The sequence below is a fragment of the Lycium barbarum genome, chromosome 11 (assembly GCF_019175385.1).
Source record: "Lycium barbarum isolate Lr01 chromosome 11, ASM1917538v2, whole genome shotgun sequence".
NCBI lineage: Eukaryota > Viridiplantae > Streptophyta > Magnoliopsida > Solanales > Solanaceae > Lycium > Lycium barbarum.
In genome coordinates, this window is record NC_083347.1 from 105192673 (window position 1) to 105264761 (window position 72089).

The following is a 72089-nucleotide window of genomic DNA, read 5'->3' on the forward strand; positions in this document are numbered from 1 at the left end:
TTACGCCCGAGCCCCTCAGGACTCGTGTCACCATTCCACAAGTCATAAAACATCAAATGAACCTACACAAGTCTTAAATAAGGAAAACGGGCCCTAAAACTCAAAACAACATAATTGACCGTTACACCAGCCTATGTGAGTGGAGATCCAGTCATGTAGATTTGTATAAATAATAACAAGTCGATATGAACATTAAAGCGCTAAACAATAGCTTTTTAGGCTTATTCTACAAAATAGAAACTCGTCTAATGCCTAAGCGTACATCCAGAACAAAATACAGTGGGGTTGGTATCTCTCTTGTTCCACTCTCATATAGGCGAATTCATCAAGCTTAAGCTGCTTTATGATTCTTTGTTAGGTTTTATTATTATTATTATTTGACCCAAAAAAAATTCTAAAAAAGAAGAGCATATTAGAAAAGGCAATTTAGTCATATCATAATAAGAAATAGATTAAAAAATCATTACAAAAAATCTATGTAAAGGAGGTAAGTGTTATATCATAAATTACAAGGGAGGTTTGTGTTATGGGGCCAAACTTGAAGGGAGGTCTCGGAAATTATCCCAGTCTATTATTATTTCGCGTATGATACCTTTTTTTATTATTATTTAAACCTTGCTTCCATTGATCGTGTTACACCTCGGGAAATATCATGTCGTTGTACGGTGAATAGACCAACGTAAGTTAAGGTGTATATGATGTCCCTACTAGTAAGAAGGGATACTTAGTGGTTCTAATTAAGACTCAAAAGATATTTGAGGAAAGAGAAGAAAGCTTGTTGGAGAATGTAAGGTAGGGAGTGTCTTACCCCGTGCACAAACGTACAAGCGGGTATTCCTGGTGATTAATGGGGTTAGAATTTGAAGAAATCGAATCGATGCAATCAGAACGAATTCAGGAAATTCTACATGCACCAGTCAATGCCGACGGGCCATCGACATATCAATGTACCGTCACTGTGTACCGTCATGTTTTTGCAGACTGAGACCTGTAAGCGCCAGTCGACGGACTAAGTTGACGGACCGTCGACACATTGACCCAACCATCAACAGGTTTCTGCAATCCAAGATTCTCAGGTGTAAGTCGACGAGGTAAGTCGATGGACCATCAACACATCGACGGGTCGTTGACCCGCTCGTCGAACCGCTTCTCTAGAACCTTCCAGTTTTAGCTATAAATAGACGAATCATGCTCCTAATTTTCAGATTTCAGTCTCTCACTAAACTTTGAAGGTTCTAGAATAATTCTCTCATCATATTATCGTCTATCCAAGGGAAATCAAGGAGTAAACATCAAGAATTAGTAAACATAAAGTGTATGGATGCTCACTAGGGTTTGTAGAGATCAAGAAGTCCTTTTGTATTGAAGTGGGGTTTTCTCCAAGTGAAGTACTTTCATCCAAAGCCCATTCCTACATCATGAAAGGTAAGTTTTATGTTCAATTCATGTTATAAGAATATTGAGAGGTTAAAAGACTTGGATTATGGAAGAGAGGGGGATATAGAGTGCAAATATGGAAATAGTGATATTCTTGAATAATGACTTAACTTGAATAATAGTTCTTGACATGTTATGAGTACAATCTTGTGGGGAATAATGTGAATGATGTAAAAGGAGTATTATATGATAATGAATATGATGTTGTATTATAGGTACGGTTATGGATGATTTCGAAGGTGGATTTAAGAAGTAAACAATGTTCAACTTGAAGAATTTATTGATTATGTTATTATGGCGTTCTTATTGATGCTTGAGGGTTGTCTTATTTTGTGGAAGAAGTTGTCAAACAAAGGAAATGTTGCCAAATTTTCATTAACTCTTAGTTGCTTTAGCTTATGCTTAAGTATGTTTCGGGTTGTCTAATCTTAGTACAAATTCCCTTGAAGGTAGAATCGCAAGTTCGGAAAGCAAGCAAGTAAGCAATAGAGTTAAAAAGATATAAAGGTATGTAAGGTTAGCCCTTCCTTCAAAGGCATGATTCTTATATATGTTGTGATTTCTTCCGGTAATTCCCATGACCTTTTTACATTCCAAACGATGAAAGCTAAGAAGTATTAAAAGTTTCCTATGGGATAGAGATGAGATACGTTCCATGATAATAATAGGATGTTGCTGGGATGTTAATGATCTTTACATGATCCCTCGATGCTATTCATTGTTGATCGCCTCACCTTATAATGCTAGTTCCTTCAAGGTGAGACATGATGATCATGACTACTCCATAATGGAATCGGGGGTTCTCGGCCTTAAGTCACCCCGATAGAGTTGTAGCTTTCACTTGAGCTCGTATACATGTCTTACGATAAGTATATAATGGTGAGATTACACCGTGCCTATATGGCCGAGCAGACACTGCTAAGGCGGGCGGCATATACACCATGTCTAGATAGCATGGGCAGACACCACTAGTGGGTGGCTTGAGACGTTTATCCCGAACACGGGAGGCCCGGACATGAGCTAATGATGATCACACAGTACCTACATGGTCGAGCAGTTTATATATATATGATATGATAATTCTTACATAAGAGCTAGTATGCATGATTCCGCCTTAAAAGTGAAGTAGTCACAGTTATCTTTTCTTCTTATGCTTTCTATATTCCCTTGTTATGTTACCATGTATTCCTTATATACTCAGTACATTGTTTGTACTGATGTCCTTTTCTTTTTGGACGCTGTGCTCATGCCCACAGGTAGACAGGGAGACGGTGCAGACGCTTAGGAGTTTACTCAGCAGATTTGCAGGAGCACTCCACTATTTCGGAGTTCCCATCTCTTAGTATATTCTCTTGTGTATATATATGGGCATGGCGGGGTCCTGTCCCGCCCTCATGGTTTCAGTACTTCAGTTAGAGGCTCTTAGATATTTATGTGTGTGTTGTAGATGCTATGAGACCTTTTCATTGTATATGTTGTGTGTGTGTGTATATATATATATATATATATATATACACACACACACATATTCTGGGAGATTCGGAAATTTCTTATGACAAGTTCGATTCATAAGAAATTTTCGAATCTCCCAAATATATCTATATCCCAGTTGAGTACGATAGATAGTATAATGAGTGGTGCTCGGTAGCCAGCTCCGGGTACCCGTCATGGCCCACTAGTTGAGTCGTGACAAAAGTGGTATCAGAGCAGTTCTGTCCTAGGGTGTGTCTATGAGCCATGTCCAGTAGAGTCCTGTTTATGGGTGTGAAGCGCACCACACTTATAAACAAGAGGTTGCGGGGCATTTAAGAAAAATGGTTGACTTTCTTCCTATTAGATCGTGCAATAGAGCTGTGTCATAAGATTTCCTTTTCCCGAATGGTGCATTATGATTTGAGCGATGCCAGTAAAGAGGAAAGCTACAGTCGCCTAGAAGGGCAAGGCCACGACAGCAAGGCGGATGGATAGGGAGCCACTAATGAATATAGAGGAAGGTGAATCACATAATGAGGCCCCATCTCCTCTCACACTCCGCTTATTTTGGAGGAGCATAAAGGGGCTTCAGCTCCAGCTCCAGTGCCTCCAGTCCCTCCACCGGCTGCTTCGGGTCAGTAGATGACCGAGGCTATTCAGCTATTGACTCAGCTAGTTCCCACCCACGGCCAATGGCAGAGTGCAGGTCCGGGTGATAGAGCCACTAGTGCTAGAGCCCGTCATTTCATGAGTTTGAACCCGCCAGAATTTTTCGAGTCAAAGCAGGATAAAGACCCGCAGGATTTTATAGATGAGGTGTTGCGGATGCTGAGGATTATACATGCTTCAGACACAGAGTCAGTGGAGTTGGCGTCCGATAGGTTGCGAGATATCGTCGTTCTATGGTACAACAACTGGATATCTTCGAGGAAGGAAAATATACCTCCTCCAGTTTGGCAAGAATTTTTAGATGCCATCCTTCGTCATTATTTGCCACCCGAGGTTCGAAGGGCCCAAGCTGACAGGTTTCTGAATCTAAAGCAAGGAAATATGAGTGCTCGGGAGTATAGGCTCCGTTTTAACTCATTGGCTAGATACGCTCCCACTATGGTAGCCGATCTGGGATTCAGAGTACATAGATTTGTGAGTGGCCTAGTGCCACATTTGTTCAAAGATTGCTTGACAGCTTCACTATAGGAGGGGATGGACATCTCTCGTATTCAGGCCCACGCCCAGAACTTAGAGGAGCAATAGCAGTCGCACCGAGGTGAGCGCGATATTGATAGAGGGCATAGTAAGAGGTCCCGATCTGCTGGTGTCAGTAGTGAGTACAGAGGCGGTCAGAGATAGCAACATTTCGGGTATTCAGGCCAGTCTGCGACCAGTGCACCTCTTCGATTCGCGGGCAGGAGATTTGATCGCCCCATTTATTCTGGTCCTGGTCAGAGTTCGAGAGTCTCAAGTCTTCAGTTTGGAGGTGATCCTAGTCAGAGGAGACCACCGGTGCTGCGATGTAGCCAGTGTGGTAGATTACATTCTGGTCAGTGTCGCCGAGGTTCAAATGCTTGCTATGCCTGTGGTCAGGTTGGGCATATGATACGTGATTGTCCATCGATGGGTGGTAGAGTTGGAGGTCAGCCCACAGGATCAGTAGCTGGTTCTTCCTCGTCCGTGCACCCAGTAGGGCAGACTCCCCAGAATCCAGCAGGCCGCGGCAGGGGCAGAGGAGGAGCATCCAGTTCAGGTGGCACCCAACCCCGTATTTATGCTTTAGTTGGACGCCAGGATCTTGAGTCCTCCCCTGATGTGGTTACAGGTCTACTATCCATATTCTCTCATGATATTTATGCATTGATTGATCCGGGTTCTACGCTGTCTTATATCACCCCTTATATTGCTAGCTGTATTGGGGTGAAACCCGAGCCAATTAAACCTTTCGATGTATCTACTCCGGTTGATGATCCAGTAATAGCTAGACAAGTATACAAAAATTGTGTGGTTGTGGTATGTAATCGCCAGACTACAGCTGATTTGATTGAACTAGAAATGATAGATTTTGATGTGATTATGGGCATGGATTGGTTGGCTTCTTGTTATGCTAATGTGGATTGTAGAACGAAAATAGTTCGGTTTCAATTTACGGGAGAACCAATGCTTGAATGGAAGGGTAACACTGCATCCCCAAGAGGTAGGTTTATTTCCTACCTTAAGACAAGGAAGATGATCGTAAAGGCTATATTTATCATTTGGTCCGGGTTCGTGACACCGAAGTAAAGCCACCGACCCTCCAATCTGTTCCGATAGTAAATGAGTTCCCAGATGTATTTCCAGATGAACTTCCAGGCCTTCCACCGGAGAGGGAGATTGATTTTGCTATTGATGTGCTGCCAGATACTAAACTTATATCTAGTCCTCCTTATAGAATAGCTCCTGCAGAACTGAAAGAGTTAAAGGCACAACTGAAGGATTTGCTAGAGAAAGGGTTCATTAGACCCAGTTCATCGCCATGGGGAGCACCTATCTTATTTGTGAGAAAGAAAGATGGTTCTTTATGAATGTGCATCGATTATAGGCAGTTGAACAGGGTGACGATAAAGAATAAATATCCGCTTTCAAGAATCGATGATTTATTTTATCAATTACAGGGTGCCAAGTGGTTTTCCAAAATAGATCTGAGGTCAGGTTATCATCAAGTGAGAGTTAGAGAAACAGACATTCCGAAGACAGCTTTCAGAACCAGATATGGTCATTATGAATTTCGGGTGATGTCATTCGGGTTGACCAACGCTTCGACAGTGTTTATGAATTTGATGAATAAAGTATTAAGGCCTTTCTTAGATCTATCTATGATCGTGTTCATCGATGATATTCTAGTATACTCTCGGACAAAAGCGGAGCCTGCAGACCATTTATGTGTTGTCCTTGGGATTCTTCGGGCTCGTGAGTTGTATGTTAAATTTTCGAAATGTGAGTTCTGGCTGAATTCTGTAACTTTTTTGGGCCATATCATTTCAGCTGACGGCATTCGAGTTGATACTCAGAAAATTGAGGCTGTGAAGACTTGGCTAAGGCCTACAACGCCAACAAAAGTCCTTAGCTTTTTGGGTTTGGCAGGCTATTATAGAAGATTTGTCGAAGGATTTTCTTCTATTTCAGTACCATTAACGAAGTTAACTCAGAAGTCAGCAAAATTTCAATGGACTGATGCCTGTGAGAGCAGTTTCCAGGAATTAAAGGATAGATTGACTTCAGCCCCAGTCTTGACTCTTCCAGAAGGATCAGAGGGCTATGTTGTTTATTGCGATGCCTCCGGTGTCGGTTTAGGCTGTGTGTTGATACAAAGCAGCAAGGTTATAGCCTATGCTTTCAGGCAACTGCGAAAATACGAGAAGAATTATCCTACTCATGACCTTGAATTAGCTGGGGTTATTCATGCACTGAAGATATGGAGGCATTACTTGTATGGTGTACATGTTGATATTTATACAGATCATAAAAGTCTCTAGTATATCTTCAAACAGAAGGAGTTGAATCTTCGGCAGAGGCGATGGCTAGAGTTATTGAAGGATTATGATGTGAGTATACTATATCACCCTGGAAAGGCAAATATGTTGGCCGACGCTCTCAGCAGCAAATCAATGGGTGGTCTATGTAAGGTCCCTCCGGAGAAGAAAGAATTAGTCTATGAGCTCCGCCAGCTAGCTAGCCTAGGGGTTCGTCTAATTGATTCAGGCAATACAGGAGCTGGTATTCACAACCCAGCTGTTTCATCCTTAGATATGGAGATACGAGGACGTCAATACAAAGATCCCCAGTTGAGTCACTACCGAGATACACTTCTTCAAAAAGAGAAGTCACCATTTGAGGTTTCTGTAAAGGGAGTTCTTAGGTACTGAGACAGGCTATGTGTTCCAGATGTTGCAGGACTACGTCATCAGATTCTAGAACAAGCTCATTATTCTCGGTATTTCATTCACCCAGCAGCAACAAAGATGTATCATGATCTTAAGTTAATATATTGGTGGGATGGAATGAAGAAGGACATAGCAGAATTTGTAGCTCAATGTCCAAATTGCCAACAAGTGAAAATTGAGCATCAAAATCCAGGAGGAATGTTACAAGCCATGGAAATTCCATCCTGGAAATGGGAAGTGATCAACATGGATTTTGTTGTAGGTTTGCCTCGTTCTAGGCGCAAGTATGACTCCATAAGGGTGATTGTTGATAGACTCACGAAATCGACTCATTTTCTTCCAGTCAGAACCACATATTCAGCAGAAGATTATGCAAGGCTCTATCTTAAGGAGATAGTGCGACTTCATGGTGTCCCGGTATCTATTATCACAGATAGAGGAGCACAATTTACTACAAAATTCTGGAAGTATTTTCAAGAAGGATTGGGAACTCAAGTAAGACTCAGCACAGCGTTTCATCCACAAACTGATGGGCAAGCCGAACGCACTATTCAGACCTTGGAAGATATGTTATGGGCATGTGTTCTAGATTTCAGAGGTAGTTGGGATGATCATTTACCTTTTGTTGAGTTTGCATACAACAACAGCTATCATTCCAGTATTCAGATGACCCCATATGAAGCTCTATAGATCGTCAATTGGGTGGTTTGAAGTAGGAGAGGTGCAACTAATAGGTCCGGAGTTGATTCAACAAGCGGTGGAAAAGATCAAGGTTATCCGAGATCGATTGTTGACAGGCCAAAGTCGCCAGAAATCTTATGCGAACAACCGTCGGCGAGACTTAGAATTTCAAGTTAATGATTGGGTGTTCTTAAAAGTGTCACTGATGAAAGGCGTAATGAAATTCGGCAAGAAGGGCAAGCTTAGTCCTCGATATATCGGACCTTACAAGATTGTTCGCAAAGTGGGCCAAGTAGCTTACGAACTGGATTTACCTCCGGAACTTGAATCAGTCCACCCAGTTTTTCATGTATCGATGCTCTGCAAATGTGTTGGAGATCCAGCAAGAATCATGCCAGTGAATGATGTTCAAGTTACCGAGAAGTTGGCTTATGAAGAGGTGCCCATTGCCATACTAGATAGGCAAGTACGGAAGCTTAAAAATAAAGAAGTAGCCTCGGTTAAGATCTTATGGAGAAACAATAATCGAGAGGTAATGACTTGGGAGGCAGAAGAAAACATGAAGTCCAAGTATCCACATTTGTTTCCACCCCCAGAAGAGATTCGAGATAAGACGTCATTATCATAAGGTATGTAATGCTTTCTTTTAAATGCTTTTGGTCGTGTATGGTCATATTTTCTCGCCATTATGTTGTATCCCTATGAGGCGATGCTATTATGGGTTGTTGTGACAGGGTGGTAGTGCCATATTATAGGGGAAACTCGGGCGGAATTTCTGTAGAATCCCTGAGGACTTAACATTTGAGAACAAACGTTCTTAAGAGAGGGAGAGTGTTACACCTCGGGAAATTTCATGTCGTTGTGCGGTGAATAGACCAACGTAAGTTAAAGTATGTAAATGATGAACCTACTAGTAAGAAGGGATACTTGGTGATTCTAATTAAGATTCCAAAGACATTTGAGGAAAGAGAAGAAAGCTTGTTGGAGAAAGTAAGGTAGGGAGTGTCTTACCCCGTGCACAAACGTACCAGCGGTATTCCTGGTGATTTATGGTGTTAAAACTTGAACAAATCGAATCGACGCAATCTGAATGAATTCAGGAAATTCTGCAGACACTAGTAAGTGCCGACGGGCCGTCGACATGTCGACAGACCGTCACTGTGCACTGTCAATATGTTTCTGCAGACTAAGACCTGCGGGTGCCAGTCGATGGACCAAGTTGACAGACCGTCGACCCAATCGTCAACACGTTTCTACAATCCGAGATTCTCAGGTGTAAGTCGACGAGGTAAGTCGACGGACCGTCGATACGTCGACGGGTCGTCGACCCGCTTCTCTAGAACCTTACAGTTTTAGCTATAAATAGACGAGTCATGCTTCTAATTTTCAGATTTCAGTCTCTCTCTAAGCCTTGAAGGTTCTAGACTAATTCTCTCATCATATTATCGTCTATCCAAGGGAAATCAAGGAGTAAACATCAAGTGTATGGATGATCACTAGGGTTTATAGAGATTAAGAAGTCCTTTTGTATTGAAGTGGGGTTTTCTCCAAGTGAAGTACTTTCATCCAAAGCCCATTCCTACATCACCAAAGGTAAGTTTTATGTTCAACTCATGTTATTAAGAATATTGAGAGGTTAAAAGACTTGGATTATGTAAGGGAGGGGGATATGGAGTGCAAATATGGAAATAGTGATATTCTTGAATAATGACTTAACTTGAATAATAGTTCTTGACATGTTATGAGTACAATCTTGTGGGGAATAATGCGAATGAAATGAATATGATGTTGTCTTATAGGTACAGTTAGGGATGATTTCGAAGGTGGATTTAAGAAGTAAACAATATTCAACTTGAAGAATTTATTGATTATGTTATTATGGCATTCTTATTGATGCTTGAGGGTTGTCTTATTTTATGGAAGAAGTTGTCGAACAAAGGAAATGTCGCCAAATTTTCATTAACTCTTAGTTGCTTTAGCTTAAGCTTAAGTATGTTTCGGGTTGTCTAATCTTAGTACAAATTCCCTTGAAGGTAGAATCGCGAGTTTGGAAGGCAAGCAAGCAATAGAGTTACAAAGATATAAAGGTATGTAAGCATAACCCTTCCTTCAAAGGCTTGATTCTTATATATATTGTGATTTCTTTTGGTAATTCCCATGACCTTCTTACATTCCAAAAGATGAAAGCTAAGGAGTATTAAAAGTATCCTATGGGATAAAGATGAGATACGTTCCATGATAATGATAGGATGCTGCTATGATGTTAATGATCTTTACATGATCCCTTGATGCCATTCATTGTTGATAGCCTCACCTTATAATGCTAGTTCCTTCAAGGTGAGACATGATGATCATGGCTACTCCATAATGGAATCGGGGGTTCTCGACCTTACGTCACCCTGATAGAGTTGTAGCTTTCACTTGAGTTCGTATGCATGTCTTATGATAAGCATATAATGATGAGATTACACAGTGCCTATATGGCCGGGCAGACACCGCTAAGGCGGGCGGCATATACACCATGTCTAGATGGCATGAGCAGACACCACTACTGGGCGGCTTGAGACATTTATCCCGGACGCGGGAGACCCGGACGCGAGCTAATGATAATCACACCATATCTACATGGTCGGGCAGTTTATATATATATATATATATATATATATATATATATATATATATATATATATATATATGATATGATATAATGATGCTTACATAAGAGCTGGCATGCATGATTCTGCCTCAAGAGGCAAGCAGTCACAGTTATCTTTTCTTCTTATGCTTTCTATATTCCCTTGTTATGTTACCATGTATGCCTTACATACTCAGTACATTGTTTGTACCGATGTCCTTTTCTTTTTGGACGTTGTGTTCATGCCCACAGGTAGATAGGGAGACGGCGCAGGCGCTTAGGAGCTTGCTCAGTAGATTTGCAGGAGCACTCCACTACTTCGGAGTTGCCATCTCTTGGTATATTCTCTTGTGTATATATATGGGAATGGCGGGGTCCTGTCCCGCCCTCATGGTTTCAGTACTTCAGTTAGAGGCTCGTAGATACTTATGTGTGGGTTATAGATGCTATAAGACCTTTTCATTGTATATTTTGTACATTATCTTGGTAGCCTCGTGGGCTTATACACACACACACACACACACACACATATATATATATATATATATATATATACACACACACATATTCTGGGAGATTCGAAAATTTCTTATGACAAGTTCAATTTTGAAGATGTTTTATATATATATATCCCAGTTGAGTACGATAGATAGTATAATGAGCGGTGCTCGGTAGCCAGCTCCGGATACCTGTCATGGCCCACTAGTTGGGTCGTGACAGATCATTGATGCGCAAAAAGTTACAATTTAAGCTTAGCATCCCAAGCTTTGTACATGATCATTGAGTTGACACTAAGTGTCTAATTCTATCCAAAAGGTTAGTTCTACAAGTGAGATCAAGGTGGTTCATATACAATAAGAAAGTGCTTTGTTTTTTTGTTCCTAAAAGATTGAAATTTCCATTTATCCATGTTGACGAGTCCCTTCACTTGTTGGGGCAGTTCAGACAGAGAGTTGAAAACTTGACTTTCATCATAACTGTACCTTAGGGCAGCTAGCTTATCGGCTGGTTTATTAGCTTTCTTAAAGCAGTGATTGATATTGAAGCCATGAGCTTCAACTAAACTCTTAATCTTTTTGATGTAGCTGTCAGTTTTTCAAGGAATTTTCCGTTCACCTTTTATACATTTAGAGAGAAAAAGTGAGTCTGTTTCTGCCAATGTTAAAACAAGATTCCTATTGGCATGCCATTTCAGACCATAAAGCATAGCTGCTGCGTCTGCCATGTTGCTGGTAGCAGGATCTAGAGGGATAGAATAAGCCCAGAGAATGAAACCTAGGCTATTTTTCATGAGTCCATCACCTCCACATTCCCCATGATTGAAACTACCATCACTATTGAGTTTCACCACTATGATACTTATTTCAAACTCAATGATTTTTTTTTTTTGAATTTCCAACCTTTACAAATTCATAGTCCATAAACTATTCCTAGAGTTTGAACTAATGAAAGTTTAAACATCGTTTATAGAGTTTGAAAGTCCACGAGCCTTTTGATGTGCTAGAGTTTCATTTGTCAAAAAATTTGAATTCTACCACCGTGTGTTAAGATTGTTTTGTACATAAGCTAAGAGTATTTTTATTCAAATTTTTAAAAATAATTACTTTCTATTTACATTTTAAGGGGTGATTAAACTTTGATTGTTGGTTTAATAATTGATCAACCCACCTACTCCCTTCGTCTCAAATTATTTGTTGCTTTTTTATTTTGTACGCCCCTTAAAAAATATTAATTAGGAGGGATATTTGACTAACTTTACCCTTATGTATGTCTAAGTTATAATCTCTCTCCATTAAATGTGTACTCTATTTATATATCATCTCCATTAATGACAAAATTCTTCTCCATCCGTCCCAATTAAGTGTCTTAGTTTGACTTGACATGAAGTTTAAGAAACAAAGAAAGACTTTTAAATCTTATGGTTTCAAAGTACGGATGTGTAAAGCAACAAAAAGTTATTTGAATCTTGTGGTTATAAATTTGTCATATAGAATATTTGAATTGTCAACTCACTAAATATAGAAACAGACACTCTTTTTGGGATAAACCAAAAAGGAAAGTAAGACGCCTAAATTGGAACAGAAGGAGTACTTAAGATAAAATTTGAAAAATAATTGAAATAATTATTTTTAATAATCACGACAAATAATTTGAGACGACGAGCGTAATTTTTACACTAAAAGGATATTATGGAGCATGCCCCAGACAACTAAGGTCCATAGGCCAAAAGACTAACAAGGATGAAGAGTTGCCTTTGGAGTTTGAACTAGGTTTTTCGGCAACAATAACATAAAACTATACAAGGGTTTTAGTTTATGTTTTCCCCATGAATTATTCTCTCTCTATATGAGAGCCTCTGTCCTCTTGTTCAAGTGACAAGCCTTTATCCTCTTTTACATTTGATTTATTCTTTTATTGGCTTTGTTCCGTCTATTTTGTTCCTTTATTGATTTTTTGTATGGCGTCGTCATCTCATACAAATGATGGCAGTATACCAGTAGAAAAGATGTCTGATTTAAATCTTGATGATTCAGATGTTGAATTAGATTATCTTGGTGATGAGGGTGCCACTGACCCCGAAGAGAACATTGGTAATCCCTCGTGGTTTGTGGTAGGCCGCGTTGTCACAGACAAGTTCATCAACCCTAAGTCCTTGAGTGACGCAATAGGAAAGGCATGGAGACCAGGAGAGGGTATGGTGGTGAGAGAACTTGGGAACAATGTCTTTGTTTTCCATTGGTAGTTTCAAATACTCCGATACAAAAAATCATGATATGCTTTGGAAAGACTACATGAGAATACGAGTAAGCATTAATGTTCAAAAACCACTTAAACGATTAATAAAGATCAGACAGCCGGCGGTGGATGTGTGCAAATCTCATTTAAGTATGAAAGGTTGGGAACTTTTTGTTTCTTTTGTGGTTTGATTGGCCACACAGACAAGTTCTGTCGAAAACTAAATCACCATCTGGAAATTGATAAAGTAAAATTTCTTTATGGGCCAGAATTGCATGCTGAACGGCGACAATCATCCATGGCTGGCATGCGATGGATTAGGTCGGAGAGCAGATCGGAGGAAGGTGCGTGGCAGGATAAGGAAAGATGGGATTATCCGCGAGATTCTTCAAATGGATTGGGTATAAAAAAGGAAGATAAATCGGGGAATGAAGGAGAAAATAACGAGAAAAGTGGGGAAGTGAGAGAGGGAGAAGGAAAGAATGCGCAAAAAAAGGGAGAAAATGACGTGAATTACGGGAAGGGGAGTGCTGGAAATGGAAAACATTACGGGAATCTTGGAATAATTATAAGAAATGGAGAGGAATCTAGGAAAGATATAGAGACAGAGGTTTTTAATGAAGAGGAATTAACGCCGTTAGAGAAAAGAAGGAAGCGTGACGCAGCGGGCAAATTAATTCTTTTTGATGGGCCAAAAAATGGGTTTACGGCGGGTTCTAGTCTCCAGACCTGCCAAGTCCAATGAGCTCTTTAATTTGGAATTTTCGTGGGCTGGGGAACCCATGTACAATTTCCGAACTAAAGGACTTGGTCCAACAAAAGAAGCCCAATTTAATTTTTTTTACAGGAGACTAAAGTTGATAAGCCTAAAATACAACAACTTTGTGATAATTTAGGCTTTGAAGGTTTGAGTGTTGTTGATCCAGAAGGATAGAGTGGTGGTTTAGCCTTTTTGTGGTGAGAGAAGGACACATGTTCAGTAATTGACTCTCAGAAACATTTTATTGATGTGGAGGTGCGAATTACAGGAATTCCCGACTTTCGACTTACTGGTTTCTATGGTTGCCCTGAGACAAATCATAGGAGGCAATCTTGGGACATTCTAAGGTCTTTGAAGAATAAATCCCCGCTGCCCTGGTGCATCGCAGGGGATTTTAATGATATCCTGAGCTATGGAGATATGATGGGGAGAATTCAACAACCTGCTTGACGACTTGATAGTTTTCGACAAGCTGTTAATTTCTGCAACCTATATGACTTGGGGTGCATTGGATATAAATTTACTTGTGAAAGAGGGAGAGGTACTGAGGGGTGGGTTTCGAAGAGGTTGGATAGAGCCCTTGCAACGGCTAGTTGGCGTGTTATGTTCAATAGAGCTACGGTGCACCATTTGGAAACTGATTGTAGTGATCATATGGCACTTTTTATCTCGTTAGGTATAAGCATCATTCAATATTCACCAGTGAAATTTAATTTTGAAAATTCCTGGCTTCGGGAGACTGATGTTAAGGAGGCAGTTGAGGAAGGTTGGAACCGGGGAAAGGGACAACATATTAGCTCTCATATTGAACATTGTGGGAATTTTTTATAGTCCTGGGGTCGTAACAAAAAGCATCTGTTCCGATCAAAGATGAGGCAATGCAAGATGTAGCTGAAGAGATTTAAAGGTAGTAGAGATCCGAGTCATATTGCTCTCTATAATAGTGCCAAAGATGCTTATGAAATTCTTTTGAGGCAACAGGAGAACTACTGGAAACAGAGAACCAAACAATTTTGGCTTCAAAATGGTGATAGAAATACCCGTTATTTCCATCTTATGGCCTCTGCACGACGAAAAAAGAATGCAATTGCACAACTGAAAGATGAGTCCGGAAGCTGGCTTAATTGGGAGAATGGATTGAGTGATCTTATTGTGAACTATTACAACAATTTGTTCAAGACACAACAAGGTCCACTTAGTGCCATTATTGACATTGTTGAGAAAAAAGTGTCTGATGAAATTAATGACGACTTGCAACGCCCTTTTACAACTGAAGAGGTCAAACTGGCAGTCTTTAGCATGCATCCGGATAAAGCTCCTGGACCAGATGGATTGAATCCAGGCTTTTTTAGACATTTTTGGAGAACTGTTGGAAGCGATATCTCTAAGGCTGTCATGGAATGCTTGAATAATAATTCACCAGCACTAGGATGTAACAAGACTAATATTGTGTTAATCCCAAAGAAGAAACAACCTGAATTTGTTTCAGACTTACGGCCTATCTCCCTTTGTAATATTGTCGATAGAATCACTTGCAAAGTCCTGGCAAACAGAATGAAACAATGCATGAATCTAATAATCTCCGAGGCTCAAAGTGCGTTTATTCCAGGAAGATACATTACGGATAACGCAATGATTTCCTTTGAAGCAATGCATTATCTAAAGAGGAAAACGCAAGGAAAAGTTGGTTATGCAGCGCTTAAGACTGACATGAGTAAAGCTTATGACCGCATTGAATGGGGTTTTCTACGGGAAATGATGTTGAAGATGGGATTTTGTATGGATTGGGTGAATAAAGTTATGATGATGGTAACGACAGTTAATTATCAATTTAGTCATGGTGGCAAGCAGTTCGGAAATATCACTCCAACAAGAGGGTTGAGGCAAGGCGATCCGATGTCGCCTTATTTATTTCTGATAGTTGTAGAGGGTTTGTCAACGTTGTTGAAGCGAATGACTATTCAAGGCCGAATCCATGGTGTGAAAATCTGTACTAAAGCACCATCTGTTTCACACCTATTTTTTGCGGATGACGCTTTATATATTTTTAAAGCAGTAAAGGAGGAGGCGACAACTATTAAGCAGTGTTTGGAGATTTATCAAGCAGCCTCTGGTCAATAGGTAAATTTCCAAAAATCTGATATTTTTTTCGGTCGTAATACTAATGAAAGTGTGAAGAACGAGATCACTGATATCCTTCACGTTAAGGAGGTGGATACTCCTGGAAAGTATCTTGGCTTGCCGACTGTGGTTGGAAAAAGCAAGAAAGCAGTTTTTGCTTATATCCAAGATAGAGTAACCTCGAGAATGAATAGTTGGAAGTGTACTAGTCTCTCCCGAGCGGGCCGAGAAGTCTTACTTAAAACTATAGTTCAATTAGTTCCAACTTATTTGATGAACATGTTCTTGATTCCCAGTACTATATGTGAATCTGTTGAGCGGGCCATGAATGGATTTCTGTGGAAATCAGGAACAGAGGAAAATAGTGGGATTAGGTGGATTTCTTGGCAGAAAGTTTGTGTGTGCAAGGAAGATGGAGGTTTGGGCTTTCGAGAGCTCTATCATTTAAACCTTTCCATGCTCACGAAAACAGGGTGGAACCTTTTGACTAGGCCTGATACTCTCGTGAGTAAGATTTTTCAAGCTCGATACTATCATAAATCTAATTTTCTCCATGCAGGGCTAGGTTCTAATCCTAGTTTCGTATGGCGAGGCTTGTGTGAAGGGAAAACGATTCTTAATCAAGGATACCTTCGGCGTATTGGGGATGGGAAGAAAATGAGGGTTTATGTTGACCCATGGCTGCCTAAGGACGATTCGAGTTATGTTGAAAGATCTAGATTCCTTGGAAACGAAAGCTTACTTGTAGCTGATCTGATGAAACAAGGTATACAAGAATGGGATTGGGATTTGATGCATGCTCTTTTTAATGCCTCCGAAATAGAGGCGGTTAGAAAAATTCCCTTGAGTAATAGGCCCCGAGGAGATACATGGATGTGGAAATGGGATAGCAAAGGATTGTACTCTGTGAAGAGTGGATATCGTCTCCTTTATAATCAAAACATTGAACGAAACTCACAGAACCAACAACTTTGGAAGTTCGTTTGTAGTCTTTCATTACCACCTAAGGTGCTTAACTTTATCTGGAGAGCGTTGAGAAATATTTTACCTACATGTGAGAACCTTTCGAAGAAACAATATGTAACTAGTTCAGTTTGCCCTCAATGTTTGCAAGCGAGGGAGACCGTGAAACATTGTCTAGTCGAATGTCACTGTGCAAAGCTATGTTGGATTCAATCAAATTTTGGCTAGAATGGTTTAATAGGAAATTTTGTGCAGTGGTTTGAAGAACAGAAAAAAAAAAAAGGAATTTAAAAACAAAAATGGAGGAAGCAGTCATGATTTTGTGGAGCCTTTGGGAAGCCAGAAATAATATATGTTGGAATAACAAGCAAAGTGAGCCCTCTGCGATTTTGTACCGTGCAAAGAAGGAGCTGGAGGAACGCCAATTTGGTGGACGAGATGCCTACTGGTAGTGCAGTGAATTCTAAGAATACTAAGTGGGAACTGCCTCCACTTGACACAATCAAATGTAATATTGATGCCTCTTACGATATACATACAGGTTTGGCGGGAGTAGGCATGGTACTACGCGATCACTTGGGACAATTTATTGCTGGAAAAACTATATTCATTGGTCGTGTTGCTAGGCCCTTGTTGGCTGAGATCATAGGAGTACGGTAGGCTCTTACTTGGTTAAAGGAACGATTCGGTACAACGAGGCTTGTTGTGGAAACTGATAATCTACTCGTGAAGCAAGCTCTGGAAGGAAATTTGGTGAATTACTCTTATTTTGATGCTTTAGTGTTTTGTTGTAAAATTCTTATCAAAGAGTTACTGTTTTTCTCTTTGTCGTCTGTTAAGAAATTAGCGAATCAGGTTGCTCGTTGTCTTGCTAAAGCATCTGCTTCTATGTCTGGTTCGATGGAGTGGAATACTATCTCTCCGTCTCTCATTACCGATGTACTCGCGTTTGACTTAAATAATACATGATGAAAAAACTGTTTTAAAAAAAAAAAAAAAAGGTCCATAGGCCCACGGTCTACGTCGACCAGCGATAAGGACCACCCGTTTCCCACGGGAGTCCACATACACATTTGCGTTGTTTTAACGCTATAATATAATATTTCAACATTGACCTCTCAATTAAAAACCAACTACAAAAGGGACCACAAAGGTTACAAAAGGAACAAAGTTTTCTGATTTATATTTTGTATGTCCGTGAAACGAGGTACTGATTTAACCCGTACCGTTCAATTATGCGTGTCACACTGTTCAAGGTAAACATTTATTTGTACGAGTATTTCATATTTTAAAAAAATATCATTTTAATACTTAAAATATTTAAATAAAAAGACATCGCACTTAATATTACGTCCGTTCCTTTTTAGTTTCAAATTATCACAAATGTCAATAAGAAAGACATTTGTATATAATTTTCACTCCCTCCGTTCACTTTTACTTATCCAGTATTCTAAAAATAAATTTTCACTTTTACTTGTCACTTTTAGCATATTAAGAGAAGATAATTTTTTTTTGTTTTACCCATAGTATTAAGTACTCACTTCAAATTATTTTTCAAATTCAATAAAAATATGCATCAATTAATATGGGTACGTTGGTAAATTATGTACTCCATTTATTATTTCTTAAATAGAGTGAAAAGTTCAAAATAGACAAGTAAAAGTAAACGGATGGAGTACTAAAGGTTGTGATGCGGTGATAAATACGCCTCTAATGGGAGCCCTAGGTAGGGACCACTATACCCCTAAAGTAGAACTTCCCGACACGAATCCAGATTACTGATTAGTCAGGCCCCAAGCAGGAACACTGGGTGGAAAATTAAAAAAAAAATTATTTGTAAATTGACATTTATTTTATGATTTTATATATTGTTGTATTTTTAACTTAAATAAGAAATCTAACTTTAATCGTAAAAGCATTATAAAATCACAATTTCTACTTACATTTTAAATTAAATTAAATTTATATCTAAACACAACTTTAACTTTCAAATTCTCCATTTTAACTTCATTTTCATTTTTTCAACTTCAACGACCTAACTTGACCCTAATTTTTTTTCTCTCCTCCATGGTCCCAACTCCCCCAAAGAAATTTCTGTCTTTAAAATGGCATCGCAACAAACAAAGTTTGGACTATTCCCAAGTCATAATATCCCTCAAAAATATACTTTGCTTATTTACTTTTTGAGAAAAAAAAAAAAAGACAAGAAACAAACAATGTCGGGAGGTATAGCTCGTGGTCGTCTTGCTGAGGAACGCAAAGCTTGGCGCAAAAATCACCCTCATGTTTGCATTTCTAACCCTCTTTTAACTTATAAGCTCAGTTTTTTTAAGGCTGTGTTTGGCCATAGAAACCAATTTCACTTTATTTGAATTTTCTTGAAGTACGAGTCGAAGATGGAGTTGTGTTTGGTTATAATTTTTGTAAAAAAAATTATTTCGTTGGTTGAATGTACTTAAAACATGTTCCAAATTTCAATTTGAAATTTTTTCCGGAAAAAAAGTGAATAATTCTCATGGCCAAACGGGTCCTAGACTTTCTTGATTTTTCAGTTATTTGTTGGTCTTTTGATTTGACACTTTCGTATGGTTTTTGGTTATAATATAGGGGTTTGTGGCTAAACCGGAGACACTTGTGGATGGGTCAGTGAACTTGATGGTATGGCACTGTTCAATTCCTGGTAAAACTGGGGTAAGTTTTTCAACTTTTCATCACTATTTAGTAAGTTTGCCTTATTGTTTTTGATGTATAAATTTCTAATTTGCCACAAAACTGTTGACTGTAGAGTGAGTGATCAGTTAAAGGGCCAGCTAATTTGATCCATATTTGCCCTTAAACTTACAAATGGTCTAAATTTAACCTTTATGCCGCTGTCGTTAGCTCAAAAGGGCAAATTTGAGCCATTTTGGTAGCGACGAGGGTAAAACGAGACACTCTTTTAATGGAGGGTGAATTTTCTCAAATTTGGACCTTTTCCCTTGTTGATATTACAGTTTCTTATGAATCTATGTTGGATAGAGCGTGTTTTCATTATTAGTGGATTGAAGCCCTTGGAAAAGTCATCAATTGTTGGTTCTAGTTTTCAGGGTTCTCTTGGTTTTGTGGTCCGGCCCTTCCCTAGACCCTGTACATGGCTGGAGCTTAGTGCACCTGGCTGCTCTTTCTTGGTTTTGTTAGTATTTTGCTCAATTAAGACTCTGCAACTTTTTGATGTATATGTTCATTGCGATACTTCTAGATGTTGAATAACTTTTAGTGATTGTGAACCATCTCTGTATACGCTTAGGGGTCATTTTGGTTGTTGGATAGGAAGATTAAAACCAGCATAACTAGTAGTCTAGTACAATGTTTGGTAGCATTTTAGTTGTCATGTATGAAATTCAGCACACCAAGTACGTATTTGGTTACCAGTTTATTCTCCCGCATAACTATAATCGATGCCATGATGACTTTGGAATTCCCATGTTTTTCTTGACTTTCTTAGTAGCTTTGAAGAAATGGTTTCTCAATGTTTTATAAATCTCACCAAGTATGGTATTCTTTGGGGTGCAAAATACAAACAGTTTACCATAGTGGTGTTGCTTCTTCATACTTCTAAACACAACTCTGCAGTGGCGGAGCCAGGATTTACTAAGGGGATTCAAAATATAAAGAAGTCAAATGGATTCAAGATCTACGATATATACATAAAAAATAATTTTAACCTTGTATATATAGTGTCATTTTGCGACGAAATCCCCCTACCGGTACCCTAGCTCCGCCCTTGTTTTTGAGGGCTTTAGATTATGTTTCAATGAGTTGTTGGTGTTTCTGTCACTAGGCTATGCCTGATGTTTTTCCAAATTAGTTTGAGATCTTTACACCATGTCAATATTCGAATTATCACTTTATGATTAGGATTTGTGTTTCCTTCATACTGAGGAAACAAGTTTTATTGGCTGCAAATGGAAACCAAACCATTTTGATGGTTAGCATTGTTTCTCATTTTTCAGTTGAAGGACATGAACTCATTCATTGCCCTGCCTGAAATGGATAATTCAAGTTTTAAAGATTAACTACTCCGTAAGTTTATAGAACATGGTAGTAGCAAGTGTTTTACGATGTTTTTAAGCTGTGGCATGAGATTTTGAATTGTTTACAGCTTGGTATTTATTTTGCCCTAAGTGTTAAAAAGTGTATAAACTGCATGTACAGATGAGAACATTGTGGATGCACTTATTGTTGCCATTCTCGAAAAAAAAAAAACACATTGTAGATGCATTTGCATGACCGGTTAGAAATCACATTGTCGAAGCTACTAGGTTCATTGTCTGGAAAAAAAAAAAGGACTACTGTAATTTCCTTACCTTTCTAAACTTAAATCTAGCAGCAATGGCAGACCAATGATTTCAAGAAGATGGTTTCACGACGACAGGCGTTCAATTGGTTATATGGAATCTAAGGTAATAAAAGCTAAACGAGCAACTATAAATTATAATTAGTTGACACTATCATCTCAATAAAATGTCATTGAATTTTCAAAAAAGTGGTTAGAAGTTTATTCTTGTACAGACAATAAGAAATAAGAGCTGGTATTGTTCGATTTATTTAAAATTAAAACATTGAAGCTTTTGTCTGACTTGAGTCCTGCAAACAAGAAGTAGATTAAGAATATTAAGGTCTAAATAACTTAACGTCATAATGAGTCAAAACTAAATTGAAAGTAAAAACTGATATATGTACAGTTTATGAAATTTTGAAGAAGGTCATTTCTCGGTCTTACTGTACATACTCCAATCTTGAACTAAATGAAATTTGAACACTGGACAATATTCTTTCCTAACCAGGTACATGAATAAGTGTTACTTGTTGACAGTGTTATCAAAAGCAAAAAGCGCAAAAATGCTCTAAGGTCAGCTGGGGCTTTAAGCGCAAAGTGCAAATAAAGCACGGGCATTAGTGGAAAAAGGCACAATGGTTCAAAAATACAAATATATATATATATATATATATATATATATTATATATATATAGGTTTAGTCCAAGACTAATAATAATAAGCATGAATAACAAATATATGGACAAAGAAATTGTAAAAACATTACAATAGTGTCACCTCTTCAAGAGAGGCACATTGGCTAAGAAAATGTCTTAGAGCCTTGATGGTGACACTGAAGCGCACATAAAGTGAGGCGAAGCGCTCAACATGTTTTGAGCCTCGCTTTAGGGCTTAAGCGCGCCTTTGACAACACTGCCTGTTGAAAGTGAAATCAAATGGTCATAATAAGCGAGACTATTTAAAGCGTGATTGAGAAAATAGATCAAGTTTGGCAAAGTACTAGTAAAACTTATGGAAGTAAACGGTTGTTATATACAAATGATCAAATGGCTGACACTCCTTAAATTATTTCCCCTTTTCCCATGATTTGTTTTGTTTTTCCTGTTTTCCCATTTCATGTAACCATAGTTGTATTATGGAACAATTATGATTAAAGGGCAGCCCAGTGCATTAAGCTCCCTCGATGTGCGGGGTTCGGGGAAGGCGTGACCACAAGGGTCTATCGTATGCAGCCTTACCCTGTATTTCTGCAAGAGGTTGTTTCCACAGCTCGAACCCGTGACCTCTTGGTTACATGGCAACACCTTTACCAGTTACGCCAAGGCTCTCCTTCTAGGAATAATTAGTACTAATAGAATAGATTTGGGAACTGTCATAGTAATAGATTCTTTGTTTTGAAATCTCAAGCTACTAGCAAATGTTCTCTTTCATGTAGGCTATTGCATGATGGCATTTATTACTAGTAACCACAGCACTAGAGTTCTTAACAATTTTAAAAGTGCAGTACTAAAGGTAGCATTTGTATGTTCTAACTACTGGCTAAATTTAACAATATTTTGAGTTTGTTTTTGGACAATAATTTTCTAACTTTGGTATTAAACAAGTACCATCACCTTACAATAATGATGAGACCGAGGATGAGATTCAAGATCATGGAGGGATTCGGTAGCATATTGGGATTAAAATTCTAAGAAAGAGAGAAAGAAAGAAAAAAAAGATATTTTGCCCATATGTTGTTTATTAGTTGTTACAGGGTTTGCCCAACATCAACAAAGTAATTTACCTTATGAAGAAAAGAAAAAAAGGAAGCATATGATGCTTGTTAAACATTGCATTTTCTGATTCTTAACTGTGTACCTATATAGTAGGTGGTTTTTGGGTGATTAACAACTTTTGAGTACATTTGCAGACGGATTGGGAAGGTGGTTATTATCCCGTTACGATCCACTTCAGTGAAGATTATCCTAGCAAACCACCAAAGTGCAAATTCCCGCAAGGCTTCTTCCATCCGAATGTGTATCCATCAGGAACAGTTTGCTTGTCGATCCTCAATGAAGACAGTGTATGTGGAGTGTACTAAGTTACTTTCTTGTTTATCTATGTTTCCTAATAAGACAGGCAGTTAATTGCGTTTTTTTTTTTTATTATCATGGGTAGGGTTGGAGACCAGCCATTACAGTGAAACAGATACTGGTCGGTATCCAAGACTTGTTAGATCAGCCAAACCCCGCTGATCCTGCCCAAACTGAAGGATATCATCTATTTATTCAGGTAATTTTGGTTTCCTCAAAATCAAATATTATTTGCCTTTGTCCCAAAACAATTGTCTTAGCGTCAATTCTGAATTTTCCCCAAAACATTTCTTTCTGGACAAAAACAAAAAAAAAAGTTCTGCACTCTACAATGTGTTTTCTATGAGTATTACATTGCCAAAAAGGTCAACTAGACACTTCTAAAGCTTCAACCATGGACCATTCATTATAATACACTCCCCCTCCATTTCAATTTGTTTGTCTTAGTTTGACTTGGCTTGAAGTTTTAATAAAATAAAGAAGACTTTTAAATCTCGTGGTCTTAAATTAAAGATGCTGAGCCAAGGGTTTTTCGGAAACACCCTCTGTACCTCCACGAGGTAGGGTAAAGTCTGCGTACACTCTACTCTTCCCAGACCCCACTTGTCGATTACACTGGGTATGTTGTTTTTTAAATTAAAGACGTGTGTTATATACTAATATGCCCTTTAAATCTTGTGGTTAAATATGTCATGTATGATGCTGGGTGTAAAGAGTTACCAAATATAGAAAGCGACGTTCTTTTTAAACAGACTAAAAAGGAAAGTAAGACAAACAATTGAAACGGAGGGAGTATTAAATTTCTAATTTCATGTTGATGACCATGCTAGGCCAGATGACATAGTTTAATAGGTGAAAGAGGAGCTACTAATTTAATCGTGTTGAGCCGGTGTAGGCCACTTAGTATGGGAGGAGTAGTCCTATGCATTGAGTATAAAAGTGTACTTCTGGTCCTGGTAAAAAAAAAAAAAAAAAAAGGTATAGAAGTGTAGTAGTTCTGGATTTTGTTTGTAGTTAGGGATATTAATGGTTTAACTACTGTATATTATTGGAGGAATTTAGAGTCCTTGAGCAAACGATCATCTATCTGGAAAGAATTTTATTACATGGAAAACAGGGACTTATAATTCATTCTTCACTTACACGAATTGTTCCAATATTAAATTCTATTACTGGTTTGATGCATATCCTAGAAAGCAACTGTTGAGAGCGTATTCGAATTTTTGTATTAGTGGGACTGACAATATTGTGCTTGAATGGAATATGTAATGTCCATGTCATTTGTGATTGACGTAGGCCTAAATTTGGGGTCTGTACTTCCTATATAACGTTGAATAGTAAAATTAAGTAATTAAACATGCTCTTTCTAATAGCTTAAACATTTAAATGAGATGATCACACACTTCAAATCAGGCAAGGGTCCCGGGGCTGGGTTCGAGTCTCACCCCTATTGATTATTAAAAAGTAACAATAATAATAAATTTCATGTATTTGTCCGTGAAAAAAGAATCATGCTTTTCTGTTTACCATTGTCAAAAAAAAAAAAAAAAGGATCATGCTTGCACGTCAGGGCAAGTGTTAGAGACAATGTAATTAAGTAATTAAAAGTTTGATCTTTTACTAGTTAAAATTTTTATTTTAATGAGATGATGACACACTTCAACATATAATGCAGGATGCTATTGAGTACAAGAAGCGGGTTAGACTGCAGGCCAAGCAATATCCACCTCTGGTGTAGTCTAAATAATGTTCGTATAATCATGTGTGTGTTCTAATGCAAACTTCAAAGTAAGCTGTTCATAGCCTGCTGATTAGCTGACAATCTTCTGGCAAATGATGCTGATTGGTTTTTGTTGCAGTGGCGAAGTAAATCCTTATAGGTGGAATTTATACCTTATATGTGTATTAACATGTGAAGCCAGAATTGTTTCGGACAATGGAAACATATGTTAACATTTTTAATTTCTTATGTGCAATCAGAGTTCATCTACTATACCTAATATAATATTCTTCTCCATTAATCTCATTAGACACTGTGTGCTTGGGTCCTAAGTCATCTTCCTTGTTCATTTTACCTTTTTATGATTAGAAACTTCTTTTTCCATAGTTGCCTTTGTGAGTGTAAACCATATAGAACCATTGTCAACTGACGAGTCTTTTGCATTTTAATCAAATTACATAGCTCATTATTGTCTTAATTCATTTTCTGTTACATCGGAAGAGCATGGAAGGGGAGCTGGCACAACGCTAAGAGTTGTCATGCGACCAGTCACGGGTTCAAGCCGTGAATATATTCTCCCATAGAACTCTCTTTTTTCTTTAAAATAAAATCTTATAGGGATGAAAGTTTTGTTTCCTATAATGCTAAATTGAGTCTGTTATGGAGTTTGATTAGCCTAGGGAGCTCCATAACTGCGTAATCTTTCATAGAAGTCGTCTAACTATATGCAATTTTCTTAACCATTATTTGAGCTTGCTGAATGTTAATGACACATAACATTCCGTGTTAGTAGTATTAAGGTGTCTAAAAAAGTTAATAACATCTTGAAACTATTCCAATCCCAATTATTGTCTTAAATGTTTTTGGTTGATACTTCAATTTTTATATGGGAATTTGGTAAACTTGTTTACTCGTCCATAAGTCGATTCCCCCAATCTCCTTCATAATGTAAAACACCATGTTAGAGTCAAGTTACGATCTAAGCATTCTTCTACGGACTTAAAGCTATATATAGATAACGTAAAGAATTTTAGGCTACCAGTGAATTTTAACATGTGATAGCAAGTTACTTATCATTTACCGGGTTAATTATTAATGCTCACTCCACTAGTACATAGAACTTAAACTCTTTTTTCATAATGTCTATTTGTCACATGAGTAAGAGCCTGTTTGGCCTAGCGGTTTTGAGACCAAAAACGTGTTTCTTTTTAAATTTTATTTTTAATTTTAGAAAAACCATTTTTTTGGATATTTGAAATGTTTGGTCAATTAGTAAAACTGCTTTTAAGTAAAAGCAGAAGTAGTTTTTCAGCGGTTGGGTCAAGAAGCAGAAGCAGGAATTTTTTTCTTTCAAGACAAAATATCCCTAGCATAATACATATTTACTAAGTATATCCCCCATTAATCCATTAATTTATAATTAATAATTCTTTGTGTTGAATTTTAATTGTGGAATGATTTTGAATTTATTTTGGTTGTAGGCTTTTAGTATATTTAAATCATATCGATATCTAATATTTTTTATTTATCTATGCATTATATTAATTGAAAAGTTTAATATGTACTTTTAAATTTTAATTAACTAAAAGTAAAAATTTAATTGAACTCTTTCATAATAGAACTTTAAAATAATTTCTCTCTGTAAAATAATGTTGATAGTAAACTCATTGATACTTGTCATTTTTCATAATTTAACGCTCAAAAGTACTTTTTTAAGCAGATAGTCAAACACAATCTGCTTACTAAAAGCAGTCAAAAGCACTTTTCAAATGAATTAGTCAAACACAAACTCTTCTACTTTTTTGAAAAACACTTTAAAAAAACACTTCTCAAAATAAACAATTTTTAGTCGCTAGGCCAAACCGGCTCTAAAAGCCAATGAAACAATTCTAACCATGCACTTAGAACTGTGCACATGCAGAACCAGTTTAGAGTAAACTTTAAAAATACAATAATCAGCGAGGTCAAGTTATGTCCTCATATAATACAACAAAATATCCAGTACAATCACACAAAAATTGAGGGAAAAAGGTTTTGATAATTTTAAACCTGCATCTGTTTTGGCCAATCCTAGTGAGGAAAACAGTCTCTAGTCTAGTTTTTGTATAACTGCAATCAATCTGCAGTAAAGAATGACAATCTATTGTTGATTGTTTAACTAAGAGGTGTCAACTTACAGAAGGATAATTTATGCTGCATGTCCATTTGAAGATACCGCTTCCTCCCGAGTCTCCTTCACATAAAGTGGTACGCTCACTCCAAGTTCCCTTAATCGGTTTACCAAGTCATAAAGGAATTCAAAGGTGAGTTTGGATTGTTGGTTGAAATCCTCTCTAACGGTTGGCTGGATTCTAAACCACTCTCCTAACATCTTGTGCACATGAGAACGGATCATTCTCCATGGCACTGGATATTTCTCACACAACTTCAAATAATCTACGAGTAACTCAGCCTGGTCTAGCTTACCATCTTCCTTGATTCCTGCAGTGCTCGATCCCCATTCAGCAGTCCGATATCCTGCAAACAAAGCTGGATTCTCAAGAAGAGACTCTGCCGAAAGCACCCCATCAGCACCAGTCTTTTCCAAGCAATTCTGTACATCATCCATGTGTCGTATATCACCATTAGCTAGGACAGGAATACTAACGACGTCTCTAACAGCCTTGACGGCTTCCCAATTGGCTCTGAATTTCTTTCCATCTTTTTCGTCCCTTGTTCGGCCATGCACTGCTAAAAGAGAACAACCAGCATCCTCCAACATCTTTGCATAACGAAGTGTATCTTGCAAATGAGGAAAAACGCGGATTTTGCATGACACGGGAACATCAAGATTGTTAGCCAACGTTTCTACCAGAGACTTGACAAGGGGCAGATTATCCATGAGGAATGCTCCGTAATTCCCTCTTCTTGCAATGCGTTGGGGACACCTGTGTGGAAAGTACAAGTTAAGCAAAGTGAACTGATAAAGATGCATGGCAAATGATCTGATTAGATAATCCATTGAACATAGCGACAGACAAACTACAGTAACATGCATAAAAAAGTCAGCTTAGAAGTGAAAAAAAAGAAAAAAAAAAAAAAAGCATCATCAAAATAAAAGGACATGCTCATCTTGAACTGGAAGAAAATCTGCCTTGCCCCTAAGCTCTTTACTCCTAATTCGACTTTATACTTCAAATTAGCATATATGCTCTCGCAACAGCACAACCCATCAAGCCCAAGTACTTTTCTGAATTCTTCTAGTTAAAACCTTGAAAATCTCACTAATTTTCTGCATCTTGAAATCCCATACAACATCTAAAGCAGTCCCAAATTGGTTAATCTTCTGCTGCGCCTGCTCTATATCTGAAGGTCGTCAAGAGGCAAAGCTTGTTCATTCTGTGATCAGGACCGCGAGCCCCAATCACTTCTACTAGTTGAAACCTCGCAAAGCTCAATAGCTTTCAGCATCTTTCAACCCATTGCAACAGGAAAATCACCCCCAAATCTATTCATCTTCTTCCGCTTATTCTAGGTTAGAGATCCCCTTTCTTTGTCCTACATCCAGCTCAGTTAGGTCAATACCAAATTTATGGCTCCTCAAATAAGAAGTTGCTAGAGCACCATACGAATTATGAAGTCAACGACGTGACCAAATTTATATTTAACTTCATCAGTTTCAGTCAGAGACTTGACCAGAAAGTGGTTTTGGTGGATCAAACTTCTAAAGCAGAATTCTCCCAACATTGAGCCTGATAATAACCCTTTCAGCGGGAGTAAATAAAGGCACCTAGCAGTCCTAATGGAACCCTTAATGTCATCCTTTCTGCTACTTGTAAATAGAGAGCAGCAATGCCTTATATGTCATACTTTACTAAACATAGGATTCTCAAGATGAAATACCTCATCAAAATGATTGCTCTACTCCCATTAACCAAAGATTTGACTTCGAGCAGGACTAGGAGTGGTAAACGGCCGGATCAGATATGGGCGGGTCGAAAACAGGATATACAAAAACAGATAAAATATCCGACCTGCCCATATTTAACACGGATAAAAAATGGTTAATCGATGGATAATATACAACAACAACAAACCCAGTGTAATCCCACAAGTGGGGTCTGGGGAGGATAGTGTGTACGCAGACCTTAACCCTACCTTGCCAAGGTAGAGAGGCTGTTTTCGATGGATAATATGGATATCCATGATTTCAGGAATAGTAAGGTGAGAACACAAGTAAAAGTCAAAATAAGCTGAGACTCCCGGAAAGCAAGAACTCATGAAAAATAACAAGCAGACAAATGGGTATTGATATGGATATCCATTTTTAGTGCATAATATCCATATTTGATCCATTTTAAAATGGGCAATTATCCAACTCATATCTAATTGGCTGGATTGGATGGTTACTATTTTTTTTAACCATTTTGCCAGCCCTCTGCAGGACAAAGACAGCGTTCAGTGTTAGGTAGCAGCTACTAGTAAGCCATTAAGGTTATAGTTACTTCAGGGAGAAAAGGGGGTGGAAGCAGAGGATAGTAATGGATAATGTCACAATGGTGACATCTAGGGTTCTGTTACCCAACTGCCCATAAAAACACAAAAAATAATTCACATAAACTGACTTTTGTACCTCAATTAATTCCAAGTTGCAGATAGAGCACATGATGTAGATAAATATTTCTCAAGCAAACAGAGCTCAGTTGTCGAGAAATTTCTACAAACTTGAATGTCGTATCCTTATCCCTAATTCCTTGGTTAAGTTGAAATGTTAACTCGAATTACAAATAAGGCGAAGATATATTCTTCGTTCAAATACAGTATACTCCTTCATCCCATAAAGAGTGTTGATGTCACGAAATATAACTGCCAACAATCAAAGCTGCTGGAGAAGGCTATGGGAATTGAGGATAACAAATTAATTATGGAAAAGGATGGAAAAGGAAAAGAATGGAAAAGGAAAAGAATGGAAAAGGAGGCTACCCCAAGTTGATATCCACATAGTCACAATAAGGCTCTACTCTACGAGCTGCTTCTAGCAAAATGTCTGGATCATTTGCGCAGAATTGAACAAAAAGTGGACGGTCCTCCTGCAATTTACAAAAATGACATAGGATAAAGTACGAGATCAGAGCCTGGAAAAAACAAAAGGTACAAAAGTATAAGTCAAACAAGGTAAACAAGAACTTGACAAATTACAAAGTAAATTCTGCTAGTCAAATGTATTTTCGTACTATTGTTTAGTTAGACCGTAGAGAAGACTTCTTATCTAAGCAACTAAAGTGAAAAAATTTGGCAAATATAAACCAGCAGCGATTAGCACATTCCGTAAAAGCATACTAAGTGAAACAATGTTCACATGTGTAGCCTTAGAACAATCAAAATGAAACCTAGTCTGACATGTTCAATGCATTGAGGCAATGAATGAAGCAAAGCGCAAAAACGCATCTTTATTTTTTCTTTTGGAAACATTGTATGAGAAGAGACCCATGAGTACAATTATAGAAAACAGACTAAGGAGCCGTTTGGCATGAGAATTATTCACTTTCTTCTGGTATATTTCACTTTATTTGAAAATTAGTGCTTGATTATAAAATTTCCACATCCAACTTGGAGTTGGATTCAAAAGTTGGAAAAGTGCTCCAAACTTGTTTTCCAACTCCATCTTCCACAAAATCCAAATAAAATGCTATCTTCTCTCCTTTGCCAAAAGTATAACTAAACACAATCCATCTTCAACTCCAACTTCATAAATTCCAAATAAAGTGAAATATATTTGGAATCTATGGCCAACAACTACTAAATCAAATGATCCCACCCTGCTAAACAATTTAAAGAAGAAAAATAAACAGTTACAGCCCTACAGGTAATCAGAAAACAGCTTCCACAGCTACGCCTTGATCAGAACTAGTTAGGGCGTTTATATGAATCATCTATTCTCTGTTCCACTCTATTCGACTTCTTTCATTCTTATACTCATTGTCTATTATGGAAAGCTAAAGGTTATCGAAAACTATGAACTCTCTAAATCGTGCATTTTCCGTACTAAAAGATGTTACTTTAAGGTAAACAAAGAAATATTCCAATGAACTTCCATACAGCAACGAAAAAATAGATACCTTGCAGGTGGTAAATTCAAGAGAGCGATACTTGTCATTTTCAGAGAAGATACGCGAGTGAAGCATAGGTGTATAAGCACCTTCAGCACCATACTTCCTACACAGCATACGAAAAGGCAGCTCCGAGTTATCAACCATGGGTGCAACAATATGTTTCGGCTCTCCTATCTTCTTCCAATGAGCCCACGCTCTCTCAATCCTTGCTTCCCCCGTCAAGTAACCATTCGCACGATTCAGTGCAATTGGCTGCCGCTCTCCTTCCTGTTCAGTTGGCCTGAGTGGGGTGTTGGTGCTGCTCTTATAATAGGACAGGTTACGATTAAATTAACAGACAAAAGTACTTCTCTAATAAAGGTTACTTTCTCCTTCTTTTTTTTACGGGAAAATCACTCTCTATGTCTATTTTTGATAATACTTACGCCACGTAGCCCATACATTGAGTTTGTTACCCCATTTAGCTCATATTTGTGTATAAACACCTTTTGTACACTTTATACAAGGTTGATACACCATGTATAATGGTGTATATTCGGCTACGTGGCATAATAATTTTCAAAAGCTGTATATTTTTTACGTTTTCCCGTTTTTTATTTCTAAATAGGCGTTTGGCCATACGATTTGAGGCTCAAATTTAAAATTAGCATTTCTCTATGAAATGTGAACAAAACTTCAACTTCAATTTCAAATTGCCTTCACTAATGACACTTTTTTATTATTTGCCTTCACTAATTAAATAGTGAACACTCTTTCGGGCAATATGGATAAAACTTCAAAGGATGATGGAGATTCAGCTAAGTGTTTTTCGGCCGAATTCTTTGCATTGAAAGCCTTCCAACACACTCTTATGATCAATTTATTATTTCAGAACCAAAAAACTGTACAATTTGATGAGAACGTCAATAGTAATCCAGGAATTTGAAAATTATTAAGCCACGTAGCTCAATATACAACATTTATACCTGTGTATCAGCCTTGTATAAAAGTGTAAAATAGTTTATAAAAGGTGTTTATACACAAATATGGGCTAAACTGTGTAACAAACTCAAAATATGGGCTACGTGGCGTAAATATTTTCTACCAGTAGACATAGAGCGTAATTTTCTTAAAAAAAAAAAAAAAAACATAATTTTAAATTTTGCAAAAGAAAGACTCGTACTTAAGGTGAAGAGATTGTCCGTACCATGTGGTGGGAGCGGAGCAGAGACGGTCGTCGTCATCGTTGACTTTGTCGTTAGTGGAGGGATTTATTAGGGTTTGAGTAGTGGCCATGGAATTTAGGTTTCTTCTATACAGGAATGTGTTTCTGAAATGAGAATTTAGGGAATTTTTTATGGAGACATGTTTGAATTTCATGAGGATGAGACAATGGGAATGGTGGCTACGCGCCACCCATTGCCGTCGTTATAGTGGTTGAACACGGCAGTACAAATGAGCTAGGATGTGTAGTACTGTACCCACTGCGATGGGCCTGAGAAAGGACATAAATGGTCGGTTCAAAATAGTCCCTTAACTATGCACTTAACGGTTTTGGTCCTTTAAGTTTGCCACAAGTTAATAAAAATGGTCCCTCAACTATGAGGGTTGGTTAAAAATAGTCCCTTAAGTATGCACTTAACAGTTTTGGTCCTTTAAGTTCGCCAAATGTTAACACGTTTAGTCTTCGACAAAATATTCATCGAACTCTGTTTGTTGGATTTGACGAGAACTATGAAAAAATTAGCGAGAACTCACATTTGGGTGTACGCATTACTAAAGAAAAGGCCAAATACCTCAGGATAAAACCGACGGACATCAGTCGGTTATAGGAAAAAACAGAGGAAAAACCTACAGACTTGATAATGTCAGAAAATAGTGTCTCGGAACACAAAGACCGACAGACTCTGTCGATTAAAACCGACGGACTCCATCGGCTATGTAAAATACACTAGACTCATTTTTACTGAAAACCGGAAAACAAAATCTTCCATCATAGTGATTCTTTTAAAAAAAAAATAGTTTCTGCGCATTTTCCTTGAAAATAACCGACGGACGTTCGTTGGTTTTCGTAAAAAATAATAAAAGCTAAAAAAAAATAAAAAATAGGGTCCCTCGATTTTATCCATCGGTTTCCGTCCATCGTTTTTTTCGCTTGTTTTTAGTAGTGATAATTTTTGTTGTTTCTGCTATTTCTAATTTATTTCTAAGGTCTGGTGTATTTTACTTAGCTGATAGACTACCTCGGTTTTAATCGACAGAGTCCGTCGGTCTTTGTGTTCCGAGACACTATTTTCTGACATTATCAAGTCTGTAGGTTTTTCCTCCGTTTTTTCCTATAACCGACTGATGTCCGTCGGTTTTATCCTGAGGTATTTGGCCTTTTCTTTAGTAATGTGTACACCCAAATGTGAGTTCTCGCTAATTTTTTCCTAGTTCTCGTCAAATCTAACAAACAGAGTTCGATGAATATTTTGTCGGAGACTAAAAGTGTTAACATTTGGCGAACTTAAAAGACCAAAACTGTTAAGTGCATACTTAAGGGACTATTTTTAACCAACCCTCATAGTTGAGGGACCATTTTTGTTAATTTATGGCAAACTTAAAGGACCAAAACCGTTAAGTGCATAGTTAAGGGATCATTTATGTCCTTTTCTCCCCCACTTAATTGAACCAACGAGGTGTACAATGTCCAATTGGACAGTAAATTAACATTTTTGGGAAAATTTCATAAATGACTACTATTTGAGGGTTATTTTTGCCACGTAGCTACAATTTACCTATTTACTTCTTGTAGCAAACATGTAGCTAAACTAAGCGCTTGTTTCTTATTGTATTCATTATGATGCGTCGTTGTATTCATGAATACAGTCATTAAATTTTGCTTAAATCATGGGATGAAATCTCCTAAACATGGCAAACTAAATAAAATCTTCCTAGAATCACTCTCAATGACTTGGCTTCCAAATTTCACACGGTTCTTTTCTATTCCATTTATCTCAAATTCAAAATCAAAAGATCACGTACAAAAATGGAAAAAACAGAGCTTATCCTCCTAACAATAAATTCAATTCAAATATACAAAACACGTTCAGAATACAATCTCAAAAATCAATTTCGATTGTCGCAATCGAATTTGTTTTTGTTCGTATGAGTTTCTACAGGATTCATTACAGTTGTTGTATACAGAAATTGTTGGATTGATTCTGCATTTTGAAGGTAAATAATAGTTCAGTTGATGTTCATGATACAACGAGTAGTTTTACATTGAATTTGTTGCTAATCATTAACAGTCCTAAATTCAAAAAAAAAAAAGTCTAGCATACCGGCAGTAATTCGACATTCCGGGATTTGGAACGATGAGAATCGTTTTGTGAATTACACAATCGATGCAATAGTTTTCAAAGATTATGCCTCGTATGAGGAGGTGGTTGATGTAATAGCGAAATAGGCGAATAGATACGAGTAACAAAACAATTAATATCAAATACATGATCGAAGGTGATTCTATGCCTCTTGAAATACACAATCACATGAGTGTCAAGGTGTATGTTGAACTAAAGAAAGATAGTAGGCAGTTTGGGATGTATCATTTGTGTATCACCACAACTGATAAGGTGAGTGGATACAATGTGTCTGGTGAAAGTGTTATTGAAGGTGATCTACCGCAATTAGAATACAATCGTCAACTACAAGTTATGAATACAGATGATTCGACAGAACTGGCAACATTAACTTCTGGTCAGCAAATAGTTGTGTATAATGATTTGATCATTTCAAATCATAATCACAAAGAGATCATGGTAAATCAGGTATACAATGACAAGGATACTTTGAAGGTTGTGATGAAGAAATATGCAATTGACAATAGGTTTCAGTTCAGTACAGATAGGTCAAATTCTATAAGGTAAGCTTGTTAATAATATTTATGATTTATTTGTATATAACAATAAAACTGTATCTTTTTTCATTAAGTGATGTGTATTTAACTAGTCGATATTTCTTACATATATCTGACTATCTAATTTAAATTGGTATATGAATTGTATTCAATTTTTGCATAATGATTTGATATGTATTGGTAACTAAATGTATAAGTATACAATTGTGGATTTGCAGCTACACCATTGTATGTCTATCAGAACAATGTGAGTGGAAATTGAAAGCTTTGAGCATTAAGAAATCCGCAATGTTCAAAGTCAGAGAGTTTGTGGACAAACATACATGTCCATTGAAGGATAAGGTGTATTCTTGTACTCAAGCAAGTAGTGGTTTTATAACAGGCATTATTAAACCAAAATTAACAAATCATAAGAGGAAGTATACGCCAAAGGATATAGTAGATGATGTGAAAAATGAAATTGGTGTGGATGTGTCACGACCCATTTTACTAGGCCGTGCGGGCACCTATCATTCCCACTGCGATAGGCGAACCCTTATCCCAATATAACCAATTTAAGTAAAGGCGGAAGAAATAAATATAGAATAAGTTTGAAATCATCCACATAAGGTAAAGTGCGAAAATACTAAATACAACCCCATAGATCTGGTCTGGTCATACAAGAGCACTAACTACATACTACGAGTCTGAAAGATGATAAAATCTCATAATACAACTGTCTCGAATTAAGAGTAAGACAAGTAAATAAAGGAGAGAACATCTGGGCAGCGGCCGTCATCGTGCTAACCCTAGAATGACTCTACAACAGCCTCGCCAATCATCCCCGAGGGAAAAGAGTAGAACCTGTCTAATACTCTGCATCCATAAAGGAATGCAGCGAGCATAAGTCAATACAAAACAACGGTACTGGTAGGTATCATCGGCCGACTAAGCATAGCTGACATAATTTAGACAATAAAGCAGGATAGGCAGATAAATCAACAAGTATAAGTCATACACAAGCCAGAACCAAGTACACGTCATCACCTAAGTTGAAGCATCTACTCCCCAAATATGCCAAGTCTCAAATACTCAGTCCGAATCTATACATCACAAGAATATCAAGTACATCACAAGGATATCAAAATAGAAACCAAGTGCAATACAATGCAATAATGTATAAAATGTATATGCAATACAATGCTGTGTACACATATACTCCGGACGGAAATATCGACGTCTCCGTAGCATAACCCATGGAGGACCCGCGAAGTCCATGTACTATGTCGCTCTGTATCACACAGCATAGAGGCGACTTTTCCACCTTTCACACCTGCCGACCATCTCGTATCACACAGCATAGAATGGTCGCGCAATTAGTATAAAACCTCCCAAGTATTTCAAAACAACATAGGCCACATCGTCACTACCCTGTCAAATATGCCTTATATATATATATATATATATATATATATATATATATATATATATATATATATATATATATATATATATATATATATATATATATATATATATATATATGCAAGATGAGTTCTCAATGTATGATTCAAGTATGCAGAAAACAACAACAAGATCTCTTATCACACTCATTCCGCTCTGTTACATGACCTCGGATCACAGACTCTCATCTCTCTTTCACACAATTCACGATTCCGAAACAACCATCGGACATCGGACTACTCACATCACTTGTATGAAAACTGATCTTAGTTTATCACAGTGTTTCATCAAGTACCAATAATGTATGAACAGTATATAATAAGAATGTGTGCAATGCATGTGCCAACATCAAGAATCAGGTCAATATCACAAGTACCAACATGGGTACGCCAACAACATATCAATATCACAAGTACCAACATGGTACGCCAACAACATATCAATGTCACAAGTACTAACATGGGTACGCTAACAATATCATGAGAGACTACACAAGTCATATAGAACTCTATCCTCGTATTAACATCTACCGGTAAGATACTATAATATCACAATCAAGATGGAGCAATAATTTCCAATATCTACTAACAACACGAGGCATCAAACCAACACAATAAAACAATCAAGTCACAACACAACAGGGTGGCTAGCCCCAATCACACAACAGGGCCCAACCTAAGGCAATATCCAACCCAACTTCATACCCGAAGGTTTACATGCTTTCTTCGATAATATAATCTAAATATATGCTTCGCTATACGAAATCTCACCAAGGGTAAGCCACAACCTACCTGGATGGCCGAACAACAAACACCAACAACTCACTCCTCTGCCTTGTCTTTCCACTTGTTACACTCCGAAAAATTTCGCATTACCAAGACTGTAGACGGCTTAGTATGAGCTCAAGGGAGAGTAAAGTTATACAAGGATTAGAGATGAAGATTATATTCTATGAGTGTAATAATAACATATATATGACATTTGGAGACCGTATGGTGTAAATCAGTTAATACGTTACTTGATGAATAGCCCTTGTAACCGTAAGTTAAGGTGGGGCTCAAATGCCGGGGTTTTATAAAGGACATATGAAAAGTTATATGAGTAGTTCATGGGAAGTTGAGCAAGTCTTAAGAAGGACCCTTAAGCCAAATATGGGCATAAGCCCTCCAAAAGGATAATTTAAGGATACGTTTTCGGATGATCTAACTTAAAGAGGCCAAAACGCCATTATAAGTTTGGAATTTGGAAACACACCAAAAATAAAAGTTGTAGATAACTGAAATAGATTTCATACCATAGGTCGTGGGCCCTAATACAATATCGGGATCAAGAGTTATGACCTTTTTACGGAGCGAACGCGTAGGCAGTAAAATAAGCCTACGCGAACGCGCCAGGAGGCAGCGCGATCGCGCTGAGCAAATTTTAAGTCGGTCCAGGCAGTTTATGGAATGCTATATAAGGGGGGATTACCCCCCTTCCTTCATCCAAACACCCCAAAAAAACCCCCAAATATTCTGAAAATTTCCCACAACTTCCCAACATCAAATTTTAGCCCGAACCAAGTATAATTCCCGAATTTTGGTCTAGACAGCGTATAGTTGCGATAATAAAATCGTGCTGCGGCGAATCTTGGCTTGAATCTAAGGTGGATATCAAAGATATCGCAGTCCTATCGGGAGAAAGGTATGAATTCCTATTTATTGGTATTGATTTAAGTTTAATTACGGGGATAGAACTATTAAATGGTCGTATAACAATTCTGTTGGTGGGAATATTGGATAAACACCGTGTGGGATATTTTAGGGAGTATTTTGGTATTGATTATATCGTTGTTGATGTTGGTATTGTTGTTGTTGTTGGTTGCTGGATGGTGATTTTGGGATACGCATCTAAACAGGGGAGATGTTGCCCGAATTTTGGCAGATTTTAATTGGATTTAAATTGAAGGCTTAAGACAAGTGTATGATGGTAATCCTAACAATAGTATGAATGGTTTAAATGTAGATTTACGATCTTGGAAAGATAAACATTGAGTGGCTAAGGAGACCGAAAGGTATGTAAGACTAGTCCTATTCTTTCTACAGGCATGATTCCTACGTTATGATTCCATACACGTCTTCCATAATGTCCTTGTTCCCGAAAAGCTAGAAGTTCATGATTTTCAAGGTTTTTATGATATTAAAGACAAGATGTTTTCTATGATGCCCATGATGGCGATGATGACCTCGTTCCTGTGAATCTATATGTGTCCTCCATGATGTCTTCGTTTTCAAAAGCTAAAGATTCACGACTCTTATAAAGTTTCTTATGACACCGAAGATGAGATGTTTTCTATGATGAACATGATGACGATGATTTTAATTCTGGAAACTCCAAAGCTTATGATTTTAATGCCATTATGAGACTATGGAGCTTATTTCAGGATTTCCTTGATTTTATTCATTGTTGTTGATCTCACCTTATAATCATTGTTCCTTCAAGGTGAGACATGGCGATGATGACAGTTCCATAATATAAATCGGAGGTTACCGACCTTACGTCACTCCGATAAAGTAACAACCTTTATTTGAGCTCTCATGCATGCTACTTATATTATATATGTTTATATGTATTTATATGTATATTTGGGATGTGGGAAAGCAAGGAGGCAATAGGGGAAACCTAGATTCAAGGTCAGAAGAATCGGAAACAGACTCGAAAACGGAACCCTTTCTCTAGCGGCCTTTTGGCTTCTTTCTTTACAATCAGTCCAGGCCAGTAGCTGCTCCTGGCAGAAGGGCAGGCGTTATATACGCATAGCCACCTGATTAGTTGGTATATTATGACGTCTTCCCGGACGCGGGATACATGAAATAGATGGATCGGGCCATTCGTTCCTCGGCACTATTATATTTATGGATCGGGCCGTTCGTTCCTCGGCACTATTATATTTATGGATCGGGCCGTTTGTTCCGCGGCAACATAATATGATATACTTTTGGATCGGGCTGCACGTTCCGCAGTATTATTATTTTGTGTATACATGTATAAGAAATGTTTTCTTAAGAAAAGTTATGCATGCATGGTATCCGCCTTGAGAGGCATCAGATGTACAGGTTATTCCTTTATCCCATGTTATGTTCCATACTTCTTTTTATGCTGTTACTCATGCCTTACATACTCAGTACACTGTTCGTACTGACGTTCCTTTTTGTGGACGCTGCGTTCATGCCTACAGGTGTAGATAGACAAGACGAGGACCCTCCACAGTAGACTGCCTTCAGGTACTAGTTTTGCTTGGCGGGCACCAGTTCTTCCTGGAGCGTTGCTGAGTCTGGGTTTATATCTATGATGTGCCGCAGATTTGTGGCACATTCGACGCCTTTTTACTATGAATTTTGGTTGTTTTCAAGTAAGTCTGGTTCTTGTTAATATGTTTTGTTGTGTTTTAGGAAAACAATGGCCCAAAATCAAAAATAAAGAACAAAGGAAAATTTGGCTAGAAATGAAGAATCGACGTCCCGTCGATCAGCCGACGGACCGTCCTTCGAAGTGTCGATAGGCTCGATTTTCCAATGATGACATTAGTTGAAGACGACAAAGGTCGGAGACATCGACGAAGCGTCGATCTGATCGATGCTTCATCATTTGTGTCGTCAATCAAGATCTGTCAACAAGAAGAGAGAAAGATGGAATACTAGACGGAGCGTCGAACTGGTCGACGACACCGTCGAATGAATCACATTGCTGAAGATACAAAGGACGGAGGAATCGACGGATCGTCGAACGATCGACGGTCCGTCGATCTTGCTATCGGGGGCAATTTTGTCAGTCGCTGCTGTGCGTTTTTTGGAGCCTATTTAAAGAACATTTTAGGTTATTTTTAGCAGCCAATTTTCATTTTATGCACGTGAACAAAGTTCCATTGGTGGGTGAGCATTGATTACTCCACTTTTGGAGCTTAGTGAAGACAATAAGATTCCATTTTTCATCATCTTTATCACGCTTTGTAAGCTTTATGTCTCATTTATTACTTACTACTTTTGAGACCATCATGTGTGAGTAGTTTCTTTAATCAAAGTTGTGGACCCAAATGATGGGTGTTATGTAATGGGTGTTTAACATTGTATATATATATATATATATATATATATATATATATATATATATATATATATATATATATATATATATATATATATATATATAATGGGTTATGATGTGTTTTATTATTTCTCGCATTCATTGTTCGTTAGTGGTTGCAAACACTTGCTTATGCACAAACCCTAGTTTATTTGGAAAGATGAACTAGGGTGTGATTTGAAATAATATAACAAGCACTCGGGGCGCTAACCCTCATTTAATGAACTCACTTAGGGATAAGATGAGTTCTACTTGGCATATTTAATCGATCTTACTTACAACTTTTCTACATTTGGGAAAATCATGAAAAGAAATACTTTCTAACTATTGAAAAATATTAGAAAGTGCATTAGAGATTAAGTGCATACAAAACCCCGACCCATTAGAAATATATCATATTGATACCCATAGCATAACATCTAATCACCGCGGGGACACAACTTTGGTTCTCCCAATCCAAACAAATTCCAAATACTTCAAAATAGCGAATACAAACCAAATCTCTTCTCTATATTATTCGGAATAAAATTAAAGTTTCTAGAGATTAGTTACATAAATAATTAGTACCTTTTTATCTCCATATTCCCTATGGGATTCGACCCCAACCTTGTTTAGGTTACTATATTTGACAACGTCCGTTTTACGCCATTAATAGGTATAATTTGAGCGTATCAAATTTTGGCGCTGTTGCCGGGGAATACGGTTTTGAAATTACTGATTGTTGTGTACTGTTCTTTAAAACTTTTTCTATTCCATCATACTTTGTTTGTTGTTGTGGTGAACCAGGTGAACATGGCAGGAAGACAGAATCGAAATCAAGGAAACCAAGGTGGACTACAAGTGAACCCACCTGCACCAGAAGAGGATGAGGATGAGAATATATTTGCGGAATTCATCAATGAAGCTGATTATGCTTCTGCTGTGGTCCCTCCTAGGACTGGAAATGCTACTTTCAAAATTGATAGTTCTAACTATCAGCTGCTGAAACTTGAAGGTTATTTTCGAAATTCTTCGGAGGATTGTCCACTCCGACATTTGAAGAACTTCCTGCATGTGTGTGCTCAAAAATCCCAAGGTGTTATTTCTGCTGATGCACTTCGGTTATGGGTCTTTAAATATTCCTTGGCTGGCCAAGCAAGGGAATGGTATGAAAAGCTCCCCAGCAATTCTATTCACACCTGGAGCGAGTTAGCCAATACATTTTTGAAGAAGTGGTTCCCACCAAGCAAAAAGGCTAAACTTCGGGATAAGATCTTTGAGTTCAAACAACTTCCGGGGGAACAATTATATTCAGCATGAGAGCGTTTCAAGTACTATCTAGCTCAATCTCCAACTCACGGGTTTCCGGATGCTATTCTCACCGAGAAGTTCTACAACGGATTAGATACAATGAATCAAATTACTGTCAACACTGCCGCTGGGGGATGCTTCATGGACAAATCATTTGTTAGCATCACCAAGTTGCTCGATAAGCTCACCACCCACAATCAAGCTTGGCACTCAAATGATAGTGAAATCTTGTCATATGGTAGTCCCTCTGTTGCCGCGGTGGCCAAAGAAAATCATGAGCGAGATCATGTTTTTTCTCAATTGCAAACCACCGTGGATTTGCTGTGAAAGAGGCTTGCAGAGAAAGAAGCTAAAAGTGTGAATGTTGTCGAAGAGATGCCATCTCATGCTCCCGGAATGTACCAAGTCTCAGAGGAAACTTATCTAGAGGGGCAGCCACAACGTGAGGATGCTAATTATATCGATAACTCTCAAGGGGGTTATCAAAAGCAATGGAGATCCCAACAATAAAGCAATCAATATGGACGAAATGAATATGGTGGTTCGGACAAGAGGGATTACAACAACAACAATTATGGTAATCGGAATTTCAATGCCTATGTTCCACCAAAGGGCCGTTCTTCTAACTCTCAAAATTGGCGAGAGGGTCCTTCCAATGATCAAGGGACCTCTCAAATGGAATCTATGCTTGAAAAGATATTGGACAACCAACATAGGAGTGACAAGAAGATGGAAAATTTGACCGAAGTGGTAGGCTCTCACTGCTTCGATTCAAAAACTTGAGTCACAAATGCGAGATCTTTCTCGTGAGCAATATCCACCACAAAGAGGGGGCCTTCATAGCGACACAATTTCGAACCCAAGGGGTAGTGGAGGTGATCACATTGCCTTATGCAAAGCTATTTCTACTAGAAGTGGAAAGATTCAAGACATTCAAGACACCCATTGGTACTTCTCCTTATCAGTTGTTGTTCGGTAAAGCTTGTCATCTACCTGTTGAACTTGAACACAAAGCTTTGTGGGCATTAAAAAAATTGAACATGAATTGGGACGAAGCAACCAAGCTGCGGTTGTTTCAAATGAATGAAATGGATGAGTTTCGGTATCATGCCTATGAAAGTGCGAGTTTGTATAAAGAAAGGATGAAGCACTATCATGATGTCAAACTTCTGAAGAGAGATTTTCAACCGGGTGATTCGGTGTTGCTATTCAACTCAAGGTTGAAGCTCTTTCCGGGCAAGTTAAAATTTAAGTGGTCTGGCCCTTTTACTTTGGTGAGTGTGTCACCCAATGGGTCGATAGAGTTAAAGTCCGACGATGGGACGTGTACTTTCAGGGTGAATGGCCATCGGGTAAAGCACTACCATTGGATGGTTGATGGGGACAAGATTGTTGATGCTCACCGGTTGAAACATGGCACCGGACCTTAACACCAAAATTGGTATTATGTTGTGCCGCGACGTTAAATTGTGCGCTTCTTGGGAGGCAACTGATGTGGCGTGAATTTACACCATAATCGATGCTTTTTAACTATAAGTTTTACTTGTTTTTAAGCAAGTCTGTATTATTTTACGTGGTTTTTGTCATGTTTCAGGTTATACGAGGTCCCTAGAGCCTAAGTGTGGAAAACAAGCAAAAAAGTTGCAAAACTGGGGATAACTGGAAGTTCTGGAAATTTTCGCGAAATATTGCTCTTCGCGATCGCGCGGCAAGATCACGCGCTCGCGGTGACGCGCGTCCGTGACACTGCGCGAACGCGCAGTTAGTTCACGCGGTCGCGGTCACGCGCGTCCGTGACCCTGCGCGATCGCGGTTCCTCTTCGCGCGTTCGCGATTCGTAAACGAAGCAATTACACGCGATCGCGCAGTGACGTGGCGCGATCGCATTGAAGGATTTTTCAGCGTTTTCGACCAGAACTCGGATTTTGACGATGCCTTCCATCCCAGTTCATATAAATAGAAAAGTAGGGCAAAATATCAGATTATCTTTGGCAGCTCCCACAAGTTGGAGGCTAGGGTTCCTACAAAAATGTTCTCTCTTCTTTTTAATCCTTGTTGATGGAAATCTCTTGGTGACAATTAAGATTGATACTCTTGTTGTGCTTATTTATTCATTTGCATTGTTCTTAATCAAGTAAGTTTTTGCTATTTTAATTATTCTTGTTCTTGAATGTTTTCATTGGATTAGCTAACCTTTGAACTCGCCCATTTACTTTGTTTGAAACTCGGAAGAGGAAGAACGGAGTTGGGATAGAATAATTAACATGAATTTGGGGCGTTAACCCTCATCTAGTGGAAGTTGACCTAGGAATAGGCAATACCACTTGTAGCCATATTCGGGTGTTCTTATTGCTCCTAATTGCTTGAGAGATCTTCAATTGGGTAGTCTAGTTAATCTTCGGAAGAAGTTAATTTAGAGTCATTATCCGAGGCTAAATAACATAAACTTGCTATTATTTACAATTCGTGAAATAGATTGGATCGTTACTTGAGAAGTAGTTTCCCTTCTTCCATTCTTGTTGCCATTGATCAATTTACTTGCTTTGTAGATTAGAATTTATATTTCCATATTTTATAAAAACCTTATCAAAAACAACCATTGATGCGTTCGGGCATAGCTATTGTTAGTGATAATTCCTAATCTGCTTAAATCACCTACATATTGTTCTCTGTGGGATTCGACCCCGACTCATAGTTGGGTAAATTATATTTGCATACGACCGTGCACATTCTAATTAATAGGGTGGATTTGGACGTTATCAAAAATGGCGCCGTTGCCGGGGAACAATTGGTGTATTTTGGCTAATCTAGGAAATAAGCTAACTTGCTTTGATCCGAACCCGTAAATATTTGTGTAGTTGTTTTCTGTGTTTTATTTTATATAAAAAAAAATGGCATCTTTCCATGAAAACTTGTTTAGTAATGACTTTTATTGTGAGCATGGCCAAATTGGTGAGTTCAAATTCATGATGGAGTGTCTACTAGGTGAGGGTAATGAAAACCAAAAAGCTTTTGAAGAGTACTTGGAAACTAGTCTCCAACTTGGTTTGATGAAAGAAGAAGAAAATCCTCCACGGGCAAATCATTATGAACTACCCAATGCTCAAGATAAAAGGGTAAATCATGAAGATGAGTTTATTGGGAATGCCAAAGAAAAAAATGAACGGGAGTCAACCATTGTTCTGTACAATATGGTTGGTGTTGACCCCAATCCGGGGGAAAAAGAGGATGTCATAGTTCAAAAAGTTCAAGAGCCTTATATTCTGCAATTTGAAAATTCAACAAGGCAAAATGACATTCCTCACTTGAAAGCCAAGAAGTGTAGAATGAACAATATTTTACTTGGCGTGATCAGATATTTACCACCCCCCACTGCTCGTGGTCACAAACTTGATTCCAAGTTAGGTGCCCAATTCAAAAGCTCCAAATGGCGAGAAAAGCGGTAAAGTTGGTATCCGTCGTGCCGCGACGTTAACTTAAGCGCTTGGTGGGAGGCAACCCATCGTTTTTAATTTTTTTTTTTTAATCATTTTTGAAATTTGATTTTTTAGAATTGTTTAGTTTATGATTTGTGACTAATCTGCAAAATTTCACAATTTTTGGAGTTGTTTTGAATAGGTGGAGTTTTCAGAACAGCCACAAATCAGTAGCTGCTGGTTTCTGCTTATTTTCTGAACTGCTGGTTTTTGCCGAAATTTACTCTACGCGATCGCGCAACAACCTCACGCGATCGCGGTTTAAAAAAACAAAAAAATTTAACTCAGCGCGATCGCGACCGAAGGTCACGCGAACGCGCTGAGGCGCGTTTACAGGTATCAAAACAGATCACAAAGGGCATAACGGCTTAAAACATCATTTTCTTCAGTTTTCCTAAACAAATCTCATTTTTCTCTCAAATTCAACTTCAAAAATTCGGAAAATTTCTTCAACTTGCAACCACAAGGTATGTGATTCCTCCATTATCTTGTCCCTAGGGTTGTTTTTATCATCTTTCCATGTTAGAAATTGTGAGTTAAAATTTTTTTTCTCCATTTATTTAAGCATGAAAATGTGATGAAATTGTTGAAATTCTTGTTATATAAATTGTTGTTTGTTGTTGAGTGATGTGAGTTGAGTGTTGGTTGCTGATATAAGAAAAAAATTGGGCAAAACACAAGCTTAAAATCGTTGAATTGAAGGCACAAAATTGATGCCCATAACCTGTTTGTGAAAATGCTTCGCTGCATCTGAAACGATTCAGCGCGATCGCGGCCTGTACTGGCGCGATCGCGCTGAGTAAATGACCAAAACTGACGCGAACGCGTAATGTTGAACCGCGATCGCGGTTAATGAGACAATAAAAATGTCGCGATCGCGCCAGTTCCTCGCGCGATCGCGTTGGAGGAATACCGCAAATGGCGCGATCGCGACGCCTTGTCACGCGATCGCGCTAGAGGAAAACAGCAAAATGCCGCGATCGCGCTGCCTTGTCACGCGATCGCGTTGAAGGAAAAGTCCCAGTTCACAGACAGAATGCTCGCACAGAGCTGTTCCAAACTTGGGTGCCCAAATGTCCTTAACCCAACTCCTCATTATACATCATTATAGGTGTTCATATGCATTGTGTTTGCTTTGTAGGTACTTAAACTCAAAAAATGGCTTCATCATCCAGTGCTGCCAAAGTACCATTGATTGAATATTATGACACCACCACCTTCCAGTCAGCAAAATGTTCAAAGCTATATGATAGACTGTTGGGAAAGAGCTTCATTGAAGAGAGGGGCTTTGTAACAGAAAGTTTGGAAGAAAAGATGCCCGAGTTCTATGGAAGGTTGGTGACAAGCGGCTGGATACGCTTTGCAGATGAACCAATCAGGGCAAATCATACCCTGGTGCGGGAATTCTACGCAAATGCTGCAGAGGCAGACATTACACATAGGGCAATTGTCAAAGTCAGAGGTGTGGATGTCCTGTGCAATGCCTCAAGAATCAATGCCTATTATAATCTGCAGGATGGTGACAACAGCGAGATGGCACAGATGTACGAAAACCTGCGGCAACAATGGTTTGTGACCCACCTTCACGGTGGGGAACAACCAAAGTGGCTAAACACAATGCAGAAAAGGATTGACTCTGCAGAGTTCACCGCTGAAGCCAAAACTTGGCTTGATATTGTCACATCCAGGGTGCTGCCTTCAAAACATGATTCAGAGGTGTCGCTTGAGAGGGCTAAAGTAATTTGTGCTGTGATGGAAGGATTGCCTGTTGACGTGGGAAGGCTCATTATGCAGGAAATCCGGGAGATGGTGCTTGAACGGACCAAGAGCTTATTCTTCCCATCATTGATCACTTACTTGTGCTCCACTGATGGAGTGCCCACGAGACCAGGCGATAGAGAAAAAGGGCCTGCTGGACCGATTTATCCGTTGAAAAAGAGAGGGCCTGGTAATGTACAGAAGAAGAGGAAGATTGATATAGCAACATCATCATTTGAGCAGTTCACATCTACTGCATCAGATTCTATTGGTGGGGCATCAGCCCCTCCCATGGCTATACCAATCTTGCCACCACTGCAAGAAGCCGCCAGGCCTTTCCAATATATCTCCACCCAGGTCCATGGGGTGGACAATCGGATCCAGCAGCTAGTAGCTAGTCTCCCTGCGGGCCCACATGGCGAAGGCACATCTATAGCTCCCTCTGTTCCTATTGGTCCGACATTAGCAGGTGTGGTGGAGGACATGAAGCATATCAAAGAAAAGCAAGGAAAAATAGAGAGGAGGCAGAAAAAGGCAAGGGAGCATGCCAAGAAGCAAAGCAAATTCCTGAACAAAATGATGAGCATTCTGAGGAGTGTATGCGGAGCACAGCACGACGAGGAGGAAAATGAGGACGATTTTTTCCTGCCAGAGCCCAACAGCTCCAGTTCAAAGAGTGAGCAGAGATGACCATAGCACGCAGTGCTAGGAGGTATGAAAAAAAAAGAAGTTTTTTCTGTGTTGATGTACTGCAGTGAGGACACTGCAAGTTTTTTGGTTAGGGGTAGGAACCTCCTCGGCTTTTCTTTGCCAGAGTTCTTTTCCTGAGGGGAGTTTTATTTTGTTGAAACTGGCATGTTTAGGATGTTGCTTAGGTTGAATAGAATAATTTTGTTTTATTTGGTACTACTTGATAACTAATGGCATGTATTGTGTTTGTTGAAATTTTTGGACCCCTCGAAAAATTGAAAAATGCATACTTAGAACAGTTATTGTCTGACATGATTGATTCTTTATATGACATTGTGATTATTGGGGTGTTGTGTGTGATGAATTACTACTTAGGAGGTCACAAGTGTAAAAATTATTGTCCTTATGCCGATGTGTGTGTGAAGTGTTAGTTTGATTCTGTTTATGCATGTATAATCTAGAACTTTCCCGGTTGTTCTTGTTTGAAATACGAAAGTTAGTTTGGTTGTGAAATGATCTTAGGCTTTCTTTGGGTAAATAAGTCACTGTGCCTAAATAAGCCTCTCCAAAAGCTGAAAATACCCCTAGTTTCCCCTTTTGAGCCTTTTTGACCTTTTTCTTGGCTAGCCAATTATGAAACCTTACCCTTTGTGAAATTAATTCATCTTCACACCCGTTCCCTCCTTGATGCTATTAATTAGATGAGGCAAAATGTCTAAGTTGGAGGTGAATTAAATGTGGAGTACATGTTCAAAACATAAGTTGGGGGTGGTGGAGTTTGCTAGTGAAGATTCGATGTGGTAGCTGCATATATATATATATATATATATATATATATATATATATATATATATATATATATATATATATATATATATATATATATATATAAAATCAGAAAACTGTAACGCAAAAAGAATTCTAGGTTGGTTAGAAGTAAAACCACATCGAGGTTGAAAACTGAAAGAAAATAAAGGGGTGGAAAGAAAAGAGGCGAACTAAGGTGAAAAGATGTTGTAGTGTTCAAGGAGGGTGAGTCACTAATATCCAAAAAGTATCCGACCCGTCCCTAAACCTACATTACAAGCCGAAACAAGTCCTAATGAGATCACAACCGAACAATCCTAGGATGAGAACATAGAAAATAAGGGCAAGTCTATGGTATTTGCATGTGTAAATATGAATTTTCTTTGTGAGTGTGAGTGTTTTTCTCTTCTCTTTCGTCTTCGTCCCATTCTTGTCGTATATATGTGTGTTGGGACATTCTTTGGTCTATGTGAGGGCATAAGGATGAAAATTGAACAAAATAAAGTGACCGCCTAAAGTAGCGTTTGTGTGCACCATAATATGTTCGATAATATGATGTCATTCATTGAAGCTTCATGGTTAGTCGTAGTGTTCTTGAGTTGTGTATGTTGCTTTAAAACAGAAATTAGAGTGGTCCTTGGAAGAAAAACATGCATGCCGGTAGTTCAGAGTCAAAACCAATATAGACATTGTTATTCTATGATATCTAGGTATTAGATTGAGTCGTGGTTTGTATGGCTTGCTTGAGGACAAGCAAATACTTTAAGTTGGGGGTGTTGATGTGGCGTGAATTTACACCATAATCGATGCTTTTTAACTATAAGTTTTACTTGTTTTTAAGCAAGTCTGTATTATTTTACGTGGTTTTTGTCATGTTTCAGGTTATACGAGGTCCCTAGAGCCTAAGTGTGGAAAACAAGCAAAAAAGTTGCAAAACTGGGGATAACTGGAAGTTCTGGAAATTTTCGTGAAATATTGCTCTTCGCGATCGCGCAGCAAGATCACGCGCTCGCGGTGACGCGCGTCCGTGACACTGCGCGAACGCGCAGTTAGTTCACGCGGTCGCGGTCACGCGCGTCCGTGACCCTGCGCGATCGCGGTTCCTCTTCGCGCGTTCGCGATTCGTAAACGAAGCAATTACACGCGATCGCGCAGTGACGTGGCGCGATCGCATTGAAGGATTTTTCAGCGTTTTCGACCAGAACTCGGATTTTGACGATGCCTTCCATCCCAGTTCATATAAATAGAAAAGTAGGGCAAAATATCAGATTATCTTTGGCAGCTCCCACAAGTTGGAGGCTAGGGTTCCTACAAAAATGTTCTCTCTTCTTTTTAATCCTTGTTGATGGAAATCTCTTGGTGACAATTAATATTGATACTCTTGTTGTGCTTATTTATTCATTTGCATTGTTCTTAATCAAGTAAGTTTTTGCTATTTTAATTATTCTTGTTCTTGAATGTTTTCATTGGATTAGCTAACCTTTGAACTCGCCCATTTACTTTGTTTGAAACTCGGAAGAGGAAGAACGGAGTTGGGATAGAATAATTAACATGAATTTGGGGCGTTAACCCTCATCTAATGGAAGTTGACCTAGGAATAGGCAATACCACTTGTAGCCATATTCGGGTGTTCTTAATGCTCCTAATTGCTTGAGAGATCTTCAATTGGGTAGTCTAGTTAATCTTCGGAAGAAGTTAATTTAGAGTCATTATCCGAGGCTAAATAACATAAACTTGCTATTATTTACAATTCGTGAAATAGATTGGATCGTTACTTGAGAAGTAGTTTCCCTTCTTCCATTCTTGTTGCCATTGATCAATTTACTTGCTTTGTAGATTAGAATTTATATTTCCATATTTTATAAAAACCTTATCAAAAACAACCATTGATGCGTTCGGGCATAGCTATTGTTAGTGATAATTCCTAATCTGCTTAAATCACCTACATATTGTTCTCTGTGGGATTCGACCCCGACTCATAGTTGGGTAAATTATATTTGCATACGACCGTGCCCATTCTAATTAATAGGGTGGATTTGGACGTTATCAGCAACCCATGGTCATTTTCGCAATATGTTTTTCCATTTCGTTGATTTTTGTCGTTGTGTTGTTTTGATGTTTGTTGATGTGTCGAGGAACCTAAGTGTTGAACCCAGAAATTGCCAGGAAAGCAGATACACGGCATATTCGACGGAACGTCGATCTGTTTGTCGAGCCGTCGAGTGCACCGTCAGAGTGGACCACCTGAAAGATTTGTCACTGGAAATAATGGAAGTTCGACGATAGGTTAGACGCTCCGTCGAACTGATCGACGGTTAGTTCGACGGGCGTTCTTCTCTCTTTTTATATTAAAAAAAAAAGGGGGGGGGGGGTTTCACTCGACGGAGCATCGAACCAATCGACGCTCCGTCCTTTTGACGCGTCGGTTCAGATAAGTGGTATTATAACCCACGTCGTCTCCTCTATCTCCCCATTATTTTCGTTTACGTTTCTCTCTTTCTCTCTCTCTCTCTCCACCTCCCCCTCTACTATAACCGTTACCCACGTCCCCCTCCCTTCACCACCCCACAACCACCACTCCCCTCCTGTCCCATTACTCTGTCCCTCTGTGTGTGTGTCACCCTAGTAGTGATTCTTCGGGTGTTTTTCCTTCCTTAAGGGCTGAAATCAAATTCTTTTCATTTTAAGGTATGTGATTTCGTGGATTGTTTGCTCCCTTGTTTTTGCTAGTTGTTTGCTCGCATTCCATGGCTCGTTTTGATTATTTTTGCTTGCCTTCAAATTGCTCCATGTTTTTCTATTATTTCGCCTGCGATGCTCATTTTTTTGCTGGGGGTGGTTTGTTTTTGGATGTTGGGTCATTGATCTTTAGCCGAGTCGGAGGGCATTACAACAAACACACCTCATTCATGAGATTGTTGTTGTTTTGCTCGCCACCTATTTGATGAAATGCCAAATTGTGGCGTTGTGTGTAACGATGGCTTGGAGGGCATTACGACCACAGAGTAATTTTGCCCGCCAATTGTTTTCCCTATTCTAATCCAAGCCAAGGTGAAGTCTGAGTAACCCCAAACTACGTGAAGATTTGCACCACGGCCAAAGGAATGTATTGAATCTGTTAGCATTAGCCTGCGAACTCATTCGACGCTCAGTTTGACGGCTCGTCGATTCATTCGACGGACCGTCCTACTCAACGTCAAATGAGCCCTCTCAGAAGTCTTAACCAAAACAACCTCGACGGTGGACTCGATGGCCCATCGAATCAATCGACGGGGTGTCTTTCCCACTGTCTTTCAGTCAAAAATTCCAGTGGCTAACAAGAGATCGACGATGAGATCGTCGGCTCGTCGATCAATTTGACGAACACTTCGACACTCCGTCGATCTGTTCGACGACTCTTGTAGCAAATCGACAGACCGCTGGCAGCTTTAACATTATCGCATGTGTTGCATTTTTGTCTGGTTCTGTTATATTTCTATGGTTGTCTTAACAACTAAGGGTGTTCTTTTCGCAGGTATGCCTCCAAAGAATCCAGTTAAGCGGGGTGGTGGTCCCAGAAAAGGCCGAGGTCGGGGACAAACAACCCTTACTCTTAGGGATGAACCCTCCGACTCTGAACATCAAGCGGTGGTCCCAACGACTATATTGAGGGCACAGGCCACCACTCCCCGAGCAGAATCACCCACCTTACTCTCCTCCCAGTCTGCAGAGGGGGCTTCATTCGCCACACCTGTTGATTCTAGCGAGGCAGCAACAGAGCAACCAGCCACTCCTGAGCGAAATTCAGATGAGGAACAAGAGCGGCTACGACTGCAAAAGATGGAGGTAGTTGTAATCCGATTCCCCTATGAGGGGTGCCGAAAGTACTATATAAAAGGGGCCACTACAGTCAGCGGGGGTAATCCGAGGAGAAATATTCAAGAAGAAGAACAAATCAGTATGAGCGGCTTAGAGAGCTACCCTCGGATTACTGATCTCATCCAGCACTATCATCTTGAGGCATTCACACAGCCTCCAGGGGATTATTGCCCGACCATGGTTCGGGAATTCTATGCCACCTAAAGAGTGATGCTAGAGCAGCGGCACAAGAACAAGAGAGCTTTGAAAGCCGCCCCCTCCATTAGACACAGTGTATGTTCGGGGTGTCCATGTTGACATCTCAGCGCGCACAATCAACAGGTTTTATTTTGGTAATGACTTCGTGGCACCGACCACAGTGGAATATGATGATAAGTTTGCAAGAAGGGCTGAGCAATCTGTAAGGGAATGGTTTGCGACGGTGATGGCTAGAGGGCTGGCGGACCAGGCCCCATGGGTGAGAAACTTAGCTACCAAAATACATAAGGCGGATATCAGCTTGGAAGCTAAATTTTGGTGGAATTTCGTCATATATCGGGTTCTGTCCACGGGAGCAGATACCATAGTCACGCCGGACAGAGCAGTGGTTGTGGCTGCCATGCTATCCAGGTACCCAATGAACTTGGGTGATCTGATCAGTAGAGCTATTCGGGCACGCGTACCACAGGAGGCGACAACCTTGATATTCCCGCGCCTTATCACGCAGTTGTGTAGGTTGGCCCAGGTGAGGCACATTGATACATTTGCAGCTACTCTCCCCGAAAAAAAGGTGTGTGACATCACACGGAGTAGGGATGAGACCCTCCGTATATCTCAGGCCACCAATACTTCATTGCTAGATCTCATGGATGAGCAGACTGAGCATGTTATGGATTCAGCACCACCGGGCACAGTTGATATAGGCACGGAAGGACTGTTCACAACAGAGGCCTCCACACTATCTGTAGCTGATGCTACCCCTTCTTTAGAGGCACCACCTCGGCCTGCTGTCCCATCTTCATCTCCTATTCCTCCGTCAGCCGCAGCATCGGCTTCCGAGGATCTCTTTGTCCTCAACAGAGCCAACTTCAGAGATTTTTCCATCAAGGCAGAGCGTGCTGATCAGCAGGTGACCCGGATATCACAGCAGTTGGGTAGGTTTGTGTCACGACCCAACCCCGTAGGCCGCGACTAGTGTCCGACATGGACACCCGTACGTACTTACTAACCAAATTTCACTTGGGTTTACATATTATGAATCCCGTGCATACAAAATCACATACATATCATTTAAACCGTTACTTATATTATAGCACACAAATCGATCAGGTTAACGTAGTATAGGGGAAAGCCAGACACGAACCAAATAACCATCACTGAACATACACGACCCATGACCCACATACATGTCTACAGGCCTCTAATACACATACAGACAACAGAATCATATGACGGGACAGGGCCCCGCCGTACCCATAATAGTCATAAGACATAAGGATATGTACAACAGAAGGATCTGTACCAAAAATGTGGGCTCCGGATCAAAGGAGCGCTTCGAACAGCAGAATGTGTACCCTAGGCTGGCGGATCACCTCTGTGAACGTCTGTACCTGCGGGCATGAAACGCAGCCCCCGAAGAAAGGGGGTCAGTACGGAATATGTACTGAGTATGTAAAGCATGAAACACAAAAAAAACCAGAACCATATCTGAAGTAAGCAGTACGAGAGTGAGTACATTATCCAGAGTACCAAAGCGCTTATTTTTCAATCGCAAATCGTGCATACAGAGGTCATATGTCGGAAAATGGAGCAGATCCAGAATATCAGAATGTTTGTTTTCCAGACACAAATCATGCATGACAGAATCACATATCATATAAGCATATAACGTGCCCCGGCCCTCCCGTGAGGGACACAGTAAATCATATATCACGTATATCAACATCATATGTCCGAAGAAGTACAGAAAGCAATAGCTTATTCAGAATATCAAAATGCTTACCTTTGAAACACACAAATGGTACATATCAAAATCATGCACAGGGCACAGGAACGTGGTCGCCACTCCTGTCTTTGGCGCCACAACACCTCATACTCCAGAAGATTTCATATCTCCGAACAACTCCGTCACATATCACATCATAGCTTATCCACGGTAACCCCAGGGACATATACCATGCCGGGGAACCGGTCACATCATACATCGTAACATATACACGGTACCCCGGGAACCGGACATATACCACGAGAACTCGGGGACCAGTCATATCATAATCCATATACACGGTAACCGGGGACGGACATATACCACAGTACCCCGGAACCGGAAACATCATACTTCACATATACATGGTAACTGGGGACGGACATATACCACAGTACCCCAGAACCGGGAACATCATACTCTACATACACGGTAGCCGGGGACAGACATATACCACAGTACCCCGAAACCGGACATATCATCCTCCGGAATCATATATATATGGGACCCGGCCCCCAAGCAAGGGACTCGGCGAACCACACGCACGATACATACCGGCCCGGGACTCGGCGAAGGAAAACATAACATATGCACGAGCAGAGTAGTGAGAAACCAAATGCACATAAATCAAGACTCGATGGAATAATCGAACGTACTATCAGAATATTTGTGACAGATTACTCGTAACTGAATATTTATATCAAATACTTATATCAAAGTACTTATGTCGGAATACTCATATCAGAATACCTATATTAGAATACGTTTATCAGAATGCTTATATCAGAATTCTTATATTCGAATACTTGTATCAGAATACTTATATCAAATACTGGTATCCAAATACTTGTATCGTAATATTTATGTTAGAATTTTTGCATCAAATACTCATAACAGATCATTTATATCAAATTACATGTCCATATCAGAATATTCGTAGTAGAGCATTTATATCAAGATACTTATACCAGAATATTCATATCGAATTACTTGTATCAAAATGTTCATATCAGTATACTTATATTAGAATTGGGAACACTCATATCCAGTTACTTGTATCGGACTATTTATATCAGAATAGTCAAATCAGAATACTTATATCGAAGTTCCTAGATGCTTATTTCAGAGGATGCATACGAATCACAACAAGCTCGGAACAATAGCCAAAAGTTTTCCTTAGTTATGGTACGGAAATGAATCAAATAAGACAACACAAATAGGTCTCGGGGATTACGGGCCCACCTCGGGTCAAGTCGAGAGGGCATACACAGATTTCATACATTAAGCGTCATAGAGTCACTTATGAAGGTCTTAGTGTCATTCGGTTCCATTTGGGCAAGTTATAGATATTTCAACACTTATTCCAACAAGGCATGAAAAGTTTGATTCAATTCTATTGAATGAAAAAGGGCCAAATTCAAACTCGGATTTCTAGGAATAGAGTCGCCCCCGAGGCTCGTATCCAAACCTAATGTGTCTAAGACATGCCAAAAGAAGGAAAGGTGAAGCCTTACATACCTTATTCGCCTTTTACGCTTGTCCAAACTCAAATCTCGTTTCCTCCAAAATCTTTTCTTCAAACTTCCACTTGCCACAAACGTAGCTTTCTTGCTAAAAGAATTATACCACGTTGAAGAGCGCCTTGAACTTGGTAAGAATTCAAGAAGGAACAAATTTTTGAATCAAAGATTAAGGCTCCAATTTTTTTTTCTTTTATTTCTTTCTTTCACTAGGGCCGAACCCCCTCTTCTTTTCTTTTTGCTCTCACTTTGTTTTCTTGAAACTTTTTGAATGATGTCTAATTTGTGGCCTCTTTCCTTTTATTTATTGTCTTGAATTTTAATTCTTCATGGACTTGGGCCAAGCTATATGGCCGGCCACCCCATAAAATTGGGCCTATTTTTCTCTTTTTTTTTAGCCCAATTAATTATGGTTCTTATTTTGAAATTTCCGAAACTAATTTTCAAAATTTCCAATTTTGCCCTTGGCCTTCCTCCATATTTCCACATCAATACTTTTCATAAACAACATATATATTAGCTAAAATCAAAATATCGTTCTATCTCATACAAGTCACACTTATTTCAATTTATTCAAATATTCAAAATTGCGGGATATAACAGTTTGTCCGGAAAGAGATTACACCAGAGTTGGAGCCTCTTCAGGAGGCTATGTATTTGGAGCCTCTTCAGGAGGCTATGGAGAGGCATCACGCTAGGGTAAATGCGTGACTTGACAGTTTAGCGATGCGGATACTCACTATTGAGAAGAAGAGTGAGTGTGGTACTTCGGGAGATTTGAAGACCGAGCTTGACCAGCTCCGAGCTGAGATTACGGCCCTTCGGACAAGAGAGCAGGTTATTGTGGATGACCCGACACCACCTGCACCGGTCGCCAGCATTTCAGATTTGATCAGAGTAGTTGACTTGGTGACTGAGGATGAGCCTAGGGAAAGTCGCAAGAGAAAGAGGCCTGACACATTGGCTGATAATGAGGATGAAGAGGAGGATAATGAGGATGAAGACTCCGAGCTTCAGGAGGGTATTCGGCGGTCGCGCTTGGACACGAGGTTCACCGGCGTATCTTCCAGCACTAGTGCTATCCCAGCACCAGTCAGGCCGATTACGATAGCTCCTCAGGACCTGCAGCCACAGGGCCAGTCAGCTCCACCTCTTCAGTCCACTGAGCCAGCAGTAGAGAGGGCTCGCATTCGCACTGCTGCGGAGGAGACACCTCAGCAGCAACAGCAGGATTAGAGCATCTCAGGTCGGCCCCTCCACCATGGGGTGATGGTATGATTTTTGATGCATTTTGGACCATGCATCCTCTTTTTGCTGGGGGTGGGGTAACCTGATGTACCTTGTAGTGTATATATGTGTTAAATCTTTCTTAAAGTGATTGTGACTTTCATGGTTGTTGCATTTTGAACTTATGACGAATTTTGAATGAAAAAGGATATTTGTGAACTTGAAAATGGATTGATTTGAAATTTACCCCTCCGAAAGTTTATTGAGTATCTTAAGTTTTAATGAATTGACATGTATGGTTCTTTTTGTGACATCATAGATATTAGAGTGTGTATGAATTGAGTGTTCAAATCCTTATGCCATTGTGAGTGTGAGAACTTCTTGTGTTCATTGTTAGCATATGTGGATCTAGAACTTGTCTGGTAGGTTATGCTATATTGCTTAGGATAGTTGGTTGTGAAGTGATCACATGCTTTCCTTGTAAATAGTCACGTTAACCTTAAAAAGCCCAAAACCCGTTCTATATGAATATCACTAGTTCCCACATTGAGCCTTTGACTTTTTCTCTTGATTAGCCGTAACAAACCTTTTCCCCGCTTCATGAATTCATTCTATCTTTGCACCTGTTCCCTCCTTGACACTACTAGAGAAAAGTGGCAAATCGCCGAAGCTGGGGGTGGTATATGTGTGAAGTAAAGGCCAAGATCCTAAAGCTGGGGGTGTGTGATAGCGGATCAAAATTGAGAAAAGTTTTAAAAAAAAGAATATAGATTTATAATAACAATAATATTGTCTCATAAAAAGATTGTAAATTCTAGTAAGAGTAAAATCGCATCTTAGTCATGAGTTGAAGAATGAATAGAATGGGCATGAGAAGAAAGGTCAAAATTTGTAGTGTCGAGCAGGATGAGTCACTAATTCCCAAATGAGTATCCTACCCGTCCTCGAGCCTACATTACAACCCAAGAACAAGTCCTATAGTGATCACAACTGAACCATCCGAAAGTGTTAGGCATTGAAATTAAAGGCAAGCATATGGTATTTGCACTTGTAAATCATGAACTTCTTTGTGAGCGCGAGTGCTTTCTATTCTCATCCATCCTTGTCCCGATTCTTATCGTAAAATTGTGTGTGGGACATTCTCTAATCTAAGTGAGGGCATAATGGTGAATACTCGCACGCATAAATGCTTCTAATAATGTGATGTCATTTATTGAAGCGTCATGGTCAATTCTAATACGTTATTATGAAAGAACCCTGTTTGGGAATGAGGAAAGAGGGAGTTGATTTGAAAATTGCACATGCCAGTAGTGATGAGCAAGCACCATTGTAGTCACTTTTACTTTATTTTTAGCATAGTTGTAGTTTTATTTTGTGGTTGTTTTGTCTGACTTGCTTGAGGACAAGCAAAGATCCTAAGTTGGGGGTGTTGATGTGCCGCGAATTTGTGGCACATTCGACGCCTTTTTACTATGAATTTTGGTTGTTTTCAAGTAAGTCTGGTTCTTGTTAATATGTTTTGTTGTGTTTTAGGAAAACAATGGCCCAAAAGCAAAAACAAAGAACAAAGGAAAAATTGGCCAGAAATGAAGAATCGACGTCCCGTCGATCAGCCGACGGACCGTCTTTCGAAGCGTCGATAAGCTCAATTTTCCAGTGATGACATTAGTTGAAGACGACAAAGGACGGAGACATCGACGAAGCGTCGAACTGATCGACGCTTCGTCATTTGTGTCGTCAATCAAGATCTGTCAACAAGAAGAGAGAAAGACGGAAAACTCGATGGAGCGTCGAACTGGTCGACAACACCGTCGAATGGATCACATTGCTGAAGATACAAAGGACAGAGGAATCGACGGATCGTCGAACGATCGACGGTCCGTCGATCTTGCTATCGGGGGAAATTTTGTCAGTCGCTGCTGTGCGTTTTTTGGAGCCAATTTAAAGAACATTTTAGGTTATTTTTAGCAGCCAATTTTCATTTTATGCACGTGAACAAAGTTCCATTGGTGGGTGAGCATTGATTACTCCACTTTTGGAGCTTAGTGAAGACAACAAGATTTCATTTTTCATCATCTTTATCACACTTTGTAAGCTTTATGTCTCATCTATTGCTTATTACTTTTGAGACCATCATGTGTGAGTACCTTCTTTAATCAAAGTTGTGGACCCAAATGGTGGGTGTCTAACATTGTATTTATATATAATGGGTTGTGATGTGTTTTTTTATTTCTCGCATTCATTGTTCGTTAGTGGTTGCAAACACTTGCTTATGCACAAACCCTAGTTTATTTGGAAAGATAAACTAGGGTGTGATTTGAAATACTATAACAAGGACTCGGGGCGCTAACCCTCGTTTAATGAACTCACTTAGGGATAAGATGAGTTCTACTTGGCATATTTTATCGATCTTACTTACAAATTTTCTACATTTGGAAAAATCATGAAAAGAAATACTTTCTAACTATTGGAAAATATTAGAAAGTGCATTAGAGATTAAGTGCATACAAAACCCCGACCTATAAGAAATATATCATAGTGATACCCATAGCATAACATATAATCACCGCGGGGACACAACTTTGGTTCTCCCAATCCAAACAAGTTCCAAATACTTCAAAATAGCGAATACAAACCAAATCTCCTCTCTATACTATTCGGAATAAAATTAAAGTTTCTAGAGATTAGTTACATAAATAATTAGTACCTTTTTCTCTTCATATTCCTTGTGGGATTCGACCCCAACCTTGTTTGGGTTACTATATCTGACAACGTCCGCTTTACGCCATTAATAGGTGTGATTTGAGCGTATCAATATACTTTTTTATCAAGGGTATGTCGGGGCCCTGTCCCGACTTATGTACTTCAGTCATGTTCATAGAGGCTTTGGAGACAGATTCCTGTATACAGTTTAGTTATGTTTTGTTAAGTGGAGATGTTGACGTCGTAAGCTTATAGTACTTATACGTATGCATGATACCACATTCATCGTTGGCCTTATAGGCCCTATTTTGCCGTTTGAGACATGGAGAATGTGAGTAATAGGTTGGTTCGCTCGGTTTTCGTGAGATGCCGAGTGCCGGTCACACCTCACCAAGGTTGGGGTGTGACAATGTGGTATCAGAGCAGGTCTGTCCTAGGGTTGTCTGCAAGCCATGTGCAGCAAAGTCTTGTTTATGGGTGTGAAGCGCGCCACACTTATAAACAGGAGGCTGTGGGGCATCTACGAATGATTGACCTTCCTTTCTCATCTTAGATCGTGCGGTAGAACGATGTTGTCAGGATTCCCTTTTCTTAACCGTGCATTATGATTTCAGTGACGCCTATGAAGAGGAAAGCAACAGCTGCCCAGAAGGGCAAGATAGTGGCTGGAGGGAGGATTGAGCAAGAACCGCCGGCAGACATGGAGAGGGGTGAGTCCCATAATGAGGCTCCATTTCACACCCTAACCTCCCTAGGGTGTGATGGGCACCCGACCCTTACTTAGGGCCGAGCGAACCCGCTGACCCTTAGTGCACACATAATTTTTTTTGAACTTTTAAATCAAATAAACATGAAATACATAGTAAAAGTATTCAGAAATATTCTTTTCGCTATTTTCAAATCAAACAAATTATGTAACCATATGAAACTTAACACATAACACAGAATGACATATCGGCTGATGGAGCCGCTTACAAAACTAACTCTCTATACCCACGACTCTGTCTGCAAAGTCTCTAACGTCAAATACAAAAATAGTAACGTACAAGCTCTGACTCGGCAGTACTCCAGGAGCAAATGGAGCTTGCCAACTCTGCTGGAACATCCTCTAAAATAACTTCACATCATCTGGGTGTACCTGCGCGGCATGAAATGCAGCTCCCGAAGAAAGAGGGTCAGTACGGAATATGTACTGAGTATGTAAAGCATGAAATACAGAAAACAGACCATAACCGAAACAACGGTACAAAAGTAAATATGTTACCCAGATTATCAAAGCGCTATTTCTTAATCACAAATCGTGTATGCAGATGTCATATGTCAGAAAGGTGCAGACTCAGAATATCAGAATGACTATCTTCCAAACATCGGTCATATAAGCCGAAGTCATATGTCAAAAGAAGTACAGAGAGTACAGAATGCCAAAGAGCTTATTTCCAAACACGAATTATGCATGTTAGAATCATATATCATATATGCGTATATCAAATAACGTGCCCCGGCCCTCCGTTGAGGGACGCGGTGAATGAAATCATGTATGTCAATATTATGTATCAAATGTGCGTGTAACGTGCCCCGGCCCTTGGTAAGTGACGCGGTGAGTCATATATCATGTATGCATATAACGTGCCCCGACCCTTGGTAAGGGACGCGGTGAATCATATATCATGTAAACATATAACGTGCCCCGGCCCTCGGTGAGGGACGCGGTGAATCATGTATCATGTATGCATGTAACGTGCCCCGACCCTCTTTTGCGGGACGCGGTGAATGTGCCATCCTGGCCACCACCCCGTCATCATATCATAATGTCATCATATCATACGTAACATGCCTCGGCCCGCAAGTCAGAGGGACGCGGTGAACAATGCAGAGAAATACGCACGAGAACATATCCTGGCCCGGGCTCAGTGAAATCCAAACTGAAGCTTGCACGAACAGAGTAGTGCGAAACCATATGCAAGCAAATCAAGACCCGATAGATACGTATACTTACCGACATCTGACGGCTCAGAAACAAGTTTCGGGTCAATCCGACTTCGTATGAGAAAGTTACAAACGTTTGAAGTACAGAACGTTCTATAAGCATTTTAGAGCACACCTGAGATCTTTTCCGAAGATTAGGGACATTAAGACTTGCAAAAATTCTTTCAGAAACAAAGCTCTTATACTTATCTCGTTACTCAATCGTATAACAAACTGGGTCATATCAGACATACTTATATCAGAAGTGAATCAGAATCGTAGGCAGACTCGGAAACATATTAAATAGAGCTTCAGAAACAAATCTCTTCCGGATATCATATGGATCAAATCAAATATAACCTTTAGAATCATATGTACATATCAAAATATATTAAAGACTCATACCAGAATACTCATATCAGGATACTCACCTCAGAATACTCGCATCAGAATACTTATATCAGAATATTTATATCAGAACACTTATATCAAAATACTTATATCAAAATACTTGTATCAGAATACTTGTAGCAAAATACTTATATCAGAATACTTATATCCATAAGTAAATAAGAATCATGAACTTATATCAAGAAGGGGATTAAGATCATAATCAAATTCGGAATCACAGAACAAATTTACCCCAAAAGCATATCACATCATACCTTACTTGGCTCTAGGACATGCCAAAGAAAGAAAGGGTAAGCCTTACATACCTGTGCCACGACCAACTAGGTACGCTTATTTGTCCAAACTTGTTAGTCTGCATACAAAAGAATTCACATGATCATTTGATTTTATCGTCATTCACTTGTCTTAACTTCTCAAATAAATTCGCTTATATCCTGCCGAAATTTCGGCAGCATCTCCCTTGTAAATACATCATCCCCGAGAGTCTACTCGGCTAAATCATCAACAACAAACCCGAGAATGGAACTCGGCCAAAATTATCAACAATAATACCAACAATCATATCTCCAACTTCAACAATTTATTCAAAATACAATCCAACATTAGTAGCTCCTTTTACACAATCCAACAACATTTCATTTATATTCAATTCACAATTGTTCACACATTCAAATACTAATCCGAAGCCATTCAAACAATATTCAAGAACGTTTCAAACAATCCGCACAATATTCAAAATAATCTCACCATTATTCCACTCTACCCAAAAGCCTCCATTTGCAACAAGAACAAGAACAACACATTCTCTTTATGCTAGATTCATAAATTATACCACAATCCACCTGTTACAATACCATTCATACAAATGCAAGAAACTATGTTATCAATGTACTAACTTCCACAATAGCTCACAAACGATTTCAACTCCAAAATATTCCATAGAACAACCCACACATTATTCTCCAAATTTTCCAACCAACCAATTCGCGATATCACTATTTAATAATTTTTATTTCCGTAAAGAAGTCGAAATTAATACTAACAACATCAATAACAACATCCTCCACATTCTACAAGTTAACTACATTTATTTTCATCCAAAATTCTCTTCAAATCTCATTCCATAATTCACAATGCCAACGGACGAATTTATATCGCTATTTTCCCGTTCTAATCCGTTAAAACTTTAAATAAACTTGTTAGCAATGAAAAGAAATCTTATCCATACCTTAAGCATTCAGCCACCACGTTATCACCCTCCTCCTTGGTTGATTTTTAGCTCAAATTGAAGACAACGCAGCGTACAACACTTTTCCCTTCATGGGCTTCGCGATTCGGGGCTCGGATTTTGATCAAAATTGGTTTTTCTTCTCCAAGGCCTTTTTTCCCTATCTCTCTAAAATTTTCTGGTTGTTCCAGGTCTTAAAATGAGGAGGGAAGGGCTGAAATATCACTTAAATAACATGGGTCATGGGCCTAACCCGGTTGGGCCCGAGTTGGGCCTAGCCCACTGACCTTTCGACCTTAAAACGTCCATATCTCCTTGTACCGACGTCACCTGGGAACCCACGACCTATGGTTGGAAAGCTAATTCAATAATATACAACTTCTATTTCTTGGTATTTTTCCAAGTTCTAAACTTATAATACCGTGTTTGCCCCTCGAAGTCAGGTCACCCGAAAACGTTTTCTTAAAAATATTCGTTTGGAGGGCTTCCACTTTGATTTGGCCCAAGGGTCCTTCGTGAGTTGTGTTTAACTTTACATATGTGATTCATATAACTTGTCACATGTTCCAAAAAAAACATTGACGTGTGGGCCCCACCGCAGCTTACAAATAATCCGACGTTCAAAAATACGGGATACAACACTATCAACGTGAGTTTAAATTATATAGCAACAACATTATTGTCAATTTTTTGAGGAAGCACGTGTCACGCTCATGCTCTGAAAATGCGGGATATAACACTCCATCCCGGACCTCTCATACTTCACACATTTCAGAGGAGCACGAAGGGGCCTCAATTACGGCTCCAGCACCTCTAGTTCCTCCACCAAGTGCCACGGACCAGGAGATGAGACAGGCCACCCTTTTGCTGACCCGGTTAGTAGCAGCCCAAGATCAGCGATAAGGTGTGGGCCACAGTAATAGGGGTCAAAGGAAGAGGGTCAGGTCTTCAAGGATTGACAGCGAGTTCAGAGGTGGCCCGAGGCAGCCGTTCTTTAGGCACTCAGATCATTCAACAACTAGTGAGCCTCCACAGTTTCCTGGACCCGGGCTTGATAGATCCATTTATCTGGGCCAGTTCAGAGCTTCCGAGTTTCTAGTACTCAGATTAGGATTGGTTCCAGTCAGACGATGCCACCCATCCCACGATATACCCAGTGTGGTAAACTGCATACTGGACCGTGCCAATTGGGGTTAGATGTTTGCTATGCCTGTGCTCGGCCAGGCTATCGTAGGCCTGACTGTCCATAGATGCGTGGTAAAAGCAGGGTCCCACCCACAGGATTAACAATCAATTCTTCGTCATCCGCACGCCCTCTAGGGCAAAGCTCTCAGACATCAGCAGACCAGGGTAGAAATCAAAGAGGAGCGTCTAGGTCGAGTAATCCTCAGTATCATACCTAAGCACTGGTTAGGTGATAGGGTCGTGAGTCTTCACCCGACATTGTTGCAGGTAAATTATTAATATTTCCTTACGATGTATATGTATTGACTGGTCCGAGTCCTACATTTCTATATGTTACTTCTTATATTGCTGGTCGGATCGGGGCAAAACGTGAGCCGATTAAACCTTTCAAAGTGCTTCACCAGTAAGGCATCAAGATGATTAGATAGGAGTTGTAACTTCTTCTTAAGGTAAGAAGTGGAAGGGATAATTATATGTTTAAATACTACCCTTGAGTAAAAATATGCTAATGATTTAAGAGTACAAAGGGGTAACCGAGGTAAGAGAACGATGTACGTTACTAAAAGAGCCAGATGTCGACAAAGACCTTTTAGCACATAAAATATGTTGGTAAGGATATGGTACGGAGATAGGTATATAAGGACACATGAATAAAAGACAAAGGTAGAACCAAGGTAAAAGAAAGAGGAACTAGGAACCACTTCAAAAAGGATAAGGTTAGAAGATTTCAAGGAAAGCCTTACTCGAAGTTCTAAGACAAGGATGTCACGAAAGGCCGAGTGACGGAGAAACGAAGCAGAATTAGGGATGGAAACATGAAAAGCTAAAGCTTACGGATGATGCAAAAATCTTAGTTACAGAAGATCCAGGATGTAAAAGAATTAAAGTCATATTGCAAGAAAGATGGAATCAGATAGACCTAACTAAGGGACTAAGGGTTGGTAGTGTTAACGGAAAAGGATAACGACGAGTAACTTCGTGCAAAATGGCTTGGATTTATTAAAAAGAATCTCAAGGATCTTAGTAAAAAAGTAGTTATGAATGAAGATTTCGGCTGAAGGAACGGCGTACGGGGAGAAACTCCATAAAGAGTCTGATGGGCTTTGATGTCACCATTAATTCATTGGCGTAAAGAATTAATGATCACGAAAGGAAGAAGTGGTCGGAATTGTATTCAATAAGTGTGAACTTTTGACTCGGTACAAAAGTTTAGCTAATGAAAGAGGAATGACTAGAACCAGGCAATGAAAGGCATTCCAGTATTGTATGGGATAAAGAGTTAGAGGACCGCTAAAGCTGGTCAGATATGTACCAGAGATGGCGAGTATTTGAATATTACTGGTATATGAAATTATTCCTGAAAAGGTGGGGAAAAGCTAAATTCAGTTTCGAGATGAATTACCATACTCCTAAGCTCGGAAAGGGGCAAATATATCGACTTGAAGCAGCTAAAGTTGAGATGTACTGGTTTATTAATGGAAAGTGGGAATGGACTAGATGCAGGTATTTGTGAAACAAAACAAAGGTGGAACAAGAATGCATGACGAGATGGTAAAGAACTAGCAAAGACCAAAAGAATAAATCCTGTCAATAAAAGACATTATGTTCCCCGGCTATGGATCAAATCACTCGCATTCTGAGTTACTTTCAAATATGCGGCAAAGTAATTCACAAGATAATGAAAGAAATAAAAAGGAGATTTTAGTATAAGAGGAAATGAAGGTTTTAGCAAAAGAGGGAATAACTATAGAAGGTTGCGATTAAGCGAGATTTTGTTAATCATTTTAAGATTTGAGGAGAAAAAATTGGAGGAAAGTTCCAAATATGGATTTAAAGACATCTTGAGTCGTAAGCCAACTTACGTTGCGATTGTTAATATGTTATGAATGTAACTTTGCTATGGGAGCTAATAATAATAATGAGGAAGGGTCGTATACAAGTGTATAAGGTATTGTGTTACGATTGTTGTCATGGACGGATTGTGGAAAAGAAGCCTAGTTGATTGAGTCCAATTTGAATATAAACCTCTTGGCTACTCGATATACATTGGGTAAACAATTTGGGGACAAATCATCACCTAGGATATTAAGACGTTAGTAAGGAGAAATTAATACCAATCACCCACGCGATACTGCAGATGGGACTATAATGAGATTGTAAGGAATTAAGGGATCCGGCCAAGAAGCTAAAAGGGCGCGATATGCTATATATATAAAATCGACCAGTACTAAGAGAGCTAATCTAAGATCGCACCAGAGAAGCGAGTAAGGAGAAGTATCACAACCAAACAAGAGAAGTTGTCCATTAGTAAAGAAATAAAGAGACACGAAACAGTTTGGGCCAAGCCAACGGAAGGAGAAGTCATGGGAGTAGTTGAAGGTAAGATCGCAAGAAAAGGGTTTAAGGATATGGACAGAGAAGATGGGAATTTGAGGAACTAAGTGGTCCACTTGATTGATAAATCGAAATGACAGACAGGTGAATCAAAATGATGGGAAAGACTCATTAAGTGAAAGTCGGGAGAAGGTCAAAGGTAAGAGTGGAACCTCGAAGGAAATTATCAGAGGATATCGCGATTGATTAGGATAAGTTGGTGAAAATGGAACCTTGTGGAACAAGTAAGAATAATGGCTCTTATTGGAAAGAGATGAATAAAGGCTACAAACAGAGGAAAGGACGTAGCAATTTGAATTCACTGCCTGACAGGGAATCTTGGTTAATCTCCAACAAACTTTCAAATTCACCTCTAAATTTATTAGCCGACCTAAGGATTAGAAAACGTTATGAGTGATTGAAAGAAAGAAACCATTAAAGTAAAGATTTAAGGTATCCTTGATACGAATAGCCAGCCCGAACGCAATAAGTCAAATCAAAGGAAGAAAGGATTAAACAAGGGATTTTAGTATTGTTTTAGCTGGGTGGTAAGGTACCACAGGGATTGATTCGACTATTGTAAGAAAGCAAAGAAAAAAGGGCTGGGGATATTTGCAAAGTGTAAGAAGGATACGCAAAGATTGGAAAGAAAAAAAATCCTGAATAAAATGAAGATAGGGATCAGAAATTAGATAAAAGTATGTATCGGGGAAAAGAACATAAGGTGGGTGGTTGGTATAAGTTTAGTTTCGACCACGTGAGTAAGACTCAAAACAAGTAAGCAAATGCTAGCAAGTGCAAGTAAGGACATTGATATCAACATCGGCACAAACTCTACTTCAACATTTGAGGACAAATGTTCCTAAGGGGGGGGGGGGGGGGGGGAGGTTATTACACCCCGAAAAATTTCGCGTTACCAAGACTGTAGACGGCTTAGTATGAGCTCAAGGGAGAGTAAAGTTATACAAGAATTAGGGATGAAGATTATATTATATGAGTGTAAGAATAACATATATATGACATTTAGAGACCGTATGGTGTAAATCAGTTAATACGTTGATGAATAGCCCTCATAACCGTAAGTTAAGGTGGGGCCCACATGCTCGAGTTTTATAAAGGACATATGAAAAGTTATATGAGTAGTACATGGGAAGTTGAGCAAGTCTTAAGAAGGACCCTTAAGCCAAATATGGGCATAAGCCCTCCAAAAGGATAACTTAAGGATACGTTTTCGGATGATCTTACTTAAAGAGGCCAAAACACCCTTATAAGTTTGGAATTTGGAAACACACCAAAATGAAAGTTGTAGATAATTTAAATAGATTTCTAACCATAGATCGTGGGCCCACATACAATAGCGGGATCAAGAGTTATGACCTTTTTACAGAGCGAACGCGTAGGCAGTAAAATAAGCCTACGCGAACGCGCCAGGAGGCAGCGCGATCGCGCTGAGCAAATTTTAAGTCGGTCCAGGCAGTTTCTGGAATGCTATATAAGGGGGGATTACCCCCCTTCCTTCATCCAAACACCCCAAAAAAACCCCCAAATATTCTGAAAATTTCCCACAACTTCCCAACATCAAATTTTAGCCCGAACCAAGTATAATTCCCGGATTTTGGTCCGGACAGCGTATAGTTGCGATAATAAAATTGTGCTGCGGCGAATCTTGGCTTTAATATAAGGTGGATATCAAATATTCGCGGTCCTATCAGGAGAAATGTATGAATTCCTCTTTATTGGTATTGATTTAAGTTTAATTACGAGGATAGAACTATTAAATGGTCGTATAACAATTCTGTTGGTGGGAATATTGGATAAACATCGTGTGGGATATTTTAGGGAGTATTTTGGTATTTATTATATCGTTGTTGATGTTGGTATTGTTGTTGTTGTTGTTGTTGTTGGTTGCTGGATGGTGATTTCGGGATACGCATCTAAACAGGGGAGATGTTGCCCGAATTTCGGCAGATTTTAATTGGATTTAAATTGAAGGCTTAAGACAAGTGTATGATGGTAATCCTAACAATAGTATGAATGGTTTAAATGTAGATTTACGAGCTTGGAAAGATAAATGTCAAGTGGCTATGGAGACCGAAAGGTATGTAAGGCTAGTCCTATTCTTTCTAAAGGCATGATTCCTACGTTATGATTCCATACACGTCTTCCATAATGTCCTTGTTCCCGAAAAGCTAGAAGTTCATGATTTTCAAGGTTTTTATGATATTAAAGACAAAATGTTTTCTATGATGCCCATGATGGCGATGATGACCTCGTTCCTGTGAATCTATATGTGTCCTCCATGATGTCTTCGTTTTCAAAAGCTAAAGATTCACGACTCTTATAAAGTTTCTATGGCACAGAAGATGAGATGTTTTCTATCATGAACATGATGACGATGATTTTAATTCTAGAAACTCCAAAGCTTATGATTTTAATGCCATTATGAGACTATGGAGCTTATTTCGGGATTTCCTTGATTTTATTCATTGTTGTTGATCTCACCTTATAATCATTGTTCCTTCAAGGTGAGACATGGCGATGATGACAGTTCCATAATATAAATCAGAGGTTACCGACCTTACGTCACTCCGATAAAGTAACAACCTTTATTTGGGCTCTCATGCATTCTACTTATATTATATATGTTTATATGTATTTAAATGTATATTTGGGATGTGGGAAGAAGGGCAGGAGTTATATACGCATAGCCACCTGACCAATATTATGATGTCCTCCCGGACGCGGGATACATGGGATAGATGGATCGGGCTGTTCGTTCCTCGACACTATTATATTTATGGATTGGGCTGTTCGTTCCTCGGCACTATTATATTTATGGATCGGGCCGTTCGTTCCGCGGAAACATAATATGATATACTTTTGGATCGGGCTGCACGTTCCGCAGCATTACTATTTTGTTTATACATGTATGAGAAATGTTTTCCTAAGAAACGTTATGCATGCATGGTATTCGCCTTGAGAGGCAGTTAGATGTACAGGTTATTCCTTTATCCCATGTTATGTTCCATACTTCTTTTTATGCTGTTACTCATGCATTACATACTCATTACTCTGTTCATACTGACGTCCCTTTTTGTGGATGCTGCGTTCATGCCCGCAGGTGTAGACAGACGAGACGAGGACCCTCTACAGTAGGCTGCCTTTAGGTACTAGTTTTGCTTGGCGGACTTCACTTCTTCCTGGAGCGCTGCTGAGTCTGGGTTTATATATAATTTTGTATCAAGGGTATGTCGGGGCCCTGTCCCGACTTCTGTACTTCAGTCTTGTTCATAGAGGCTTTGCAGAAGATTCCTGTATACAGTTTAGTTATGTTTTGTTAAGTGGAGATGTTGACGTCGTAAGCTTATGGTACTTATACATATGCATGATACCACATTCATAGTTGGCATTCTTGGCCCTATTTTGCCATTTGAGACATGGAGAATGCGAGTAGTAGGTTGGTTCGCTCGATTTCCGTGAGATGCCGAGTGCCGGTCACTCCTCACCAAGGTTGGGGTGTGACACCACTGAGCCTCAGAACCCAAAGTAGTCTAGGAATATTCGAAATCTAGATTAGAAATCATGAATAATGATACTAATATTGTTGTCTTTCAAACTAGGTCAAAACCAACCCTAGAATTTGGGAAAACGGGGCCCACAAAAGCAAAACGAGAAATCCGAGGGCACAATATCAAATTAAGCACTAGGTGATCAAAACCCATCGACTAATTGCTAAATTAACTCAAGTATTACCCTAATTTCGAAATTCAACCAAAACCCCCAATTTTGGGTATAAACCCTAACTTTTAGATTCACAAATTAGCCTCTAATTAGGAAAAAATCATGCAATAATAAATTCTAGTCATCAAATCCATGCTTAATAAAGCTAACCCAACCAACAAACAGGATTCAAAAGCCTAGAAGGAATACTCATTAAACCCACTTTCATTCTTCAAGTTCTATGGATTTTCTACCATAGATTCTTACTAGGGAAGGTAAAAGAAAGAGATTAAGATTAGGGAACTTACTCTCATGAGAAATCTGACCAAACCCTCCTCAAATCGCCTCCAAGATGCTATGGAAATGTAATTTTTGTAATGGGAGGAAGAAGGGTTTCATAAGGCCTTTAAATAAAAAATCAGGCCAGTCGACCGCTTCGGCGGTTCGGCCATCGTTTTCGCGCTACCGCTTCGGCGGTTTGGCCACCGCTTTAGCTGTTTGGCCATCATTTTCACGCATCGCTTCAGGGGTTCGTCCACAGCTTCGGTGGTCACCAGACACCAGAAAATTCTGGTATCTTCTAAACTTGAAATCGACCCCCGGAACTATCCCAGACACAAACCAAATATGCAGATATACATAAAAATGCACTACAAACGCACTCGTAGCCTCAGAATTCCCATCAGAGGTCTCTTTGACCGAGTCAACCTCCGATACCTCAAAACTAACTTCCCAACCCAAGTCCTAAAATGCACCCGAGTGCATTGGGAACCGAACTGAATATACACACAAGTTTTAAACGGCCATCCGGACCTCTCGAAATTGACGAATTTCTGAAAAAGGTCCGTTTGCTCAAAAGTCAACTTTGAGTCAATTTTTTTTCTTAAAGTCCAAATTTCACAAGAAGTCGCCCGAATCAAATCTAGACACCTCAAAAAGCGTGTCAACGGTCCCCTCGGGTTAAAAGTGAGCTAACCCAGCTAAAAAAGGGGCGAAAATGTTGGAAAGACTATAACGACCAAACGGGTCGTTAGAGGATGTGAATTACATGAAGGCTTATCGTGCTAAAGAAAAGGCTATGACGGAGTTGAGGGGAGAGCCAGCAGATTCTTACAAGAAGTTACCTGGATACGTATACATTTCGGATAAAATATACCCAGGTTCTCATATAAGAATGCACAAATCTCCTGAAAATGAGTTCTTATATCTGCTTGTAGCATTGTATGCCTTTGTAAAGGGGTTCAACTGTTGTCGACGCATCGTGGTTGTAGACGGGAGCCACCTAAAACAAGAATACAATGGTACATTTGTTTCAGCAAGCAATTTGGATGGTGCAGGTATTTCATGTACAAATGACTTTTTTTTTTGGCATACAATGCATACATTTGAGTAAAAATAAGTAATTTTTTGCTTTTCTCAATTTAATTTGTAGGTAATATACTGCCTCTAGCATATGGTGTGATCGATTCTGAGAACGATAAGTCTTGATCATGGTTCTTTCAACAGTTCAAAGAAGCGTATGGGGTAAGGGATAACATGTGTATTGTA

At 39.2% G+C, this 72089-nt stretch overlaps 3 protein-coding genes and 1 non-coding gene across 5 annotated transcripts; 2 read left to right on the top strand and 2 right to left on the bottom strand.

Annotated features, from left to right (window-relative positions):
* The first annotated feature begins 17158 nt into the window (after positions 1-17158).
* Positions 17159-17689, top strand: LOC132620062 (uncharacterized). Its single transcript, XM_060334785.1, has 2 exons — positions 17159-17371; positions 17453-17689. Exons 1-2 carry the CDS (start codon positions 17159-17161, stop codon positions 17687-17689), a joined length of 450 nt encoding a protein of 149 aa, XP_060190768.1.
* A 1071-nt stretch (positions 17690-18760) lies between these two features.
* LOC132617189 (SUMO-conjugating enzyme SCE1-like) lies at positions 18761-25139 on the top strand. Its single transcript, XM_060332140.1, has 5 exons — positions 18761-19005; positions 19328-19411; positions 22948-23100; positions 23196-23309; positions 24786-25139. The coding sequence occupies exons 1-5, from the start codon at positions 18826-18828 to the stop codon at positions 24846-24848; spliced, it is 594 nt and encodes a 197-aa protein (XP_060188123.1). The 5' UTR covers positions 18761-18825; the 3' UTR covers positions 24849-25139.
* A 1605-nt stretch (positions 25140-26744) lies between these two features.
* On the bottom strand, positions 26745-32409 carry LOC132617281 (uncharacterized). Of its 2 annotated transcripts, none has more exons than XM_060332250.1 (4): positions 32085-32409; positions 30929-31220; positions 29793-29899; positions 26745-27757 (listed from the first exon to the last, which is right to left on the bottom strand). In XM_060332250.1, exons 1-4 carry the CDS (start codon positions 32279-32281, stop codon positions 27019-27021), a joined length of 1335 nt encoding a protein of 444 aa, XP_060188233.1. In that variant the 5' UTR covers positions 32282-32409; the 3' UTR covers positions 26745-27018. The 2 variants fall into 2 exon arrangements, with proteins under 2 accessions (XP_060188233.1, XP_060188234.1); XM_060332251.1 differs by having other exon boundaries at positions 32109-32406.
* Positions 32410-41604: 9195 nt separating this feature from the next.
* Positions 41605-41710, bottom strand: LOC132620616 (small nucleolar RNA R71). The gene has a single exon (XR_009575057.1). It is a non-coding gene; the product is annotated as a small nucleolar RNA R71 (small nucleolar RNA).
* Positions 41711-72089: the final 30379 nt, after the last annotated feature.

What these genes read in the sequence shown, in the direction of transcription:
- LOC132617189 (XM_060332140.1), top strand. Translation starts at nt 18,826, where the DNA reads ATGGCATCGCAACAAACAAAGTTTGGACTATTCCCAAGTCATAATATC. An exon ending in GGCGCAAAAATCACCCTCAT is followed by an intron (nt 19,006 to 19,327) that starts GTTTGCATTTCT and finishes GTTATAATATAG; the next exon opens with GGGTTTGTGGCTAAACCGGA. An exon ending in CAATTCCTGGTAAAACTGGG is followed by an intron (nt 19,412 to 22,947) that starts GTAAGTTTTTCA and finishes GTACATTTGCAG; the next exon opens with ACGGATTGGGAAGGTGGTTA.
- LOC132620062 (XM_060334785.1), top strand. Translation starts at nt 17,159, where the DNA reads ATGCCTACTGGTAGTGCAGTGAATTCTAAGAATACTAAGTGGGAACTG. An exon ending in TGTTGGCTGAGATCATAGGA is followed by an intron (nt 17,372 to 17,452) that starts GTACGGTAGGCT and finishes CTACTCGTGAAG; the next exon opens with CAAGCTCTGGAAGGAAATTT.
- LOC132617281 (XM_060332250.1), bottom strand. Translation starts at nt 32,281, where the DNA reads ATGAAATTCAAACATGTCTCCATAAAAAATTCCCTAAATTCTCATTTC. An exon ending in GGACAATCTCTTCACCTTAA is followed by an intron (nt 31,221 to 32,084) that starts GTACGAGTCTTT and finishes TTATAAGAGCAG; the next exon opens with CACCAACACCCCACTCAGGC. An exon ending in TATGTGGATATCAACTTGGG is followed by an intron (nt 27,758 to 29,792) that starts GTAGCCTCCTTT and finishes CTTTCCACACAG; the next exon opens with GTGTCCCCAACGCATTGCAA.